This window comes from Capricornis sumatraensis, chromosome 10 (assembly GCF_032405125.1).
Source record: "Capricornis sumatraensis isolate serow.1 chromosome 10, serow.2, whole genome shotgun sequence".
Lineage (NCBI taxonomy): Eukaryota > Metazoa > Chordata > Mammalia > Artiodactyla > Bovidae > Capricornis > Capricornis sumatraensis.
The window spans coordinates 93,386,052-93,446,999 of record NC_091078.1 but is presented as its reverse complement, the minus strand read 5'-3'; the positions used below and the strand labels follow the sequence as shown (position 1 = coordinate 93,446,999).

Below are 60,948 nucleotides of genomic sequence, written 5' to 3'. Positions count from 1 at the left end.
TGAGGCCCACACTTTGAGTCTGGGGTTAAGTAGGATAGGGTTGAGTGACAGGGTCCTAGCAGAGAGAGGGGTGGTCAACCGGAAATTGCGAGGGCTGGAGGCTCATGTCTGTGTGTTCAAGAGAGCAAAAAAGTACTTGAGAGGGAGGGCTGCCTTCTCTATGTGCCCTACCCCATGGAGCAATCAGTTCTTCTGAGCTGGGCTGACCCTGCCTGACAACACAGGACCAGGCCCATGCTTCTGGAGGGCCTCTAGCTGCTCAGTGACACCTTGCATTTACCTACTGTCCCTGCAATTAATACAAAGCACTCTCTCTTTGACTAGATACACAGGTGTCCAAGTAACTGGGTCCTAGTCTCAGGGGGTCTTTATCCTTGGCCTCTTGGCACTGGCTTTGGACCAGTGGATTTATTTTTACTTAATTAAAACAATTTTTTTAAATAAGCGGTTTATTTTGTATTGAAGTATAGCCAATTAACAATGCTGTGATAGTTTCAGGTGGAGAGTGAAGAGACTCAGCCATGCCTATACATGTGTCCATTCTCCCTGGGTCACTGGATTTCAATTTGTGCACTTCAGGTAAACCACCATCTGACAGCAGTTGCCCTGTTCTCTGGGTGTAAACACAAAGGGTTTGGGGACATCAGGGCTAGGTGATTATTAACTATCATCACCCAAGAGATAGTTTGCACATGGAGCTCCAAAGGCCAATTATATCTAATTAATACATTAATGACATCAATTAATATATTAACAAGAGAAGAAAAATGCCTTGCTGCCTGATAACAACACCTGGTGACCTCACCTGCTGGGTGCAGGGCACAGAGGCAAGCCTTCACCTGGGCTCACTGTGGCCTGGAGGACCAGACCTGCAGGCCTGCCAGCCTTGTCCTGGAATTCAGGTGCACTGACCAGGGCCGGAAGTAAGGGGTCAGTGGGAAAGGGGCGTGATTCAGTGATACCTGCCATATAGAATTTACCTTATTTTATTCTAATGGAAAAAAGACACCTCTACTCAACTCTAGTTGTCATCTATACAACCTCCTCATGAGAACTTACAGCCAACTGCAAAGGGGGCTTCCCTTCTGGGGACAAGATAGCTCACAAAGGATCACAGTGTCCTTTCTCCAGTGGCCAAGCCAGAGATGAGCCGGCTTGCCCCTGCTGTGGGAAGGCACGTGGTAGCCTTTGTAGGGATAGCCGTGAAGGGGACAGATGCTGACTCTGCCTGGCTAACTGCGGGAAATGTGATCTGAAAGCCTCTGTGTCTTCATTTCTTGGATTTCTCATTAACATTTCTCCTTCTCTAAAAATCCAGGTCACAGTGGAGAAAGCCACAACTCTGGGGCCAACTTTGTTGTACAACATCACAAAACACCAAGTCTCCTTCGTGCTTTTATAGAACATGGTAAATACTCCTGTGGAGGGTAAAGTGGCTATATCTGTCCTTCTGAGCTAGATGATTATTAACGATTGACATCCAAGATAGAATATGTGGGACACATGGTTCCTAAGGTCAATCACACCCAAGAGGAATTAATACATTACTCAAAAAGAAAAATGCCAATTACAACAAAATGGTGAAAAAAATAATTGTGTCTATTTTAAAAGAACTTTTTGGTCTTCCCTTAAAAATGGAACCCCTGCTATCTGAAACCTCAAATGGACGGTAAGTGTTTGGTCCGGTGTTTCGCTCCAATGACTCACCTGCCTGGGTTGGTCTCACTGCACTGCAGACCCCTGGCCTGGCTCTCCTCCACAGAACGCGTGTTCCACCCACAGGACCGCCCCACAGCTGGTCCAGGTGCCACACGGCTTCCACAAGGTCATGTCGTTTTGTCAGCGAGTCTGGGCACGCCTAACTGAGTCCTAAGAAAGTGAATCAGCTTGGTTTCTGTGAGGAATGCTGTCCCGAGGGTCACTCCCAGACAGAGGGCCCCCACAGCGATGTGTGCCAGCCGGGCTAGCCAGCCCCATTCACAGCAGAGGAACACCTGTGGAGAGACACCACCATCACTCCCTGGCCCCCCAGCCATATCGCCTTCCTCTGGGACAAGCCAGGGAGAGGGGGCTCTACTGCTCCAGCTTCTAATCAGGAAAAGCTGTGACAGCCATGGGCTAGGGTCTGCTCTGTTCCCACAGGCACCGCCGCCCAGTCATTTCTATCACAAGATGCTGGCCTGAAGCTTAGGGGAAGGGGCCCGAGGAAGCAAGTACTTGTCCAGCTGGTTCAGGCAGAACAGGAAGGGGATGTCTGGAACAAGGGAGAGTGGACAGACTGCAAAAGCATGTGGTGTGAAGACCATGGGGAGTCTCACCTCTGAAGCAGCAGTGATGCCACCACTGATGGCAAACGTCCCGAGGAGGACTGGTGGCAGGGACAGGCCAGCCAGGGGCCTGTGGGGGCTCTTCCGGTAGTAGCGGTAGATGAAGCGAAGGCTCTGCGTGATCCGAATGCCCATGTTGAAGCAGTTGGCCAAGATGAAGCCCACACTGCCACACCAACGGGTCAGGACATAGGATAACATCAGGAAGGAAGATGACAGGGCCAGCATTGTAAAATTGTACCTGGGGAGAGGGAGGCGGGCAACTCAGGGCAGTGGGTACCTCGTCCCAAGGCAAGGCTGCTGCAAAGAAAGCGCTGTGAACACGAACTCAGCTCTGAGATCCCATGATCCAGTTGATTTTCACATCAAATGCTAAGTGGATAACATGGAAACGTCACTGTCCCCCTCAGCCCTGAACAGAAGAGTAAAAAAATGAACAATTCAACATATTTATGGTGTTTAAGGATAACAACTGGCTAAGTGACACTTTGTAATCAAAACGCATAAAAATCCTGTTCGGCCTGCTTACTGTGAGGCACGAGAATATGACACGGGTTCACGGTTTCGTGTGGACAGGCACTGTGACAGGTGCTGTGAGGGCTGCTGGGAATGCGCCGGTGGACAAACACAGGCCCCTTTCCCTGTGGAGCTGGATCCATTTTACAGACAAGGAAACCAGGCCCAGAGAGGCTGAGGAATCTGCCTAAGGAGTGAGCCAACAGCCCAACCTGACCCCTGGCCCCTAAACGTTAGCACTGCTTCCTTTGGGAAAGGCAGAAGCCCCGTAACCTTGGCAAGCAGATCTCACTCAAAGCAAGTGACCAGCTTCCATAACAGAATGGGAAGAGGGAGCAAGGCCTGGCCCACGGTCAGGGTTTCCCAGACTCTCACACATCCCTCCTTGGCTCTCCATCCACCTTTCTAGAGCTCTGTGGGTTCTGTGACTGGAGGGCTTATACTGTTCCTTTCCCTTCTCTGATTCCAGGGTAGTACATCACTTAGTTATCTTCAGTTTTCAGCTCTCGACTGAGTCTCAGAAAAGATAAAAAACCATGAACCAAATTCTCCAGCATCTGGTTTCTGCTGAGCACACAGCAGGCAATCTAAGTGTATAGTTGTTGAAGAAACCAAACCCCTTAGATCCCCAAACTGTGTCAACTGGGTTAGGAAACCTCAGAGACCACCACTCAGCTTCTGCACAGGAAGGAGGGGTGGTGAGAATGCCACTGGGTCCCCCAAATGCCTGGGTTCTTGTCCTTTGGCTGACCAAGCCCAAGGTACCATGGGAGACCTAATTATCAGAGAGTGTGGCATCAGGAACAAACACACACACACACACACACACCTATACTCTAACAGGGGACAGTGCTTTCATCTAGAATTCCAGAGAAGTAATTCATTTGCTTCTCAGTCGACACAGTTTCTTTTTAATGAGTAATGGAAGTACAAGAGCCCACATCTTCACAGAGGAAGCTTCTTCACTAATGCTAATCAATAATCAGAATGGCCAGCTTTGTAACAAGCCACGGAGGGTAGGCCAGTACTCTGACCAATTTTCCAAAAAGAAGATGCTGTGTAATGTTTGGTTCTTCTTTAGACCACAGGTTCATAAACTTTCAAAGTCATGTTCACCCAACTCCAAGCAGCAGGGAAACAATGAATGAAACTGGTAGCTAATTCATGTTAACTCTAGCAGGGACAAGTTACAGTGTGGCTTCTTCGGTGTAGCTACTTGGGAGGCGCTAAAAATGAGGACGTCTACTGTTTCTCATTAGAAGAGGGCTCTGCAACTGTTGAACATTCCGACACAAATCTATAGCCTTAAAGGCATTATCCACTTCAGGATAAAATAAGAATTTTAAAGATAAAATTAAAATGCCACTTTGTAAATCAATGGGAAATTAGTCAGCGACAATGACTATTTTCTAAGGTTTGGTTCACATAAACAGGAAGTTATTTTTAATCAGGTTTATCAAAAGGTAAGCAACTGAAGTGTCCCCAGTGGGTGCTGGCTGAAAACATCAGGGTACGGCCATAACAATGTAGCCTAAGTAACTATGTAGAGGATGGCACGGGTCTCATGTGCCTAGGTGAGAAGATGGCACTTGTCCTTCATTCAGTCAACAGTTATGGAGTCCAACTCCACGCGGGGCACTCAAGGGCCAACAAGTCAGACAGAGGAGCTCTCAATCCTCGGCCTCTGCATCACTGTCCCCTCTGCCTGGAAGGTTCTAGCCCATCTATACATAGCAGACTCTTCCTGGTCATCGAGGCCTCAGCCTAATGCAACCTTCTCAGAAAGACCTCCCGATCTAAAAGGGCTCCCACTCTCACCACATAACCCTGCTTTACTTCTCCACAGAGCACAATTTTCTTATCTATTTACTTGTTTGCTGTCTCCTTCCCTTACTGTCAGCTACAGGAGAGCAGGGATCACGTCTGTTTTGTTCATGGCTGTGCTCCTGGAGCTTAAAGCAATGCCTCTTAGAGAACAGATGCTCAAAAAAATTTGTCAAATAAACAAAAGAAAATGAGACAGCCTTAACAAAACACAACCAAGATTCTTCAGTGGGGCATAATGTGAAGCCACCAATCTTCCATATAGATTATGAGGTTATTAACAAAAAAGGAACTCGCAGCTCAAAGGACATTCTAATATTTCACATCCAACCAAATGCCTTAGTTTTATTAAAAAACAAGCACTGATTAACCTGTAGTTCAATAAGTAAAATAGGTGAAAGCTACTCAATTATACTACAAAAAAGTCTTACTACTGTTTTATGTCTGGCTAAATTCATAGAAAGGAAAAAAAGGCTGGGGTCAGTGATGAGCCCAGGTGCTCCATGTGTTCAGAACAAGACTGGGAGTTGGGGCCAGGGGCCCAGACGAAAAGGGGGCTACTACAGTGAATACAAACTTGGAGACCATGCTTAAAACCACATTTTACTCTTAGGGGAAGTGAGTTACTTCAGATGAGAATATGGCTCTGTCTTTTCTCTATGTTGACGACTAATACCATGAAAATCATTTTCCAGATTTTAATATGCTGTCCAGGTCCCATTACAACTAACTTAAAAAGCTACTTCCTCTGGCTCAATGCAATATAAGAGAAACCAAAGCAATCAGTCACTGTCTGTACTCCCTCACGATTTGTTGGAAGATAATATATTTTTAATGTTTTAAGCAGGCTTAGTCTTGTTTCTCCCTTTCAACATTAATGCTGCAATTACTGTAACAAAATTCCCTTCAAAGAGATAGATTCCTAGCCCAGAGTTCTTTCCAACACACTTCAGTACCTTATTTAGTATGTTTTAAATTATATTTTTAAATTATTTCATGTTAGAAGCACCTTTCAAGTAAAAACATAGTATTTTCAAAATTAAACTTAGAGATCTTTTTATCCACTTAAAAAAAAAAAAAAAGGACAGATTCAAAGCAGTGTATAGCTATACATTTAACTGTCTGAAGTAAAAACCATGTCCAGACCACATTTGGAAACTATGGGTTGTGACCTAAAAGTGGGCTGGGAAATCAATTTAGCGTGTCATGACATGGCAGTTTAAAAAACTGAAACAGAATTAAAAGCCGTCATCAGTGTGCTCTGCGTGTGCCTGGGGTACTGGGTGCTGTGGAAGCTTCATTTCAGTCACACCTAAATACGCACTGGGTCACAGTGTTGAGCGCAGTTTTTACTCTGAAAGCTGGTCTGGGCCAGCAGTTCCTCAAGCCCGAGCTATCATCAGCGATCTCCTGGAGCTGACTCCTTGGCCCAACTCCCAAAATTTCAGTTCAGCTGGTATGAGAGAGGGCCAGAACTTCTGAGGGGAGTCTGAGCAGTCTGGACTGGGACCGCTGCTCTACACTCCAGCTCTCAACTATGGTGTGGCCCACAAGTCACCAAACCTGAGACAGGCCACAGTGCGAAGCAGACAAAGGGTGCTGTGAATGAGAGGAAGGGCTCCCCCCGTCTCTGAGGTATCCTTGCCCACCTCCCCATACCCCACAAGGCCTCTGGGGGTTTCAACAGCACTCAAGGAACTACAGAGGGACCCAGACCTCAAGGGGCAAAGGGGTCACGAGGGCCGCTGGCCCCATTTCCTACTCCCACGCCTTCTCCCCTCTTCCTCCTCTCTCTCCTTTGCTGCTAACAGGATTATCCTTCTTCTCAACTACATGCTGCAGTGATGTCTTCAGATACTACCTTTCTACTTTTGGCGTCTGCGACATAAGAGATGAATGATCCTGGGTGTGGATCAGAGGCTCATACCAGAAGCTGACATCAGAATCGTTAAGGAGCTTTAAAGAAAACATTTACATGCTCAGGGGCTACTGATTCTGTAGGTATGGTAGGAGAGAGAGTGGTGGGAGTAGAGTGGACAGGAATCTACATTTCTAACAAGCTCCATCAGGCACTGACTCATAACCAGTATTTAGAGGTACTGCTTGAAGTTCAGGGCAGAGGTCCCAACCTCAGGGTCAACGGACGGGAGGAAATGTGGCAAATTTTCTATGTGCACTTGAATCTTTCTCTGAGGAGACATGTCACAGAGCCCTGAGATTGTCCATAAATCTGCTTTTTTAAAAAATATTTTATTTCTTTATTGTTGGCTGTGTTGGGTCTTTGTTGCTGTGCACATGCTAGTCTCTGGTTGCGGTGCTAAAGCTTCTCGTTGTGGTGGCTTCTCTTGCTGTGGAGTATGGGCTCTAGGAGGCTCAGGCTCAGTACTTGTGGCTCACGGGCTTAGTTACTCCAAGGCATGGGGAATCTTCCCAGACCAGGGATCAAACCTGTGCCCCCTGCACTGGTAGGTGGATTCTTAACCACTGGACCATCAGGGAAATACCTGTAGACCTGCCTCTTGAGGAAGCTCCTGAGTAACCCTCTGGAGCACTGGGCAAGGAGGTAGTGGAGGAGGGGGTCTTGTCTGGTGGGCCTCTGCCAACCAGGACTAACACAGCCCTTCAGGCCCTAGATTTTTCCCTTGACAAAGGGAGGCGAGGAACAGTGGCTGCTCCCCAGCCCTAGTGTGGAGAAGACTCACTGAATGGTGCCTGAGGAAAGCACCATACTCCAGGCTCTAAAAGAGTCTTCTATAAATACATGTTCAGAATGAAAAGAAAGAAGCTACTTCATTTTGGTGGAAGGCCATGATTACAGGTGTGTCTTGAAGGTTACCTACCTGTCTACCTCCTCTTTGCTCATGGCAGCAAATGTGAAACACTCAGTCACTCCATTGATGGCAAGTAGGAGGACGTAAAGACAGTAGGCTCGCAGGAGGACAGGACCTGTAGGGAAACAACCCGCTGAGATTCCAGAGCCCAAGTGGGAGGCCCCCGTGCATCCTCACATTGGCTGGATGGACAGAGAACACCAGAGGGGTCATGAGCCCAGCTGGTGTGGTCACTGGGCAGATGTGTGGTCCTAACTATCTGGAAGGACTCTGAGCATTCCAGGGCACTGACCAAAATAAACAGCCAAAAACAAATGGACAGTTAGGAAGAGATATACAGATCTCTTGCTTAGCAACTAAAAGCTAATCTGGCCAGCAAACAAATTTCACTTTTTGAAACAGCATGAAGAAGCCTGCTAGTCTGAGCACTCAGGGACACTAGTGGCCCTGCAGGTGAAGACGAACGCAGCTGAAGAAGCCCTGCAGAAGCCCAGGACTCAGGAGCGGCAGCACACTATGGAAACGGAACACCCACAACTCTGCAGGGAGAACCAGGGTTCGTAAGGTTATTTTCTTCAAACAAAGTGATTAGGTTCTATAGCTAACTAACAAGCTTTGGGAAAATCTGCTAACAGAAGATCAGGAGCCTTAAAATAGAGTTGATCCCCTCTTTTTTTTTTTTTTCCTGCCGTGCTATGTGGCTTCTGGGATCTTAGTTCCCTGACCAGGGACTGAACTCAGGCTGTCAGCAGTGAAAGTGTGGAGTTCTAACCTACAGGATGGGAATTCCCTGAGCCCCTCTTTTAAAAGGGCCATTACCGAGAGGCAGTCAAGCAGTTTCTAATAAAATAAACATGTACACAACCTACAATCCAAAAATTCTACTCGTATACAACCAGTGGAAATAAATGCACACGTTCACAAAAACACGTGTACAAAAACATCTGCAGCAACTTTATTCCTAACAGTCCAAAATGACCATGGACAGGAGAAAGGATAAACAACATATGGGCCATCCATACAAAGAAATACTTCTCAGCAATCGAGAAAAAAAAACTATTGATCCATGTGAAAACATGCATGAATCTCAAAAACTTCATACTGTGGGAAAGAAGTCAAACGTGAAAGTGCTTACACTATATAATTTCATTTATACGAAATTCTTCTTAAAAGTAATACTAACCTATGGTGATAAGAAATCAAAGCAGTTCTTGCCTCTGAGGTATGGTGGGGCAACTGGGTGGAAAGGGCCCTATGAGAACTTTCTGGGGTAGCGGAAATGTTCTGTACCTTAATCTGGATATTGGTTACAAGGGTGTAGACATTTGTCGAAACTCTTAAGAGTACAGTATTTTACTTTATGTAAATTAGACCTCAATAAAGAAAAAAAAGAAACCACTAAAAGAAAAGGGCAGGCCAAGGGGAGTTCCAGAGTCTCAGAATCTGAAACTTATTCATGGTTATGAAAGCTGCTTAATATGAAAGGCCCCCGTGGCACGGGGACACTAAATAGTTTCATGGCCATCAAAAATAACAAAAAGAAGTGATATGGTGGTGAGCTGTTGAGGAGGCGAGGCATTCTGTGGTCCTATGATTAGGTCTCAGTCTTCAGTGAGCTTTTGCCTCTGGACTGTGAACTTCACAAATATTTCCAAGTTTTTTTCTCCCCCCTCAGATGAGATAGGATTGCTAGATTAGACTGGAGTTGGGAATCAGCACACCTTACAGACACTGCATGCTTGGTTCCAGACCACTGCAATAGAGCAAATATTTTAATAAAGGGTCCCATGAATTTTTTTGGCTTCTCAGTGCATATAAAAGTTATGACAACATATTGTATTGTATTAGTTGTACAACAGCATTATGTCTTAAAAAAAATGTAGTTACCTTAATTTAAAATAATTTATTGCTAAAAAATGCTACCCATTATCTGAGCCTTCAGCAAGCTGTAATCTTTTTTTTTTTTTTTTTTTTTTTAAGCAAGCTGTAATCTTACGGGTGGAGGGGCTTGCCTGATGTTGGTGGTCTAATGGAGTTGATTTCATGGGACTGATTGGATTCATTTGATTTGATTTGGTTTGGTTTGACCTGACTGGATAAAAAGAACTGCTGTAGTAATAAGAGAATAGACTCTTGTATGATTTCAATACCTTTATACTCTGAAAATTTTGCACTATGTTTTGTCCCTGGATGTTTCAGGGTCTCCCAGTTTATAGTCTATGGGAACTTGAATAAAATGTGCATCCTACAATTGCGTAAAAAAGATAAAATGTTAAAAAAAAACAAAAAGAAGAACTGTTTTAAATCGGCCTAGGAATGGGATAGTGAGCTATGGGTGAGGAGAAGCATTCTATGGTCCTATGATTAGGTCTCAATCTTTAGTGAGCACGCCTCTGGATTGTGAACTTCCCAAGTATTTCTGAGTTTTTGCCTCTCCATTCAGGTCAGGATGGCTAGATTAGACTGGCGTTGGGAACCAGCATACCTCAGCGATACTGTGGGTCAAACAACCCAAAAACAAAACAAAGACAAAAGGAGTCCTAACAGAGTAGTGCTGATGGCCCTCTCTTGGGTTCCACATTTTCATCATGTCAGGCTGCATTTCATTCCCCCAAATTGCTGCAGAAGTGGCTTGGCCCCGACCACAGACGTGGGACAACTCCAGCAGGGGAGACAGGGACCAGGGTCCGCCCTGCGGTGGCTCGATGCTATGCTCAGTGTGCTTCCTGCTTCTCTCCGTCCTTCTCTCTCTGGCAAAGAGGGGCGGGGCTCCTCTCACAACCTGCACCTCTCACTTGGTAACTGAAAGTTGACGCCATGTGGACAGCGCATGGCTTTGTAAGGTGGAGAACACAAACGCCGGCATGAAACGGTGATTAGAATAGAAGGGTTTTGAGTCAACTTTAGGGAAAGAGATTGGAATTGGGGAACTTGCAGATGGAACCTTAAACTCTGGGTTGAGCTGAGTGGTAGTATGGGTTGAATTGTATTGCCCCCAAAAGTAATGTGATGGGAAAGAATCTGCCTGCAATGCAGGAGACCTGGATTCAATCCCTGGGTTGGGAAGATTCCCCCCTGGAGAAAGGCATGGCAACCCACTTCAGCATACTTGCCTGGAGAATCCCCATGGACAGAGGGGTTGGTGGCCTACAGTCCATGGAGTCGCAAAGAGTCAGATGCAACTGAGTGATTAACACTTTCAAAAAAGTAATGTGAAGTCCTAATCACCAGTAATTTAAGAGTATGGTCTATTTGGAAAGAGCATCTTTATAATAAGTTAAAATGAGGTCATCAGAGTGGGCCCTAATCCATTATGACTGGTGTCCTTATGAGAAGCAGAAGTTTGGGCACAGAGATAGTCACAGAGGGAAGATGATGTGAAGACACACAGGGAGAAGACAGCCATGTGATGGGGGTAATGTATTTCCTAGCCAAAGACTGCCAGCCAACACCAGCAGCTGGGAGAGGTGAGGAAGGAGGCCTCCTCTAGAGCTGCCACAGCGAGCAGAGCTCTGCTGGCTCCCGGATGTCAGACTTCTGCAGAACAGTGAGACAATCAATTTCTGTTCTTACAAGCCACTTAGTTCATGACACACTGTGATCCCAGCCCTAGGAAACTAATATTAGGGGCCTGAGAAGAAAAAAAAGATTTTTAAAAAGTGAAAGAGGGGACACTGCTTTGGGAAAGCAAGTGTTCTCCTTACTGGCTGCAAATAATAAGCTCTTCTTTCTCCAAAAAAAAAAAAAAAGTAAAAGAAAGGGCAAGAAAGAAGCACCTAAGAGATGAATGTGAGAAGTCTCAGGGAAGTTCATTGAATGTTTGTATTTTCCTTTAGGATGGAAAAGCCAGATATGAGGAAAACGTCTGATCAAAGTCTCAGACCACTTCCACAGCCCCTAATTACACACAGGGCTGAGCCCAAGTACTGCAAAGCAAACCCTCAGTGCGCCACTACAGTCTGCCTGTGCTGCGGCCAAGTCCCACTGTAGGAAAGCAGCATGGAGGTCTCTAAGGGAGCCGCTGCAGGTCTGGTCACAGGGGAGCCCACTTCACGGGCAGGGACAAAAGCAACATGCAACTGGGGCAACTGAGGATAGCAGCGTTGCAAGTTCCACTTTCAAAACTCAGTGGCTGGGCTGAGCCATGGAAAGTTCCTCATTCTTTTCTGATTCAGTAAGACTTTCTGGAGAAAGGCAATGTTTTGTGAATATTTAAGGGAACAAAAAAAAGGCTGTGGCGAGGAGTATCGGGGCGGAGAGCAGCAGTGTTAATAACTTTGGCACAGGAAAGGCATTTGAATTTGTAGCACTAGTCCGGAAAGTCGAGAAGAGGGCAAGGAGAAGAGGGGTGGTGTGGAGACAGGGAAGGAAAGCCAGCAGGCACCCTGGGGAGACACACTCACCCTCCCAGAAGGCACACACAGCTGGAAATTTGGTCAAAATGAGAGGGAGCGGTGATGAGGAGACAGATGCTGGAAGACCTTGCTGGGGCAGGGATGCTGATGGAGGCCTGGGCCAGGCACGAGACAAGGGTCCGAAAGATGCTGCAGTGACTACAGCAAACCATACATCCTTTCCAGAGACTAAGGAACCAGACCATTCTCAAGATGCTTCTCTCTCTCTGAAGATGAGATCAAGAGAATATCTTATTGAGTCTAAAATGATTAATGACTTTGACATAAAACATCAGAGACATAATTCATTACCTTCATTTATCAAGTAACAATGACCCTTTTAGCTGACAAATCTATCATCAGTGCTCAAGACTGGCACCAGCATCTCACTTGAGTAAAAGGACCACACAATGACAATGGTTTGTTGATGTATCTTCAATGATTAATGAGTTAGGCAAGTGAATACTACGTAGATGGGACAGCCCTTTCCTTGTGGCACTGTCCTGTGGCTGCATTACAAAGGCTGCTCCTTGGTGATTACCTTTCCAGAGGGGCAGAGCTGCTGTGAAATAGCCTGTCCTGCTCTCTGTGCACTGACTTGCTAATGGCTTCCTATAGCTGCCTGACCCAGGGCACTACAAACTACATCACTGGTTTCACAGCAGCTGTTTGTCCAAACCTAATGACCTTTGTTCTTGGGTAGAAACTCGGCCCTTCTTCTCCTAATACTAAATGTTTGGGGCCATTATAGTGGAGACAAAAGCATGCCAGTGATCTTGCAGAATGGCATCTGAAAGGGCCCTATCCATTCGAGACAGGGCATTAGAAAAAAGTCTTCAAGGATCTTGTCTAGTGATGTGAGGAATTAAAAACATCTTTGCTCAACCCAAGAGGAAACACTGTAAGTGGATTGCTAGTCCGTGACCCAGTGCATCTCGAAACTGGTAAAGTCCCCAGGGCCCAGCGATGCTGTGAGACACTCAGTGGCCTGGGCACCAGGTGTTTCCAAGTTAGACACACTCGATACTTTTCTGTTTCAAAACCCAAGAGTCACTGGATTAAATATACCATTTTATTTGCTGAGATCAATTTCATTCTCTACAAATGGCTCTGGGTTATCCTTCAGAGGCTTTTATGCATCAGGCCGTGAGATTTATGTGGCACTTACTGTCTTCAGATGTGTTTAGTACCAAGCAGAGACTCATTAGAGCCTGCTCTCTGCCTTCCTCACTTACCCTACAGGGAGCACAGGGAAGCACTTGGCAAAACACATTTGAGGCCTGAAAGGAAAGCTAAGGATTCCTAACAACTTCTCCAAGTGAGGTTGTGGGGACTGATCAACCTGATGCCAGAGCCCCAACTGCACCCTAAGCTGGTGTGACCTCAGGTGCCCCAGCCTCTGGCAATCTTCCCTATACAGACACACATGTCAACCGTATCTGACTTTCATAAGACTCCTCTCCTTCAGTTGGGAAATTAGAACAGATCTGGAAAAAAACTGTGCATACCTGATCCTGAGCTAAGCATGACCCCTCCATAGATGTCCAAAACCAGCTGAGAAAAGGCAAAGCCGAAAACAGTGATGGTCAGGCCGGTCAGCAGGGCCAGCTTTAGCAGGGACTCCAAAACCGCGGCGGCCACAGCAACATCCTCCTGGGGCCGGGGGAGAAGGAAGGAAGTGGGATGAATCATGAGCTGGAGAGAAACCTCCCATGTGGCTTTCTCCCTTCCCTGTTTCATGGATCACTCTTTCAACTGCTGAGAACCATAGCTGCTTTTCTACAGCCTGGGTTTGTTTCTACTCAATTAACAAATGGAGGAAAAAAGACAAAGTGTGCCTCCTTAAGAAAGCAGGGGAGGGTTAGTTTTTAACTTGTTTAGGATAAATTGTCTCAAATGTTGCCTAGGAAACACCTTCCCCTCTGACATTTATTCTTCAAGTGACGAGTTTTTACAGCACTAGCTAGCTTTGTCCGTGTGCTTCTCCTGACAAACAAGTCCAAATTCTGATGTTTCTGTAATCGACACTGAGAAAACATTCCTAAATCAGACTAAGAACCAGATTGGTTCATTTTGAAAAGATATTATGCATGAACTGTCATCTGCAAAATATATTCTAAGACACATAAGAGGCTAACTAGTTTGCTTTTAATTCTAAGTCAGACATTTTCAATGATTCTAGGAAAAGGGAAGTTTCTACACACAAATACTCCTGGATTAAAATCTCGTCTTTTTTTACTGGCTAGACTATGTAGCTTCTCAGGGTCAGAATGGAACTCTGGGCACATCACAGTCCTTAAGAAGCTAAACAACTGGTGTGGTGAGCGAGACCAGATGGCCCATGTCTTCCTCTCCATGCCCTCAGTTAGCCTTGCCCTGTCTCTGCATCCTTCAGCTCAGCTTTGGTTCTTGAGAATCTGAGGAGGGGGGAGGCAGCCTCATTCTTAAACCTTAGACCATAGGAAGGGGTCTGTGCTGCACTGGGGACAGCTATAGAGTTCTGAGAGGACTGGGACAAAGAAAAGGTCACAGAGGACAAACGGTGAAAAGAAAGGGCTGGTCAGGAGGAAAAGGAGAAGCTGGAAAGAAGTGAGCTCAGGATCTTGCCATCATTCAGAATGTGAGAGGAGAATGAAAACTAGAAGAAAATTTCAGATCAAACAGAGGGAAACAGACAGCTCCTCATTTCTGTCTTGTTGATCCTGTACACACACAGAGAATTCACTTGGAAGATGGGGACATGAAAACCAAGACTACCTGCTTCTGAAGTGTGGCGTCCTTTTCTCTCTCTAGCACCTTAGCAAAGAATATATAAAAACTCTCCTCTATTGGCTGGAAAATTAATCTGGCCACAAGGGAGCCAAGATTATTCACTATATCATACACACCTACAAAACAAAAGAAAAAAAAAGAAATAACAGTCTTATTGGTATTTCTACTTGAATTTTTACAGCACTATTAACATTTTTTTCTAATATAATTTTTTAGATTAAACTTTTTGAGATAATTATAGATCCACATGGAGTTGTAAGAAATAAAAGGGAGAACCATGTACCCTTTACCCAGTTCCCCCCAAATAGTAAAGTCTTGAAAAGCTACAGCAAAAGATCACTGCATAAATTCAGTCAGGATACAGAATATTTGCATCACTAGTACTTTTTTATAAAAGTCATACTGCCAAGTTGATTTTTTTCTATTTTTATTTCCACTACTTAGGGACAGTATTCAAAAATAAATGTGAAAAAATATTAAGACCTATTTAGCCACACACATGGGCCAAATCTTCATGACTATGATGACCTCCCTGTTACTCTGGCACCCTCTGACCCCCAAAATGAGCCCCAGAGCTCTGCAGAAAGCTGGGTAAGGGCAGGGAATCCCAACAGAGAACTTGCTGCCCAAGACACACAGGAGGGAATAGTCAGATATACATTTATAAAGACCTATAATTTTCAATCTTCAGGATTCATTTTTATAATCTTCAGATTTGTTTTTTCATTAAATGTATCAAACTACAGGGGCTTCCCTGGTGGTCCAGTGGTTAAGAATCTGCCTTGTAATGCAAGAGCCTGCGCTCCGCAACAAGAGAAGCCACCCAACTGAGAAGCCTGCACACCACAACCAGGAATAGGCCCCTGCACGCAGCAACAGATCCAGTGCAGCCAAAAATAAATAAATAGATAGATATTTTCAAAAGAATCAAACTACAGAGGCAAATATTAGAAAGTGTTGTGAAGATAGCTCATCTTTAATTAAAACACTACAGAATTTCATCTTACCCTGATCCCCAAAATTTAACACGTTCAAAAATGTCATCACATATCGCTCGCCTGTAAATGGAAAAGCAAAATAATTAGCATTTCAAATACACAGTATTTTCTTGCTTCCTTTTCTCTTGTTGTGTATTGTCTCTTCCAGTTGGTAAATACTGTCAAAGCAGAAAAATTAGACACTTGGTTAATGACATGGTCCTTGTCCTAATGTTGATTTAAAATAATCTCAAAATAATAACAATTTGGAAAGTGCTGGTGGCTTTATTGATTTAAGCAATTAAAAACAACAAAAATCAATAAAACCAGCTTGATACATTTTCTTAAAAGTGTGAAGAGTTATAGGAATGTTAATAATAAAAATGATAATCTCAGGTTTTCAGGGAGGTCAGATAATCTGAGTGTAAATTCTGTGAAATGAAAAGTCCATGATAAACTGCACAGACTCATCAGAAGTTTCCTCTCTGAGTAGAGAAAACTCTGTGGAGGCCAGCAATTCTCAGCAGTCCTAGTTCATGGTTCAAATCTAAGACAGTCTAATGCCTTCAAGGTGAAGACATTAGCCCTGAGCCCTATTCCCCACTTCCATGAATACTCTTATTATCCCTGAATGGGAAACACTGACCGCTATGGAGGAGGAGCACTGAGGAGACCACAGCCCTGAAGGGCCAACTCTCACCTCCTAACCACTTTCTCAAAGAAGAAAGCAGCATTAAGAGACGAGAATGTGATAGTCTCTCAAGTCCCTCTCCCGAGCCTTTCCTCCCTACAATGTCCCATTTTAGGGAGGGTGGTGGCAGGGACCTCTATAGATCCTTCCAAGCATGGACCCCCCAGTATCTCTGCTCTTCTCTAATCCATCCTCATCGCTAACAGTTCCAGCTTTTGCAAATACAGACAGATCTTAAGTCATCTCTTCTTTCACTCCTTTAAATGGTTCCACTGTATTTGCAAAAAGTCCAAGTGCCCTGGTTTTGCATTTGGGACCTTTTATAGACTGACCTTTGCCAACAAAGGTCCGTCTAGTCAAGGCTATGGTTTTTCCAGTGGTCATGTATGGATGTGAGAGTTGGACTGTGAAGAAAGCTGAGCGCCAAAGAATTGATGCTTTTGAACTGTGGTGCTAGAGAAGACTCTTGAGAGTCCCTTGGACTGCAAGGAGATCCAACCAGTCCATTCTAAAGGAAATCAGTCCTGGGTGTTCTTTGGAAGGACTGATGCTAAAGCTGAAACTTCAATTCTTTGGCCACCTCATGCGAAGAGTTGACTCATTGGAAAGACTCTGATGCTGGGAGGGATTGGGGGCAGGAGGAGAAGGGTATGACAGAGGATGAGATGGCTGGATGGCATCACCGACTCAATGGAAATGAGTTTGAGTGAACTCTGGGTGATGGTGATCGACAGGGAGGCCTGGCGTGCTGTGATTCATGGGGTCGCAAAGAGTCAGACACAACTGAGCGACTGAACTGAACTGAACTGAACTGAACTGAAAGCTGTCTTTTCAGCCTCTCTTCACCAGCCTCAGCCCCACCTCCCACCATCACACCATCATCCTCTGCTGCACCCTACATGGAGGTTTTCACTCCTCCAGCTCTTCTGAGTCAGGCTGGGCTGGTGCTCCCAGGCTCAGCTGTTGGTATCCTCACCACCTGCAATGGCTTTTCTGCAGGGATCTCCCTGGGTTCTGGCACAAAAGGCGTCTCCCTCCCACATTCTGTCAGCTCCCTGAGGAACCATGTCTTGGTCATCTCCATGCCCCTGGTTGCCTAGCAGAGGTCCTGGAAATGAGAGCACTCAAGAGATGTCTGGAGAATGAGCTGACATTTTCAAGTACACCCCTGTATCAGAGTTAACCACACAAATGCTTTAGTCTCTGCAGAGGGAATGAGCTCCTTGAAGCCACGTCCTGTTCCTCAGTCATCTGTGTATTCTCAGCACATGACACACAGTGTTCAGGAAATGCGGGGGTAGAAGGTAACAGCATATATATGTGTGCGAGTGTGTATATATACATGGGTATACACACACATACATTTTTGCTACAACAATAAATGATTTAAATTTTTTAGAGCTGTAGCTTTCAGAGAAAAAGAATCTAGGTGTCCTTGTCAGGCCCCTTCCTTATTTCACAGCCATGGAGAGGGAGGCTGTAGGAAGTTCCTAAGGGCCCTTTGCCAGCCAGGCCAGGATGGATCGAACATGAAGCAGGCCCACCTCAGGAGGCTCGAACATGTGGCTGACAACCTGACACTGTACACATGACTAGCCACAGCAGTACAGATAACCAAGTTAGGGCCATTCCTAAATTCATTCAAACTGCCCTTTAAACTTTTGAAAGAAAAAAAAAAGTGCCTTTAAGTAGCTACCCGTCCTCACACTCCCTCCATTGTTTTGCCTGTTCTAACAATAATGTGAACTATCACAATATACAACTTCACTATAGCTACCTTTCTTTACCAAAAAATAATTGCTGTGGACTTCCCTGGTGGTCCAGTGGCTAAGGCTCTGTCCTCCCAAGGCAGGTAGTCTGTGTTTGATCCTTGGTCAGGGAACTAGATCCTACAAGCCACAGCTAAGACCCAGCGCAGACAAATAAATAAATATTTATAAAAACCCAAACCTTGCTGAATACGTATCAACGTTCCAGCCTAGCAGGGTGTCAGGGAGACAGTGGTGAACAGCATGCTCCCTTGCTCTCAAGAGTTTAAGGCATCTTCACTCAGCTCTCTGAAGGTTTCTGACCTTTACTTCCTCTAGAATTCCTGTGAACAGTTTTACTTTTGTGATGGAAATGTTATGGACTCAGGCTAGAAACGGGTGTTCTCAAAGCTGGGGAGCCCTCAGGTACCTCCTGGTTCTATCTTTTAAACCACAAATGAGGGAAGTGAGGCTTAGGGCTTCCCTTTGGAAGTATAATGAAGAAAAGTAACAATGGTGGACAAAAAAAAACAAGATAGTAACAGTGATGTTTGTATTAGAACGCTAGAGTTTTAGGAAATTTTTTCCTATTTTCCAAAATTCTTGTAATGCGATTATATTATTTTTAATAGTTTCTGAAGACATTTGAAAACATGTTCAGTAATAGATACATACACGTACAGACACATGAAATTTATACAGAAAAACTACTACCTTCAGCAGCTTATAGCTGCCTCCAATCTCATTCTTTGAAATAAAGCTGGGTATAAATACATATATATATATATATATATATATAATAAGATGTACTTTCAGCTCCTGGTTTGTCCTCTGCATTAGAGTTCTGTCACTGTTAAACTGGGAAGTCCTTAGAAGTTGGAAGGTTGACCAAACTATTCCACTAGTGAATCTTATTGTTAAAGAAAATATATTTGATTTAACCCCAAATATTATCATGGCAACATGAAAAGAAATACTAGAAGCATTTCATGTTATTTTTTAATACTAATTCTTTGAAATCCAATATGTATTGAGTGCACTTACAGCTCAACTCAATTCCAAATGAGAAAAACTGGGTTCTTAAAAAGGTCACAAGGGGCTTTCCTGGTGGCTCAATGATAAAGAATCTGTCCGCCAACGTGAGAGACACGGGTTCAATGCCTGATCCATGAAGATCCCACATGCTGTGGGGCAACTAAGTCCATGTGCCACAACTACCGAGCCTGTGCTCTAGAGCCTGTGATCCGCAACAAGAGAAGCCACCACAAGAAGTCCATGCGCTGCAACTAGAGAAAAGCCTGAGCAGCAGCGAAGACCCAGGACGGCCAAAAGTAATTAATTTTAAAAGCTATTTTTTTAAAAAAGCTCAGAAAAAGTATATAAAATGTTCAGAAAATAAGATTATAGATAGAAGTGAAGTTGCTCAGTCACGTCCGCCTCTTTGGGACCCCATGGACTGTACCCCACCAGGCTCCTCCATCCATGGAATTTTCCAGGCAAGAGAGACTATAGATAGCTTTCTGTATTTTCTAAACTTTCTGTAATTGATAGAATATTTCTATAACACATTTATTATTACATATAATATATGTAATAATATTACATTATTATTAAGTGGGATTCTGGAATGAGACTCAGATTCAAAGTAAGTTGCCCCTAATTCTTGTAGGACCCTGCAGAAGTAATGTAACTTCACTGATGCTCAGTTTCCTCATCCATAATAAAAAGAACAATATCTTTTTTACAAGGCTGTGGGGAGATTTAAATTAGACAACTGAAGCATCACACTTAATAAATGCTAGTTTTCCTCTCCTTATTTAAAACCCTCCCAGTTCTGAGGGTCCTCTGACCCAGGGGCTCTAGGAAGCAGGTGGTCTGCATCTAGGCAACCAGCATTTCTGTAGAATCCCCTCGCTGATACTTTGTGTGCTTTTGGTTTGGGTTTTGTGTGTTTTTGTTTTTTGGCCATGCCACAAGGCATGTGGGATCTTAGTTTCCTGACCAGGGATCAAACACATGCTCCCTGCATGGAAGCTTGAAGTCTTAACCACTGGACAGCCAGGAAGCTCCCCATCACTGATACTTCAGTTTCCTAACTGCTCAGAGCAACCTTTTACTTACCTTCTGTCAAAATCTGTTTCAGGAAAGACTGTTTGAAAAAACTCCAAGTCAAGTTAGCCTCTTCCCAATTTACAAAAGCCTAGAAAAAACAAAAAAAAATTCTAGGTATTGCAAGTCTAAGAATACAATAAATGTTACACGGGAGGCAAACTCAGTTTGGTCTCTAAATCTCAACTTGGATAGTCCCCACTAATTTTCATTTACTGCTGCTGCTGCTGCTAAGTTGCTTCAGTCGTGTCCGACTCTGTGCGACCCCATAGACAGCAGCTCACCAGGCTCCCCCATTTCCTGGGATTCTCCAGGCAAGAACACTGGAGTGGGTTGCCATTTCCTTCTCCAATGCATGAAAGTGAAAAGTGAAAGTGAAGTCGCTCAGTCGTGTCTGACTTTTAGCGACCCCATGGACTGTAGCCCTCCAGGCTTCTCCATCCATGGGATTTTCCAGGCAAGAGTACTGGAGTGGGGTGCCATTGCCTTCTCCATCACTTACTGCTAAGCACATAGAAAACATCCAACAAATACTGACAAAGAATTTATATTTCTGAATGTGAAGACAAAGGCTCTAGGTGGAAAAGCCTACCTATGGGGCCTGCCCAAGATTCATTCACTGAGACCCCTAAAGAACTGTGATGTCCCCTTGCTGCTGCCCTGGGAGTAAGCTGACCAATGGAACAGACACAGTCACAGTCAACTCTTCCCTTAAAAGATGTCTGAAGCATGCTGAGCTGCAAGACAAACTCTGCTCAATGTACTCCACATCTTAGTGCTCTACTTAGCCAACTTAGCCATTCAGGGTCCTTTCACACAAAGCATACGAATTTGGCTCATATATTTCAAAAGAAAGTAAGGCCTTCCAGATCAGTAAAGCCACAAAGAATTGGTATGACAGAGAAAACAAAACTTCTGATATGCCTCTTCTAAAACTCTCAGGGGAAGCACCCAAACAGCCCATTTCCTAAGGACAAGGAGGATAAGAAAGCAAATGCTTAGGAAGGGCAGAGGTCAACCTGTAAGAGACAGACAGGCAGCCTCGAAGTCAGAGAGCTGATTGGAAAATCTGAAGAAGGGCAGCTAGCTGGACAGGACTTCTTTGTTTCTACTCCCTCCCAATTCCTTCTGGGGCCCCTCGATCATGAAGGCATCCAAGGATTCCAGAATACTCGGTTTAGGTGTTAGGTTCTTAATCTCAAGGTACCTGCATTTTGAAAAGTTCTCATTAACTTAAACTGATGACTTTTCAAAGGAGGGATTTCAGGGGGCTCTTCAGGAGGAAACGGGTGATTCATAAGGGCAAGCCCACTGCATCTCTCCAAATGTCGACTTTAGCTATGGAACCTGTCCCAGTCACATGGGCCCCTGATCTTGGCCCAAAGTCCATCTGTGTAGCAGACATTGTATTTCTGTAGAAATATAATATGTGCCACAATGTAATTTTAAGTTTTCTAGCATCCTACTGTGATGAGTAAAGAAACTGTTAAAATTCACTTTACAATCGTTGATTAAACCCTAAATATTATCATGGCAACATGAAAAGAAATACTAGAAGCATTTCATACTATTTTTTATATTAGTTCTCTGACATCCAGTGCGCATTGAGGGCACTGACAGCTCATCTCAATTCCAAATGTTCTGCAGCCACATGTGGCTGTTGCTTACCATTTACAACAGAGCAAGTTTAGAGCACCCTTTGAAACAAGGGTCATTTCCAGTCCTCAAATCTTCTCACCCCTTGGTTTCAGAACCTTTCTTTCCTATTTGGAAGGTAGTTTTGAATCCTTCCAAACCACACTGACTTCAGTGCATCACTGGACCGGGAGCCAATGCCAGGGTAGCTATAGTCCAGGGGTAAATTTTCCTCATGAGAAGGAAATCAGTCCTGAATATTCATTGGAAGGACTGATGCTAAAGCTGAAACTCCAATACTCTGGCCACCTGATGCGAAGAACTGACTCACTGGAAAAGACCCTGATGCTAGGAAAGATTAAAGGCAAGAGAAGGGGATGAGAGAGGATGAGATGGATGGATGGCATCACCGACTCGATGGGCATAAGTTTAAGCAAGCTCCCAGAGCTGGTGATGGACACGGAAACCTGGTGTGCTGCAGGCCATGGGGTCACAAAGAGTTGGACATGACTAAGCAACTGAACAACTGAACTGAATTAACTGAGAAGGAAATTCCACATTTACTTTTCCCAGAACAGAGTGCCAGACCTCCCTACACCACTAGGGGGCACTGGGGACCACATCATCCTCTGATGACTACACTGATCTTGCCCATAGCTGGCTTCCTGGGAGCCAGGGCACAGCACCTTCTCTCTTTCACACTCTGCCCTCTCCATGCCAGGTGGCCCTCTGGAGGAGTGAGGTGTGTGGACTACAAAGTAGTAACTGTGCTCTTTTCAAAGGAAATGAACAGTTACAGTGTGTCCACAAGGCTTCTGCGAAGCCTACTTGGTTTGGGAGGGTGGCTGAGCCCTTAAAAAAAAAAGTTCTTTAGGAGAGTGCTATCATGACAGTGTATCTGATCTGCAAGCTCATACTTGAGCATTCCTTCCTCCTAATGCCTTCAGCTTAAATGGACCCATGGTTTAGAAGGAATGGCCACACTGCTTACTAACTGCAAAATGCTCATTAATGATAGAGAGGCAGGAAGTTTGAGCAGAGTTTAGGTTTCTACTCAGAGGCATCTGCTAAGTGGTAGAAAAAGAAGTACATTCTTCGGGATTTTACTGTTCTGAATGGATTTGTCACTTGGAAAGGTCAAAAAAGGCCCCTTCCACAAAATCTAGCTGAGCCGGTCTATCCGGCTGTGAATTTCTCTAGAATCCCCTGACCAACAAACCATTTCACTGCCTCCCTGTACTGATGGAGAAACTGAGGTACAGATGGTGAAAGGTGACGGGCAGTACCTCTGGAGAAGGTCTGGAATCACAACTCAGGGCTCACTGTATTTTACTCTAACTCACTCTTCCACTTCCCAAACCCCTTTGACTTACAATGGTCCAACCAGCTGCATCTTTACCACACTGTCAAGAGTCACAGGGGCCACGGTCCTGTCCCCTGCCCTCCATCACCTCCACACCCTACACGGCACTCCTCTCTCTCCGTCTTGCTGCAGGGCTGTTGACTGCCCTGGCTTTGTCCACACTCCCATTTCCACCCACCCTCCACTGTCCTCATCACTTGAAAAGTGACAGATGATTGCCACTGCCTTCTCTTGATCTTAAACCTTTTCTCTCCTCATGGCAGGGTTCAGGTTTTGGAGTTGAGCTCACAGACTAGAACTCAAATAAATTACAGCTCCTGACACTTTTTTTTTTTACTTCACCAAGTGGCTTGCAGGACCTTAGTTCCCCAACCAGGGATCGAACCCATGCCCCCTGCAGTGGAAGCTGAGTCCTACCTACCAGACTGCCAGGGAATTCCCTACAGCTTCTGACTTATGGAGTATGAAGGAAATGGGCAAGATATTTAACTTTGCTAAGCCTCAGCTTTCTCACCTACAACATGGGATAGGAAGTCCTATCTTAGGACTTCAGTGCAAATTCTGTGTGCAGGGACCCCACCTAGGGCACCTGGTACAGTGCTTAACACAGATATCGCTCATGCTAGCTGTGTTAAATTCCTCAGCTTTACCTGAATGCTAGCTGATCTTGCATATTAAATCACTCAGAAGTGTCAAAGAGTACAAAAGATGTAAATGGCAGCCATTATTTGAGGTGTCATTATTTTAAGGCTAAATAAGTATCTTTAAAGAAGATGGAATTCTATAAGAGGAGAAAAGAAATCTCCTAATTTGGTCAAGTTGACAGTAAATGTAATTTGTTTGACCAGTTTTGTACAAAGGAGCCCCCAGGACAGAAGCTGCTCCAGTGAGTCAAGTTAGGCTGGTGTAGGCACCCACTGCATTCAGATTCAGCTCACTTCTTTTCTTTAAAAAAAAAAACAAAACAAAACTTAAATAATGAATTGCTCTACCTGGAGCCTCCCAATCTTGAAGTAAAACAAATAATTACTTTGGGCAATAAGCTAATTCCATTTGGATGAATTCAGAGCATAAAGATTAAACACAGAGACTAAGGTTTTTTCACAGACAGAAGTTAGAAAGAAGTGGGCCCAAAGCCAGCTGTGTGCTTTGGGGTGGATCACCTAACTCCTCTGAATGGGAGACAACAGTATTTACCTCATAGGGTTACTATGAGGTTTAAGGACAGAAGTCCGAGTGCTTAGCCTAGGGCCAGGCACAGAATAAGTATGCTGTTAATGGCAGTTATTACAAATAATTCTTTGACAAAGCTCAAATACTTCCACAGAACTCTTTAAGTCTTTAACAGGGGCCTCAGGGGTCGTGTAGACCAATAATCTCACCTTAAAAGTGAGGACCCTTGGGACTTTCCTGGAGGTCCAGTGGCTAAGACATCATGCTCCCAATGCAGGGGCCCCGGGTTCCACCTCTGGTCAGGGAACTAATTTGCATGCTGTAACTAAGACCTGACACAGTCAAGTAAATACTTCTTTTTTTTAAGTGAGAACTCAGAGATCTGGAGAGAGTCCTGCAGGCTTCAGATGTGTACCTACTGCCTCCCAAATGCACAGGAAGCTCCCTAAGGCTAAGCAGTCGCCTTCCTACGTGTTTGTATCCCAGAGAGCACCCAAGCAGGGGCTGGGCTCTGTCAGGAGGAGTGCTGCCACAGATTGAAGGTACACTCAACGTTCTCATGCTCAGGCCTCTAACAATGTGAGCACAGGTACTTTCGTGACAGGTGGACAGATGAAGCCACTGAACTCTCAGCAGTCAACAGTGTCTGCCTGGCTAGGATGCTCCAGCAGAGCTACTCCAGCTCTGAGCGCAGCAGTGAGGTGCTGGTGACGGTGTGGGCTGTCATTTATGGATGAGCACTCATGCCAGGCCACAGCATTAAGCACCTTACGTGCCCCATCTCATGTGGCTCTCACAACCACCTTAGGAGGGAGGTATTCTTACTTAGTGAAGGACAGGGGAGCCTAGTGTGCTGCAGTCCGTTGGGTCGCTGAGTTGGACACACCTTAGCAACTAAACAACTCATTATGCCCATTTGATATATAAGGAAACTGAAGGTCAGAGTTCTGAGCCCATTACAGGGTTAAGTACACACTTGTCTGACTCTTCCTCTTTTCTCTTTGCCTGTATTAACAGTCCAAAAGCTGCACTTGAAAATACTGCTGGGAACAGGCACTGGCCCAATACGACAAGCTGGCCAGGCTTGGTGTAGGTGGGCCCTAGGGAATACTCGAGGAGAGGAACTTTTCTGTACTCTCAGATGCGCTCTGTGGGCAGGGAGCTCCAGGTAAGAGAAGCGATCTGGAGTCTTGATCCACTAAGCCTACAGATAAGGCACCATGGCATCCAAAAACTGTGATGCTGATTTAGGTGAAAGGTAAGATCAGAATGGAGCGCTCTCTTCTAACAAGAACATACATGGCTTTGTTACATCGTATCTGGTTTTTCTTGAAAAGTTGTACAACAAGATTCCTAACATTCTGAGACTTGAATTCCAAATACTTTATTACATTTTTCAAGTAATCATGGAAGAGCTTTACGGACAAGCCCAGCTGAAGCCTTACCTCAACTCAGTGAACCACCTCCAGCGAATGAACAAGTACGAGAAAAAGGGAAAGTGGATCAGCCCAGACGGAGCAGGTTACAGGGCCACCGCACAGATGCAGTGTGGGAAAACACCGCAGGCGTGACTCCTGGGCTGGAGACTCTGGCTCTGACCCCACAAGAGTCGGGAGATAAAGTCAAATGGACTGAGAGTTGAAGTGTTGAGTAGAAAAAGATTATGCCTCCCTCCCACCCATCAGCCTCTGGAAGCCTCAACTGTCTACCTGGGGAAGCGGATCGCCTGAGAGAGTGGCCTGACACTAGACAAAGGAACCCTGCAGGGGCCTTCGGCTACGTCAGCACCTCCAGACTGCCCGTGCTGGAGGTCAGGCCCCGGGAAAAACCAAGAGACGGCAGCAGAACAGAGAGAGCAGGCATGGAGGGAGAGCCTGTGCTCTGCTGTGAGTCACGCCTATCCGGCTCCGGGCCTCCCTCTGACCCCCACCCCAGGCAAGTATTTAGCTGCTAAGCCTCAGCTCTTCCTCCCTAAAAGAGAGATAACAATGTCAGCCCCAAAGAGTTGCTGTAACCATTAAATACGGTATGTAAATCATCTGGCACAGAGAGTGGCAGAGGGTTTCTCATCTGGAGGCAGTTTTGCACCCCAGGGGAGCATCTGGAGATATTTTCGGTTGTTACAACTGAGGGGTGGTAGTTACTGGTATCTAGTGGGTAAAGATTAAGAACGCCGCTATACATCCTACAATGCAAAGGACAGCCCACACAACAAAAATTATGTGGCCCACCCTGGAGAATGAAATGGCAACCCACTCCAAATCCCAGGGACAGAGGGGCCTGGCGGGCTACAGTCCATGGGGCCACAAGAGTTGGACACGACTTAGCAACTAAACAACAAATATATATATGTGCATATATACATTATGTATCTATAACTGAATCACTGTACCGTACACCTGAAACTAACACATTATAAATTATCTACATTTCAATAAAAGCTTTTTTTAATTAAAAAAAAATCATGCAACACAAATTGTCATTAGTACCAAGATTTAGAAACCTTGGCTGAGCACATAACAGGCACTTCATAAACGTGAGTTATCAAATTATATTTGTTATTGTAACTATAAACAATAAATTGTCATTTCTTTCCCTCAAGGATAACCAGCATCTGTGATTAAAATGATAAGAGACAAAATACATTACTTACTCTACTTTTTGTCATACTGGGTAACAGATCTGTCATGCTGGAGACAGGAAGAGCTTGTTGCTTGGCTGATTCTGGGGAGCCCAATACCTTTGCAAAGTAAATAACATAGCAGAGCACCAGAACTGTAGTATAGAAAAGCTGAAAAAAAGAAAACAGTGGGTTTTAATTATACTGTTTTAATGTCAGCATAATTAAGAAGGGGTTTTCCGGGTGGCTCACTGGTAAAGAATCCACCTGCCAATGCAGGAGATGAGGGTTTAATCCCTGGGTCCTGAAAATCTCCTGGAGAAGGAAATGGCAACCTACTCCAGGATTCTTGCTTGGGAAAGGGAAATCCCATGGACAGAGGAATCTGGTGGGCTACAAACCCAGCAACTAAACCACCACCACGATCACCATAACTAAGATGTGCCTATAGATTTGACCTTAAAGGCCAGTCAAGAAATAGAACTGTCTTAATTAACTGTACTTTCTACTGAGCAATGACTCACCTTCTGGAAAACAGTACTAGTCACTAACACTCAGCTCCACTGCAGCATCTCTGGGAAAGGCATCACAACACTCCACCTGACTGGGAGCATAGTTCTTCCAGGCAGGCAGAACATAACTTCCATGACAGACAGCCACTAGAGCAACCACACAGCAATGTCAGATATGTTCTGAGAAGATTTGTATCTGGCCAAAGGGACGGCTTTCCCACCTAGACAGCACACTGTGAGGATCCATGTGTCCTGGCTGTGCTAATATCCAGGGATGTGCCATCATCCAGGGCTGGGGATTTTCCATGAACCCTGGAAACCTGTGACATTATGATTAAAAAGCAAAATTGAGCTGCTGGCTCTCCTCTCTGCCCAGCGCATGGGCAAGGCAAGAGCTACCACAGGACTGGGAGGGAAGAGGTGATAAAAGGCCCCACAACCCCTCTCTCTTCCCATCTGAGACAGAAAGTGGCTTCTGGTGAGGAACAGCAGCCTGGGGTTTTGTCTGCAGGTTGGGGAGGAGTATCCCAAGAGCCCCTTTTTACAAGTTCCCTTCTCCACTCTCAGCCTGAGAACAGCACTGCACAAGCTCAAGAAGGACTGGGATCTCCAGGCACCACTTTCAATCTGGAAATACCAAGGCTTAACGTGTAAAAAAGGCACACATCAAGGACTAAGAGGAGTCTGGATTTAGCAGGTGTAGGCCCTCTGCTTTCCAAACCCATCCACGCCTGAGGACAGACCTGCCACCCACCCTCCTTCTTTCATGCCTCAAACCCTTTAAGACACAAGGAGTGCTGTGGGAGCCACACCATCTAATGCCTACGTCCTCTGTAACAAGCACCTTTTCCAGCCCCCTTTCCTGCCTCTGTCACCATCCCGCTGACCAGAGCCTGGGGAAGAGCAACAATCTCTTCACAGAATATCCTAACTACAGGATCCCTGCCCCTCCTTTTAATTGAGGAAAATTTCACATAACATTGACCATTTAAATCATTTTACAGCATAAAATGCAGTGGTTTTTAGTACATTCACAATGTTGTATAACCACCACCACTATCTAATTCCAGAACATTTTTCATCTCTAAAAGGAAATTCTTGGCCCATTAAGCAGTCACTCTCCATTCCTCTATCCCCTGATAACCACTAATCTGCTTTCCATCTCTATAGACTCACTTACTCTGGACATTATATATTAATGGAATCATATAACGGGTGGCCTTTACTGCCTGGTTTCTTTCACTTAGCACAATGCTTTCGAGGTTCATTTATATCATAGCACATATCAGTATTTCATTTTAACGGCTGAATAATACTCTATTATAAAGATATACCATATTTTGTTTATCCATTCATCAGCTGATGAACATTTGGTTGCTTCCACCTTTTGACTATTGTAAATAGTATTATACAAACATCAGTATACAAATTTTTGTTTGATCACCTGTCTTCAATTCTTTTGGGTTAGATATCTAGGAGTAGAATTGCCGGATTATGTGGCAGTTCTATATTTAACATTTTGGGGAACTGCTAAATTGTTTTCTAAAGCAGCTGCACCATATTACATTTCTACCAGCAATGTATGAGTATTCCAATTTCTCCATATTTTCAACAACACTTGCTATTTCCTATCTTTTTGATAACTGCCATCCTAGTGGGTGCAAAACAGTATCTCATCGTGGTTTTGATTTACATCTGCCTAATGACTAATGATGCTGAGCATCTTTTCATGCACTTATTTATATATCTTCTTTGGAGAAATACCTATTCAAGTCCTTGACCCACTTCTGGGGTGGTCTGTTTTCTGTTATTGAATTGTGAGAGTTCTTTATCATTCTAGACTGACTCTTTTTATTTGAGTCATGATGCCAAGGGTTGAGGGACCTGCTTCAGGAGGAACCGGGAGGCAAGCTGGAGAAAGGGGAATCCCAGCGCCATAGGTGGGGCTCCCCTGCTGATATGAGATGCTGTTAACTCTTCAACCTCTCCCACAGAGACTGACAATGTCCCAGAGAAGAACTTCCACAAGTCTTATGATAAGGACGCCAATAAAACTCAAACTCAGAACTGGCCTAGCTGACCTATGATCCATGATGTATCCTGGGTGGGAGCTACAACAATCAGAAAATCATAATGCAAGTACCTTTCCCAAGAAGAATCAACCAATAACTGGGCATCTCTATGACCCTCCAATCCTATTAGGGAGAGTACAGCACAAACAATGATGAACATTGAGAACGGCAGTTCTAGATCTAATAAACGGTGGCAAAAATAATCAGAAGTAACATTTCTAAAACATGCAATTGTTGCAAGCTGCTCTTAGGAAGCAATTCTCATTCTTAATCTACAATTTTAAATCTAGCTCTTCTATGTTTCACAAAAATATCTGCAGTTTTTGCCTAGGACACAGGAAAACATTTTCACAGGAAAACATTTTCACATAAATCATTACTAAGAATTTTAATTTGCTTTCCAATATATTAAGAAAAATTACAAATTAGTTTCAACTATGAGATGGTCTGATAACTATTTGATCTTAGGTTTCATTTTTTAAATTAGCACCTATAGTCTAGCTATAGGGGGCTTCCCAGGTGTCTCAGTGGTAAAGAATCCACCTGCCAAGCAGGAGATACGGGTTCGATCTCTGGGTCCTGAAGATCCCCTGGAGAAGGAAATAACAACCTGCTCCAGTATTCTTGACTGGAAAATTCCATGGACAGAAGAGCCTGGCAGGCTACAGTCCATGGGGTCACAAAGAGTCAGGGATATGACTTAGTGACTAAACAGCAAAAACAACAACAACAACAAAAATAAGTTATATATTTAATAGAACTAGAAAGATGACTTAGAACTAGAGAATGGGATAGAACTGAAGCCAAAACTGCTAAAACTGAAAACATACCTCCTATGACTTGATTCACGCCCTCTGAATTAGGAGAGATTTCAATCTAAGTTTAAAAGAGGCTTGGCAGAGATTCCTGATATTCTGAAAACGGTTGATTGAAATTCAGGGAAAATAACAGGCAATTTGATTCCTACCCTACCCCCTTGCTGCTTTTTTTTCTCCTCCAGAAGACTGTCAGACAATCAAAGATCAGTTTGATACAGGCTTGCACAGAATATCTAAAGAAGCTTTCATGTATGAGAACAAGGTTTCATGTCCCCCTCACAGTGGGCAGACGTGGCAGCCAGAGGAGAAGCAGTGCCAAGACCATCTTTCTAGAACTTACAGCCTTCTCCACATGCATGAATACTGCAAAGGTAAACCACGCAGTAACAGGAACAAGAAGTAGAAAACAGATGGAGAAACAGATTATACAAAAGTTAAAAGTCATAACTCTTACCTGGGCCAAAGAGAAAATGTACAGCCCCCAGTGAGGCAACCACAGCACAAGAAGGGCTGTCAGGACGCTCTTGAGGATTACTGACAGGCTCTCAGCAATCACCTGCAAACCCATAGTAAAGGGTACACTTTAGAGACATTATTAAAACTGAAGAGGCAAAAAAAAAAAAAAAAAAACTGAAGAGGCAAAGGAATCCCAGACAATCTGGGATAATGGCTACCCTGGTGGTAGGGGTGGGTGGGTAATATGGTTGGACACAGTATTTATAATGTTCTACTTTGAGACTTCCCTGGAGGTTCAGTAAGTAAGACTTCACCTTCCAATGCAGTGGGGTTTGATCCCTAGTAGGGGAGCTAAGATCCCACATGCCTTTTGGCCAAAAAACCACACATAAAACAGAAGCAAAACTTTAACAAATTCAATAAAGACTTTAAAAATGGTCCACATTAAAAATTTTTGTTGTTTAAAAAAAATACTGCTCTCTTTCTTGGGTTGGGTAGTAGATTCGTGGATCTTTAAGATTTATATATATGCTATATACTGTATTGTTTTGTATGTACCGCTTCCCTGGTGGTAGTTCAGACAGTAAAGAATCTGCCTGCAGTGCAGGAGACCTGTGTTCGATCAGCGGCTTGGAAAGACATCGTATAGAAGGGAATGGCTACCCAAAACTAAAAATGGTCCACGTTAAAAATTTTTTTAATTAAAAAAAAAAATACTGCTCAATTTCTTGGGTTGGGTAGTAGGTTCAAGGATCTTTAAGATTTATAGACTATATACTAAATTGTTTTGTATGTATCAAATAATACACTTTAAAAGATGAAAAGTTAATATTATTATACAATTAAATAGAATCACTAGGAAAACCTGAAAAACCTCTCTGGTCCTCTTAAATTCTTATTTAAACTAGTAACTTCTCTATTAGCAAACCTGTTCTTCATTAATAGTGCAGCAGAGGTAAATTTCAACCAAGCCCATCTGACAAATCTCAAGTGAATGAACTAAACTGATTGCGTTACCTTTTCTCAAATACATTTTACATGCAAATTTGAAGAGCATTCTCTCTTATAAAAGCATTTTTTAAAAACCACTCTTTCATTTATTCTTCTCATTTCTCATTCACAGCAGAAAGCACACTGACCTTGAGCTTGACAAACAAATGTGCTTGTGCCAAGACCCAGAAGGGCTCTCCCAGAAGTTCCACCACTGCTGAGAAGCCAAACACCACCACTCCAGTTCCATAGTGGGGGACGACGTGAGGATCAGGCACTGCGAGCAACTGTAGCCAGACCCAGCCCAGGAACAAGGACCAAAACACACCCAAAGGGACTCTAGAAAAGGGAAGAAAATGTCTTTTAATATGCTAAATATAACAATAAAAATAAATATATATTAAAATAGTAACACTGAACAGAAAAGAAATATAGTCATGATAAAAACAGCTACCACTTATTCAGGCACTTACTACATGCCAGGCACTATGATTCACCCCGTTTATCTCACTGAGTCCTCACCATAATACTCTGTCATTACCCCCACTTACAAGATGAAGAAACTAAGACTGACAGGCATTGGGTAATTTGGCCAAGGTCTTAAACAGCTAGTCAAGGGCAGAAGCAGGACTCAATCCTGATCTGACTCCAAAGCCTGCTCCTATCCACTGTGTTACACTGACTTATAACTCCCAGAAGTGTCAGCTGTTTTCACTTAGAATGACTAAAGGATGGCATACAGCTGGCCTTATACTCCAAATAACTGGTAGTCCAGTGCACAGTATCCCTTCAGGTGTGACCAGAAGGCTCTTCAGCATGACTGGGTGGCTAACAGTCATTCTCTAATAAAATAAACACCTACCAGCCCTTACAACAGTCACCTCCATGAGGTAATAAAGAGTTATGCAAGGGAAGGACTGGGAAACCACTGGAACCACCAGCCCTCTCGGCAGGATCTAAACTGCAGAAGAGCCATTACAATTTTTAGCTGATATACTTGGTCCTCAAGAATAATCTAAAAGGCTCAAAAGTGAAATCGACAAAACAAAATGGAGGAAAGATACAAAGAAACACTTCAAAGGCTTTCAAAAAATAATAAGTGGCTGTTAAAAGATCAGAACACACTGTAAAGAGAAATGGTTACGAATAAAAAAGATGGCACAGGCTCAGTGGGAATCAAAACAGCAGAAATAGCCTCTGTTGCTTCTGAGGCTGAAGGGGGTAGAAATGGGGCTAGAAACGTAGCATAGAAACCCTCACCCAAAGCCGCCTCCTGGCTCCTGGCTGTCCTGAGAGAAAACAGCCAGGGAAGCTCCTTCACACAGACGTCCTCCCCTTCCTGCCCCATGCCAATGGCCCAGAAGTCCACTGCAAAACCCAAGCTGGAGACTATTCAGCTTTAGGCAAGAAATGCTGTTTAACTTCTCACACTTACTACACTTGCCTCCGTGAAACTGTCTGCGGCCAAAGCACAACTCACGTGAGCCATAGGAGGTTGAGAGTCTGGCTCCAGTCTCGCTGGGCAGCCCCACTCAGACATGCTCTACGGAAGGCCTCTCTGGCCAGGAAGAGGGTGGTCGAGTAAAGAAGTGTTAGCCTATAAAGGAAAAGCAGAAATCAATATGATGTGTAGTTTTTTCATAGACAACTTTGGGGATTTTCCAGCAACCGGGAGGAGGAAAAGTCTCAGTTATCTTGGTGGTGATGTGGAGGAGCAATGGCTTCTTACAGAAGCCCCTTCCCCAACTAATTGGACCCACACAGTAACAGAGTTAGGAACCCAGTAAGGGACATATGAGTGTGTGCCCACAGAGAGTTACACCTAGGAGAGAAACTGCCACAGCGGCCCCACAGGCTGCAGCCTTTGTGCCTATGCAGAGGTGTGGCTCTGACCATAAGGAGGAAAAAAGGACAAGATGTGACCCCACACAGAGGGCCTCCTGGCCACCATGACACTGGTGACCTAATGGCCCCTGTGAAAGAAGTTGAGGCCCTCCTGGGTGGAAAATCTCAATACAGGCAATGAGGCTGGCAGCCATGACTGGGGTTGCTGTAACCCAGATGAGCTGGGCCTGTCTGCATCCTTCCTGGAGGGCAGCACCTAGGTGGATTCTCCTGCACCTTAGCAAAGAGTAGCTATGGTTCCCTTTCCTCAGCAGGCAGTGACCTGGGTGAAGCCAGAGTGGGGACGGTGCAGCGCAAAGGTACCTCAGGTTGCCCAAGGACCATCCTGAAACTCAGTGCATCAGCCCAGATGAGAGTGAACCATACCTTAAGCAGGTGGACAGGCCAGACAAAGGCTGTCAGTACAGGCATCTGGCAATCTGGGGAAGGCCAGCTGGGCAGAGGCCCAAACTGCTTTAAAGTCTGAGAACCTAAGAGACCTTGGCCCTCTTCCTTCCTGTTTCTACAACAGCATTTCTCAAAGTATGGCCCCTACTTCAAAATCACCTGAAAAAACTATCAACGTGCAGTTCCTGGGCACCTCCTCAGCCCCACCTAGTACAGAGCTCACCAGATGATTCCTCTGCCCACCAAAGTTTGAGAGCTTCATTAAAGCTCCGTGAACAGCACCAAGAGCATATGTTCAGTAAGTATCATTATAGATGCAAAACGCTGTCTGGAACATACTGTCTTGTTTACCAGAATGTGAAGACACACCTGTGAACCTGAGCTATACTGAGCACGCTCATCGCTTCATATACTTTTGTGTCATTTGTGAAGACAGAATATGTGTGGGTGTCCATGAACAGACAGGAGGAGAGTAGAGGAAACAGAGTCTAAAAGACAAAGCAAGCTGGCTTTCTAAGAGCCTCCAAGGATCTGATGACAAGGACTCAGTTCTCATCCCACTGCCACTTTCCAATTATAAAATTCACTAAGGAGAGAGGGAAGGTGGCTGCTCTGGCTCTGCAATTACAAAGCACATCTTCACGATCTGCAGAACTCCTGCTTCCTTTGCTGTCAGCAGGACAAGAACACAGGATTATACCTGAGCTGGAGTTCACAGTGAATTACTCCCACTCCTCTCCTGGGTTCTAAGAGCAGGCACAGTGGAAGAGCTGGCAGAGAAATATGCATTTGGAGGCAGCTAATGGAAAACACACCACGGGTCCATTAAAAGCAACATCGCCCGCTCATCCCCCAAACCCAGCACGCTCCTCTTCTGCCCACTGCTGAAACACTCTGCTTCCGGTAAAGGTCCAAGATTCTAGAATCTGAGGGTGACACACAGGTACAAAGTTTGAAGAAAACCCAACTAGGGATGCGAGCTGTGGACAATGTCAGGGTACACTCCTTCTTACCTGACATTCACTATGCCAACGATTTCCTTCGATAGGAAGCGAAGAATAAACGCATTCAAGACAAAGGTGATTAATCGAAACAACACCTACCAAAAAAAGAAGACAAATATGTAAGAATAAACTATATTGGGAAGGTTCACTTTGCTGAAATGAACACAAGATGGCTGCTCTTCTTAATGTAATGACATACAGAAGCTTTGTCGGAGAGATTCTTTCTAAAATGTTCAAGCTGTCTGTACTGCTTTTGAAATCTTTCCTTGGGGTCTCTTGGCACTCGTGCACAATGGTCAAAGAACCCAAGGTGCTTGGAAGTCTCTCTAGTTTACTGATAAGAAGAGGGAAGCTGTGACAGATTCACTGAATTTCGTCAGGTTCAAAGTCAGGCGCTCCAGTGGGCAAAAAGGGAATTCTAGTTAGTGCTTCACAATGGCCCTCACTCCAACCTATCTAGAAAGAGCATGCACTTAGCAAGTGGAAGCCTGCATGATACAGCAGACTTAGCAGGAATCATGGAGTCTAATGTCTCCTTCTTTTGTGCTTAGTAATACCTAAGGATCTGATACTGACGTTGAATCTCTTTGAACTTTAGTTTTGTCAGTTAGGAACCAGAAAAGGCTATATGCATTTACTGAATATTTGCCGCTTTCCAGAGAGGAGATGAAATATCTTTTAAACAACTGCAATAATATAAAACAGAGGGAAAAGGAAAACAGTCTAGCTAATGCCATTGGAAAAGGAAATGCCCCAAGATTTTCAAGCCTGTCAATTCAAAAAAACCACCTGAACAAAGAATTCTTCCCATGAGACAGAAAAAAACAGGTTGTGATTAAATGAGGTTGCCAAATGAGGATAATGGCTGGGGTGCAAGCCTCACTAAATGACACCCCTTTGCAACCTCACAGCACCACAGGTGTAACTCAAGGGCACTCCAGAGCAAATGATGCAAATGACAGATCATTTCTGTGTCAAGCACTCTGAGTTACACGTGAACAGTTATTATCTGGAAGTTTCAACTGAAGTACGCCAATGGACCACAGTGATATTTCACACAGTATATCTCTGGGAAAAGGTATGACCAAAAGGTAGACTGCAGTCTAACATGGTCCCCGAAGTGTCACAAAGTAGCAAGGTCTCCAAAGCCAAGACATCACAATGCTAATCTTTATGGAGTCCAAGATGACCTTTTGAAAATCTCAGGAAAGCTCGGTAGCCTCTCTGAGAAACATGCTGGTACATACATAAAACACCAAATTCTGTATTCAGTTTCAGAGATCTGAAACGAATTCATGCAGCTCTTAACAGAAAAAATTTTCTCAGCTCAGCATCTCAACTCACCATTTAGCTAAATTTGTCTTCGAATTTTTGTAAGCCCCAATTTTCACCCCCGTCAAATGAGGCTACCTGTCTCACAGAGTTGATAACAAGGACCAAGCAACACTATAGAAGTGAAAGCATTTTTGAAAAATGCATACAATAAACGGAATTAATAATTTCACTATGGCTGGCTCAGACTGAAGACAGGCAATAAACTCTCAAATTCTTGCAGAACAGAGTGTAATTGCAAAACTACTGTACCTCAAGTGCCTGCATTGTAATTTGAGAAAGCACACAAGATTGAATTAAAACACTCCAAGAAACCTAAATATTATGGCTATTAAACACACACACACACACACACACACAAACACACACACACACAGACTTCCTTGGTGGTCCAGTGATTAAGACTCAACACTACCAGTGCAAGGGATGTGGGTTCCATCCTTGGTTGGAGAACTAAGATCCCACATGCTGTGATCAAAATAAATAAATAAACACATAAACACATTTATGTTAACTTCAAAGTTATTGTTGGTAATAAACTTAATGTCTCAGGCCATATCCATACCTAATTGGCTTAAGGTTTGAGCTACTGAAGCTATGAGGTTGTTCACATTCCCCATTATTTGCTCCATATTGTGGCCCTTATTAGCAACAAAGTCTTCATTTAACTTTGTAAAGGACTTCATAGTTTTTTTCTGAAAAGCCCTTTCACACCTGTTAATTAGCTGATCCCTAAAAGCAACCAGGTAAATGCACAGGAAGCAAGTAAGTCTCAGAGCAAAGGGATCTGCCACACGGAAAGCAAATGACCCAGCTTGACCTTATGGCTAAGGCCATCAGACACCTAGGCTAGTGGCTTTTCTGCTATGACTTGTTTTCTTTTTATGAAGCCAACCTCAGTAGTAAGATATCGTCAAAGGTTGAAGAATCAACATTGTGGATAAAGTACTGAATTCAAACAGCTATCAATGTGGTGAAATAGAAAAGAAATACAACCAAGTAACTCGAGATTCACCTAATTTAGGGTTACATGAATAGCTAACTAAGTGCATATTTGTGCAAGGAATTCTACGTGCCTTACGTAGCTCATCCTATTTCATTCCTGCCATGACGATTTTAAAAGTTTGTATTAGGTGGCTCAGAGGTTAAAGCATCTGCCCACAGTGTGGAAGACCTGGGTTCAATCCCTGGGTCGCGAAGATCCCCTGGAGAAGGAAATGGCAACCCACTCCAGTATTCTTGCCTGGAGAATCCCATGGACTGAGGAGCCTGGTGGACTATAGTCCACAGGGGCGCAAAGAGTCGGACACCACTGAGCGACTTCACTTTCACTTTCACCATAATAAAAACAGCTAACATTTAGTAAGTATTTACAGTATGCCTAATGATATTATGAGGTTGCATTATCATTCTCATTTAAGATGACTGTAGAAGTCAAGAGATTTTCACCAAAGGCGGGCACTTGGCAAGTGACAAGGCCCTAACGTGGTCTGCCTGATTCTTTCTCTCAATCTCCACGAGAAAAGCTGCCTCTCTAAAATAAAGCGGAGAATAGACTCAGGGATTTTGTGAGTAAGGGTTGAAAGGCTCAAGAGCAAGACAGAGAAAAAATGAAATACATGAATAACCTGACTTTATGGCTAAATGACTTAGAATGACCTGGTTCTAGGGTTAAAAGAATCTTTACGATAAGATTCGGATCAACTGGCATCCACCACATCTGACAGATGATAAAGATGCCAAGAAGAGTAAGTGATTTGTCCACGTCACGCTGCCGGAAGGAAGATGTAGTCAACATACTACTGTGTTAAGTAACAATTATCCATATAAACCGAACCCAGCCTCACAGCAGCTTTACGACCTAGGTACTGTTATTACTCCCATTTTATGAGGAGTTTTCGGTCATGCAGCAAGCACATGATAGAACCAAGATTCCAAAGCAGGCCTGTCTGAACCCAGGTCCCTGTTCTTAGCTATGCCATAACGTCTCTCTGAACTCAGTGGTGGTCAAAGTTTGAAAAAAAAGTGTTTGAGATAAGGAGTGGGACATGGATTTAAAAATTAAACACAAAAAACTGCCTTAAAAAAAAGAAATTCTAGAGCACCCGAGGCATCCCTCCCCTACTGCCATATGGGAAATAGAATGCTCAAAAGGGAAGTGATTTGTCTGCAGTCTCCCAGCTCTGAGCCCAGGTGTCCCCTCTCAGGCGCCTCCGCCTCTCGCCAAACCCCTCCGTATTAGCCGTGTCCACGCCCGAATGGGCTCTCAAGGGCCCGAGGGCCTCCCCGTGAATCCCGGCTGCAAGACGGGCTGGGTCCGGTTCCCCAGAGTACCTGAAGGAGCAGACCTGAGGAGGCCAACCGAGCCGCCTGGCCCAGCACCTCCCGGCTGCCCATAGCCTCGGCGCACGGGCTCTGTCATCAGGAAACTCCGCCGACAAGCGACTTTGTCGCGAGAAGATGGCATCACCGAGTGACTCACTCGCTGATTGGCAGTTTTCGTACGGCGGAGGCGGGGCACTGGAAGATCTGGCCCTTTAAGGGGGCGGGAGTTGGCCTGCATCAGTGTAGTTGCGCCGCCTCACCGCTCAGGTTTGTGCTAATCGGTGTTTTGTGTGTCTATCCCTCAGTTCAGTTCAGTTCAGTCGCTCAGTCGTGTCCGACTCTTTGCGACCCCATGAATCGCAGCACGCCAGGCCTCCCTGTCCATCACCAACTCCCGGAGTTCACTCAAACTCAGGTCCATCGAGTCGGTGATGCCATCCAGCCATTTCATCCTCTGTCGTCCCCTTCTCCTCCTGTCTCCAATCACTCCCAGCATCAGAGTCTTTTCCAATGAGTCAACTCTTCGCATGAGGTGGCCAAAGTATTGGAGTTTCAGCTTTAGCATCATTCCTTCCAAAGAACACCTAGGACTGATCTCCTTTAGAATGGACTGGTTGGATCTCCTTGCGGTCCAAGGGACTCTCAAGAGTCTTCTCCAACACCACAGTTCAAAAGCATGAATTCTTTGGCGCTCAGCTTTCTTCACAGTCCAACTCTCACATCCGTACATGACCACTGGAAAAACCATAGCCTTGACTAGACGGACCTTTGTTGGCAAAGTAACGTCTCTGCTTTTGAATATGCTGTCTAGGTTGGTCATAACTTTCCTTCCAAGGAGTAAGCGTCTTTCAATTTCATGGCTGCAGTCACCATCTGCAGTGATTTTGGAGCCCCAAAAAATAAAGTCTGACACTGTTTCCACTGTTTCCCCATCTATTTCCCATGAAGTGATGGGACCAGATGGCCATGATCTTCATTTTCTGAATGTTGAGCTTTAAGCCAACTTTTTCAGTCTCCTCTTTCACTTTCATCAACAGGCTTTTTAGTTCCTCTTCACTTTCTGCCATAAGGGTGGTGTCATCTGCATATCTGAGGTTATTGATATTTCTCCCGGCAATCTTGATTCCAGCTTGTGCTTCTTCCAGTCCAGCGTTTCTCATGATGTACTCTGCATAGAAGTTAAATAAGCAGGGTGACAATATACAGCCTTGACGTACTCCTTTTCCGATTTGAAACCAGTCTGTTGTTCCATGTCCAGTTCTAGCTTTTGCTTCCTGACCTGCATACAGATTTCTCAAGAGGCAGGTCAGGTGGTCTGGTATTCCCATCTCTTTCAGAATTTTCCACAGTTTATTGTGATCCACACAGTTAAAGGCTTTGGCATAGTCAATAAAGCAGAAATAGATGTTTTTCTGGAACTCTCTTGCTTTTTCCATGATCCAGCGATTTGATCATGATCCGGCAATTTGATATCTGGTTCCTCTGCCTTTTCTAAAACCAGCTTGAACATCTGGAAGCTCACAGTTCACATATTGCTGAAGCCTGGCTTGGAGAATATGGGGCATTACTTTACTAGCGTGTGAGATGAGTGCAATTGTGCGGTAGTTTGAGCATTCTTTGGCATTGCCTTTCTTTGGGATTGGAATGAAAACTGACCTTTTCCAGTCCTGTGGCCACTGCTGCGTTTTCCAAATTTGCTGGCATATTGAGTGCAGCACTTTCACAGCATCATCTTTCAGGATTTCAAATAGCTCAACTGGAATTCCATCACCTCCACTAGCTTTGTTCATAGTGATGCTTTCTAAGGCCCACTTGACTTCACATTCCAGGATGTCTGGCTCTAGACAACAACATTCTGTTGTTTTCCTCTATTTCTTTGTATTGATTGCTAAGGAAGGCTTTCTTATCTCTTCTTGCTATTCTTTGGAACTCTGCATTCAGATGCTTATATCTTTCCTTTTCTCCTTTCGTTTTCGCTTCTCTTCTTTTCACAGCTATTTGTAAGGCCTCCCCAGACAGCCATTTTGCTTTTTTGCATTTCTTTTCCATGGGAATGGTCTTGATCCCTGTCTCCTGTACAATGTCACGAACCTCCATCCATAGTTCATCAGGCACTCTATCAGATCTAGTCCCTTAAATCTATTTCTCACTTCCACTGTATAATCATAAGGGATTTGATTTAGGTCATACCTGAATGGTCTAGTGGTTTTCCCTACTTTCTCCAAGTCTGAATTTGGCCATAAGGAGTTCATGATCTGAGCCACAGTCAGCTCCCGGTCTTGTTTTTGCTGACTGTGTAGAGCTTTTCCATCTTTGGCTGCAAAGAATATAATCAGTCTGATTTCAATGTTGACCATCTGGTGATGTCCATGTGTAGAGTCTTCTCTTGTGTTGTTGGAAGAGGGTGTTTGCTATCCCTACATGTCTGAAATAAATTAAATATTCTGAGCATACTAAGAGATGCTGTTAAAGTAGCCAAAGCCCCTTCTCTAAATCTCCCAGCCCATCAACCAAGAAACCCTACCTTCCCTGGCTTCATGTGCCGAAAGGAACAAACTATTGAAGGACCTGCGTAAAAAGAGTCTTGATAATTTGGCCTTCGCTTACAACATCACGGCCATGGTCCCCTAAATCAGACTGGACAAGACTGTCCCAGTTTTACAGTGAAAACACTGAGGACCAGAAGTTAAATTCAACATCTTCACGTGTGTGATTTTGTGTAATGCTTTCTCAAGTGCTGAAAATTGGACCCTGTCGTCAGAGAGGAATAAGGTGAGACCTGGAGATGTGAAGTGACTTGTTCATGTATATGCAATTTCTACCTGGGTGGAGCAGACCCCAGACTCCAGATCCTAAACGTGCCTCTCTTATCTACATACTACCAGTTGTGAGAACAGAGAAGAAGTGCTTCAGAAAATGTAAAGTGCCTAACACAGTCATTAGTTGTTCTGTCCATGCTATCATCTGCTATGCAGGCCCTAGAAAGTCCTATCTATCTCTTTTAGGCCCTAGATGATTTGACCCCAACTTACCTTTCAACCACCTTTCACACTATCACTGCCCTTTCCCTGAAACTTTCTAGACTCTATCCTTTCAGATCCCTTACAGACCCTAACTGGCCTTTGCTCTGCTGCTATCTCTGCCCAAATTGTCCTCTTTGAGGCACCACCTACCCTCCCAGACTCCACTATTTGTAAGTACAACAGCACCTTCTGTGGATTGAATGTGTTGTTCCCAAATTCATATGTTGAAGCCCTAATTTCCAATGTGGTTGTGGAAGTGTGGCCTTTGATAAGCAATTATGTCATGAGAGTGGAGCCCTCATGAATGGGGTTTGTGACCTTCCAAGAAGAGAAGAGAGAGGAACTCTCTCCCTGCCCTGTGAGGATACAGCAGGAAGGTGGCTGGCTACAAAGCAGGAAGAGGGCTCTCACCAAGAACTGAACCAGCCAGCACTTTATCTTAGACTTCCCAGCCTTCAGAACTGCAAGAAATAAATTCCTATTGTTTAAACCACCCAGTCTCTGTTATTCTATTACAGAAGCCTAAGCAGATTAAGATAGCACCTGTAAAACACTTTGTAACCTAGGCCTTGACCTAGGCTGCCTGCCCACCCCCTCACACCTTAGGCTGGCAGGTGAGGTAGACCCTGGCTCCCTTAATCTCCAGCAGAGCAGCTGCCTTAGCACAGTCTGGTTTGCAGTGAAGAGACTAGACTATGTCTAGACATCCCATGGGCTCCGAGAAGGCAGCAATGAAGGCCACTTGACTTTGCCTCCTGAAGCAGTGGCAGAGAAAGTTCCTAGTACACCCACAAATGCTTCCTGACCTATTACCGCTGCTGGAAACAGACTATGGAGCTCAAGGACTATGCACTCCCCCCACTCCCATCTTGCCAGGTTAATCAAGCTCTGTCTTATGGCAGAGACTCTGAATGTAAGCTTTTGACTATTAGACAGAGCTGGCCCTGAATCCTCATTCTGCCACTCATGAACCAGATAACCTCAATATGCTCAGCTATTAAATAGGGGATATTATCTGTCTTGTGATGGCAATTGTAAGGATTAAAGTAGACAAAAGTCTGACCCTTCAGCAGCTTAAATTCTAGTGGAAGGAAGACTGGGTGGGGTGGCGGGGGGGAACCTTAGTAAACAAATAATACAATTTCACAAAGGCATAAGTGCTATGAAAAAATGAAATAAGGTAATAGAGGCTCTTAGAAGGGAAGGGAGGAGTGCAGTTCTAGAAGGCAGAGCAAATTAGACATCCACTGGGAAAGGAGAGCAAAATGCTGAAGGGTTGAGCTATTCGGCCTGTGGACTGAGATGTCCAAGGCCTTGACCTAGGCTGCCTGCCCACCCCCTCAGACCTTAGGCTGGCAGGTGAGGTAGGCCCTGGCTCCCTTCATACCCAGCGAAGCAGCTGCCTCCTCCACACCTCCTCCTTGGAGCACAACCAGCCAAGAGCTCTTCATGTCAACGTACTCTAACCCTAGTCATTTGGGTGGGCTGAGTGACTAGGGAATCGTTTCACTGGGGGCAAAGAAGCCAAGGAGGAAATTCTCCAAGGTAATTCCAAAGTGCAAAGTCTCCCAGGAGTCCAAGGTACAGACTCCAGAGGACTTCTTTTCTCTCATTCCAGAGGATAGGATTTAGCAAGGAGGCACTGAGCAGATGCTCTGTGCCCAGAGTCATGTTTGGTACAAGGGTGTGTGGGAGAGAAAGAACTGTGATGAGAGTCAGTGAGCGCTGAGCACTAACTCCATGTTAGGTGCTCGTGGGAGCACTGTACATGCATGCACTAACCCCTTCATCCTCTCAACAACTCATTGGGTAGGTGTTCCAGATTAGGACTTTGGGAGAGCTGCGGAGGCTGAGATGCAGTGGCCTTGAAGTTCTCCCCCGCCTCAGCACTGAGCTGCTCCAAAGACCTCCCCTCTTGTTAAAGGTATTGGCACCAACGGGGCCTGGCACACTCTATAGTTCTTGTGCAGAGGGCTAAGCTCAGGGCTGGTGAGCTGAGACCTGTTGGCTATTGCCTATTTTATACCACCTGCAAGCTAAGAATAATTTTTAGAATTGTAAATGGTTAGGAAAAATCAAAAGAAGACAATTTCATGACACATGAAAATTTCATGAAATTCAGATTCTAGTGTCCACATATAAAGGTTCTTTTTTAATTAGAAGATTGGTATCATGTTGTACATTTCCACAGTGTTTTCAAATTATTATTTTTTTAATTGAAGTATAGTTGACATACAATATTATATGTTTCAGGTGAACAATATAGTGATTCACATTTTTAAAGGTTATATTTCACTTATAATTATAAAATGTTGTCTATATTCCCTGTTCTCTCTATATCCTTATAACTCATTAATTTTTATAATATTTATTTATTTATTTGGCTGTTTCACGTCTTAGTTGTAGCATGAAGGGCCCTCATTGCATCATGTGGCACATGGGCTCCAGAGCCTATAGGCTTAGTTGCTCCAAAGGATGTGGGACCTCAGTTCCCCAACAAAGAATCGAACACATGTCCCCTACATTGCAAGGCAGATTCTTACCCACTGGATCACCAGTGAAGTCCTAGCTCATTTATTTTATACATAGTAGTTTGTACCTCTTAATCTCCACCCCTATCTTGCCCCTCCCCACAAATAAAGTTTTATAGAAACACAACCACATCCACCCATTTGTTTACTTGTTGTCTATAGTTACTGTCCTACTATAGTAGCAGAGTAGTTTGGCCTGAAAAACTGAAGATATTTACTATATGACCTTTTAAAGAAAAAGTTTGCAACTCTTGGTGATCAGCATTGAGCTCTGGTGCCCAACGTGCAGTGGACATTTCAATACCGATTGAATGAATGCATACATAAAATAATTTTTTAATTCAGTTAAAAAAATGTTTAAGGGTAGATGAGATTTATTAGCTCATGGCAAGGCCCAAAATGATTAATGATAATGGTGATAAGAAGAGTCCTTTCCTGGGGGGGGTCCCTTGGTTTGGGGGACAACTGACCCCTGGAAGAACACTAGCCTATAATTAGTTGTCATTGAAGGAACTTTCCCCAGGCTTCCCCCCTCCTTTTTGCTCTTTGTGCCAGGTAGCCTCCCTGCCAGGGAAAGTTGACCTGAGCTGGCTATTTTATTACAAGGCTGGAGGGCGTGCCAGGGCTGTTGCCAAGCCAGTTAGACTCCTGGGGCCTCAGGACAGAGAGGGAGGTGGCCGGTGGGTGGGGAACCAGAACAGAAGATACAGCAAGTGGAGCCCTGGACCTCAGCTGGGTGAAGGCTGGACATCAGGGCATGGTCCCATATACCAGCCACCAGCCTTGCCCTGCCAAGGCTTCCTGCTGCCCAGAGGATCTCCACCAGGGCCCTCGCTGCAAGAGAAACTCAAGAATCAGTCCCTCACTCAGAAGTCCCTGGGCGTGAGGATTCAGCTGTATTACTAATAATCCATGTTTGTTGAGCCCAGGTAGGCACTGTGCTGCACAGTTCTCTTTCATGATCTCATTTTACTCCCACAGCAGCCCCACAAGGTACACACTGTTATTATCCCCGTTTTACAGACCAGAAGACTAAGGCTCAGTAGGGTTAAGGACCTGCCTAAGGGCTAGTAAATGGCGGTGCCAGAATTTGCACTGGGATGTGTGACTCTCCGACTTAACCAGGACTGAACCAGAGTGTTTATTGTTAGTGCTGAGTTTTGGGGCTTCACTTCAGCAGTTCTGAGTCAAAAAGACTAGGGTGGGCCTAGAAATATGCATTAATCTGGGTGGTTCTGATACAGTGGACCAAGCTCTGGGAAGCACAGCTTGAGGACAGATCTCCAGGCACCTTGGAAAATCTACCTCCTTTGGTGGGCTGGAAAATTCTGTCCGCTGAAAGCAAGCAAATTGAGTCCTGAGATCTGCTCCCAGGCCTGTCCAGCCCACAAGGAGTCTTGCTCTCAGGACTGGGGTACAGTTCAGTGGTCAAGGCAGCAGGGACCGGAGGTAGTGCCTGCGTGAGGGCCTTGGGGAAATATTCTTTTGCCTTTTATTTATTTATTTAAATTTAAAAATCTTTTGACCACATTGCATGTCCGCGAGATCTTTTTATTTCCCTGACCGGGGATTGAACCTGCACCCCCCACATTGGCAGCACGGAGTCCTAACAACTGGACCACTGGGGACATCCCCACTTGGGAAAGATTTGTACCAGGAAGGGTGCACAGTGCACCCCCTGGTCCCCAGGTCTGCCCAGGGCCTGGGGGTGAGCAGCCACAGGACCCTGGCTTTGTTGGCTCCTGTGGGCTTTGATTTGTGCAGAGATAAGAGAATAAATTGCAATGTCTGCTCATCAGCCTGCTTCATTTCGGTGTCTATTCCAGTGCCACCACTCTATGCCAAGGTATAAGGTATAAGGGAAGGATTCCTGCAGGAGCCTGTTTTGAGCTGCACCTTAAAGGGCAAGAAGGCATGGTCAGACAGAGGGACAAGCAGGCAGAGAATGCAGAGGAGGAGATTGCCAAGCCCACTGGGGAACCCAATGAGGTCATTCCTCACTGGTCTGTGACCAGTGCACAATTGGTGGCACTGAGAATAGCAAGTTTGTGGGTGTGAACATGCATTTGTGAATGAAACAAATTCAGGCACATGCGTTCACATGCATGACAGGAGGTGAGTATGCATCTGTACATGTGTGCAGATGTATTTGCCAGGATCTGCCCTCAGACAGACAAAGTCTGTGCGCACACACATGCATACACATGTGCTTGTGGGTTAATGTGTGAGCACAAATATGAAAGCTTGAGTGTTAGATCACATGTATTGTAGGCAACCAGTGAACATATGGGAAACAAAGGTGTGCGTGCATGCAGGTATACACGTACACGTGCCACCTCAGGGAGTCAGCCTTTGGACTTTCTGATTCTGGGTCTATGGTCCCCATAAGTGTATTAATGGTTGATATTGTTTAGTTAGGCCTCCACTTTTTGTGCATCACCTCAATTAATTTTCCCAACAGTCTTACATGGTGGGCTTACAACAGTTATTTAGTAATCTTCTGAGTTAGTACCCCATTTTACAGATGAAGAAACTGAGGCTTAGAAAAGTAAAGTGACTTGCTCTGGTGGCTCAGAGAGTAAGGAATCTGCCTGCAACGCAGGAGATGTGGGTTCTTTCCTTGATTGGGAAGATCCCCTGGAGAAGTAAATGGCAACCAAATCCAGTATTTCTGCCTGGAGAATCCCGTGGACAAAGGAGCCTAGGGGACTACAGTTCTTGGAGTCACAAAAAAGCCAGATAAGACAGCAACAAACAACACACAGATGAAGAAACTGAGGCTTACAAAAGTAAAGTGATTTGCTCAGAGCTACCCAGCCAAAAGGCAGGAGAGCTGCGATTGAGCTCAGACTATCAGACCTCAAAGGCCCCCGCTTTATCATTTTCTGCAAGCTGCTTCTTAGCGATTCACAAAGCTCCAGGGTAGAAATGCCTCGGGCACCCTCCTGCCCCTGGCCTGGACCCAGCGCAGACACTCAGGGCTTCTCACATGCTAGGTAGGAAGGGGCTATTCCTGGGACCTGGGTCTTGCGACCCAGGGCTACACATGTAGAAAGGTCACACAGAGGTGAAATGGGGCAGTCTTTGTTTATTCAAAACCCCAAAGAATTTGGGCCAGAGCCAGTGGAGGCCCCTAGCCTGAGCACATGGTGTGTTTCCTGCCCTCTGGAACAACAGCCCAGCATGGAGAGTTACCCTCAGGCTTTTCCAGCCCGGTTTCTTGAAGGCTGCTTGTCAGCACCTGTCCCTGAAAAAGGCAAGGATTGAGCCTGGGGACCAGAAGGGACTTGGAAGCCAGGGCAGGCTCTTCTTGGCCCTGACAGCCTGTTGGTGGCAGTAGCACCAACTTGCATTCTTGTCTTTTTTCCTTGCATTGAGGGTGCAAGTGCCATGTAAAAACCAAAACGGACAATAATAATGTTTTAAAAAATAAGTCACATAGAGTCATTTTTCTCAACCATTTGGAGATGACTGATCTAAACTCATATGTCTTTTAGGCAAGACAGTTCATTTCTCTGAGCCTCTGTTTTCCCATCTGTAAAATGGAGATGATAATAATACTTCCACATGCATTATGATGAGAATTACATGAGATAGTGAATAGCCTGAGAATGCTCAACAAATAGCTAGGAGTGTCATTTTCATTGCATTTGCATTGACAGTACTGACATCATTCCTCCCCGTGACCTTGGAAAAGCATTTGGACCTCCATCCTCCCCACCATAGAGATTATCTTGAGTTCTTTTTGGTTATGTTCATTTGAGTATTTTAAAATATAACTTATTTTCATAATTCTATCACATAAAATCCACCCCTTTTAAAGTGTACAATTTAATTATAAATGAACTATATTTCAATAAAAATTAAGAAAATAATGAAATAAAGTAAAACATCATAATATTAAAAAATAAAAAATAAGGTTTACAATTCAGTGGGTGTTAGCATTTTCATGGTTGGATGGCATTGTCCAACCTTCACCACTATCTCATTCCAGAACATTCTCATCACTCCCAAAAGAAACCCCAAAACCCTCTATTCATTAGCAGACACTCCTCTTTACCTCTTCTCAGCTCCTGGCAACCACCAATCTACTTTGTGTCTCCTTGGATTTGCCTGTTCTGGACATTTCCTATAAGTGGAATCATATAGAATGAGGTATTTTGCACCTGGAATCTTTCACTTAGCAATAATGTTTTGTAGAGTCGTCCATGCTGTGGCAGGTATCATTTTTCATTCCTTTTTATGGTTGAATAATATTCCCTTTTACGGGTATGCTATATTTTGTTTATTCATTAGTTGATGGACATTTGAGTTGTTTCCACATTTTGGTTATTATGAGTAATGCTGCTATAAACATTGGTATACAGACAGTTGTGTGGACGTATGCTTTCAGTTCTATTGGTTATGTACCTAGGAACAGAATTGCTGTGGTCTTGTGGTGACCACGTGTTACCTGAGGTCTTGTGGTGAACCTGTTTCTCACGGTGGCTGTAGCATTTTACATTTCCAATGGTGGTGTATGAGGGTTCTAATTTCTCCACATCCTCACTGATACATTTGATTGTCCATGTTTTTGATCATAGCCATCCTCTTGGGTTGTAAAGTGATACATCATTGTGGTTTTGATTTGCATTTCCCTAATGACTTATGATGTTGAGCAACTTTTCATGTGCTTGTTGACCATCTGTATATATTTTTTAGAGGCATGTCTCTTGAAATCTTTTGCCATTTAAAAATTCTTTTTATTTTAGCTAACATTTACTGAGCACCTACTGTGCACTGCCTTACTGGGATGGGCAGGGGCACCCAGAGTCATGGACTCTGCTTGGGGCATGAAGGCTTACCCTGTTCCCCTCCCAGGACTATCACACTGGAGCATGTGTGTGACAGAAGGGACTCTGATCCAGAAGGGAAGGAAGCACAAGCTGGAGAAGGGCCTTGGGTTTCAGAGGCTCTATATGTGCCATGCACCCTTCCGGGGCCTGCCTTGCCCATTGACTGCCCTGCCACACTCAACACCAGTGTGATTGATAGCTGGCAGTCAGAAGCTGACTGGGCATGGCAGCCACCCAGGTCACCAACAAAGGAGGCACCCTCTGGGTAAGCACTCACAGGGAGTCCCAATTTAAACCCATGACCACCCAGCCAGAGCTCCCACACAGTCCCTGGTCATCTCCAAGCAGCTCTGCAGGGAGAGTGCTGGGGACAGCGAGGCTTCTGGAGCCTAAACAATAGGAAGATAAATGGACCCTGCTCTGGCCCAGACTGCTGTGTGCTTTAGGCATGTCTCTTGACAAGCCTAAAGCACATGACAGAAAACTGAGCCTCAGTTTTTTCATCTGTGAAATGGGAGACTAACAGCACAGCCTCTTGAGTCCCTTATGAAGCTGAAATGAAATGAGGTATGCAAAGGGGTTTACACAGGTTGGGAAAGAGGAAATGTTCACTAGATATAACTCATGTCATCTGAAAACTGAGAGGGACAAGATGATCTACAAATGCTTGATTCCTTCCTAGAAAAGAGAGGTCATAAGGAGTGAGGGGCACCCTCATGTCATATGAAAGGAGCAAAGAGGTGGGCCAGACTCCCAGCCACAGCTGCCGCTATGGGGAGCAGCCACCCTTAGCTCAGGGTTATGCAAAAAGAATTTCAGAGGCAGTGGCCTCAGCCGCAGGGAAAGCCAGACTATCCTAGGAAGCTGTCTGGCCTCTGGGGCTCTTGGTCTCCATCCCGGTTTCTCCTCAGCCTGTGCCATCGCGGCCAGGCGCCTTCTCACTGACCTGACAAGCTCACGGCCGAGGGGAATTATGTTTCCAGATACGGTGAAAATAGATCCTTCTCCAAATATGCTCATTGTGGCTAAGAAAAATAAATAGAACCAAGAAGAAAAAGAGAGAGCAGCTAGCAGCCATCAGATGGGGCCAGGCCTGGGCGGGTCTGGAGAGGCAAGCTGCAGATGGGTGGAGGTTGGGCTTGTGCAACCAAATGGTGAAGGCAATGACAACCCACTCCAGTACTCTTGCCTGGAAAATCCCACTGATGGAGGTGTCTGGTAGGCTTCAGTCCATGGGGTCGCACAGAGTCGGACACAACTGAAGTGCCTTAGCAGTAGCTTAGCAGCATGTGTATTAGTGTGGGCATGTGTGTATGACTGAGCATGTGTGATAGTAATTGTGAGTATGTGTGAGTATGAGAGTGGATATGCGTGAATGTGTGTGAGTGTATGTGTGAGTATATGCAGGTTGAGTCTGTGAGTTCTTTTGTATACAAGGTGAAGTCTGAGCACATGCAAGCATGTGACTGAATACATAAGCATTGTGAGTTTATGTGTGAGTATGAGTGCATGTGAGAGTGTGCAAATGAGTGTGAGCATGTAGGAGTGTGAAAGTGTGTGACTGCGTGCGTGTGTTTATGCCAGTACCTGTGTGCATGTGTGAGTAAGCATCTGTGTGCATGTGTGTGTCTGAGTGAGAATGTGTGTATGAGTATGTGTGTGTATTCACTTGTGTCGTATGGTGTGCACACATGAGCAAGTGTATGTGTGTGTGTACAAGCAGGTTTGATAGTGAGTGCATGTGTGCATGTGCCTATGGGGGAGGTGCTCCGAGTCACTCACTAATGGTGGTGGCCCTGAGGGAAGGGAGAATTCTCTGTGCTTAGTCACTCAAAGCCCAGACACAATCAAATCAACAATGTATTTCAAAATACACCAGCTGCATTTATCATGGAGATGCCGTGCTTTTCAGAGGGCCCATGAGGCTTCCTAGAGTTGCTGCTTCTGGGACCTCATGGAAGCACAGGAAGTTGGAAACTGAAGGGACTTGTAGCTCCTCCCCACAAAGACTTCCTGGTCCATATGGGGAGACTGAGGCCCAGGGTCACACAGCTGGTTGGGGCAGAGCTGGGCTTATGGACTCGGCCTTCACCCCTCTGTCCGTTGGTCTTGTTGTACTTCCCACCAAGACATGCCTTCCATCTCCTGAGCCATCATCCATTCATTCATCCAGCAAATGTTTACTGAGGACGTGTTGAGAGCTACACACCAAACTGGGCTCTAAGATACAGACCAGGACTCTGCCTCAAGAAGCTTTCCTCCTAGTGTGGAAATGTAGACTGTAAACCCATAGCCCAGCTGATAAGATAATTCCAGATTCTGATCAGAGCCTTGAAGTCAGGAAGGCAGGGTGATGCGATCCTGAGGCCTCCTTCAACAGAGTGACAGGAAGGGGCTCTCCAGAGTGACATTCGAGCTGACACCAGGGTACGGGAGCCAGTTCCTCATAGCTGGGTCTCCAGACTCATTTTCTTTAGTTTTAAAAATATATATATATATAAAATGTATTTGCCTGTCCCGGGTCTTAATTGCACCATGTGGTATCTAGTTCCCTGACCAGGGATCAAACCTGGGCCCCCTGCATGGGGAATGTGGCGTCTTAGCCCCTGGACCGCCAGAGAAGTCCCCGCAGACCTCTTTTCTTGGTGACCTTCTAGGGACAGGTGGAGCTGTCACAAGTACCACAGGCCAGAAGGCTTCCACCACTCCCCTAGTCCAATTCTGATGAGAAGTAATGGAGAAAAACCTCCTCCCCATGGGGACTAGAGAAATCTCTCTCAGAGAAGACCAGAGCTGGTAAGCAAGTGGGCCCAAGGCAGCTGGGACCCAGGAATCACTGCTGGGGCTGTGAAGGAACCTCCACTCATGCCCTGAAATGCTGTTCCAACCTTCATGAAAGTCATAGTAACCCGTGATGTTAAGTAATATTAACTTCTGATGATTGCTAAGCACTTCGCCCATGCCAGGCACATACCAGGTGTGTTACTGCAGTTAACCTCTTCAACACACCTTAGGAAATGGGCATTAATGTCTCATTTAGTTTATAGACAAGGAAAGTGAGGCCCTGTTGAAGTAACATTTACAAGGAAGAGGCAGAGCTGCCATTTGCATCCAGGCCTCTGTGACCCCAAAGACTAGAAGCTCTGAGCACGCAACCCAGTGCCTCCTGTCTGCCTCCCCTAAGAATCTCACCTTCGTGGACCTTTCTGAACATCCTTCCTCCCAGGATCACACTGCCTGCCCTTGGAGCTCCTACTAATTTGGACCTCACAACTTACCACAGAACCCTGAATTATGCTGCTGCTGCTGCTAAGTTGCTTCAGTCGTGTCCGATTCTGTGCAGCCCCATAGACGGCAGCCCACCAGGCTCCCCTGTCCCTGGGATTCTCCAGACGAGAACACTGGAGTGGGTTCTGAATTATGCTACCATTTGCAAAAGCCAGGATAGCCTCACTGTCCTAAGAGCCCCTACTAGGCACCAGAGCACTGGGACTTTTACATACGTGATCGTAATCTTCAGAAGAACCCTTGTAGGTCAGGATTATGTATCTCCTCTTATAGCTGACGTGGTAAAGGAACTGGCTGATGGTCAGGCAACTGTGGAGTGGGCTGGGTAACGTGACTCCAGAGCCTAATAGCCCCTCATGCTTTCACACAGGGTGCTGGTGAAATGCTTAGCCTGCTTCAAAGTCAGTAACTCCCTCCCATCCCCAGCCTTACCTATGCAGGGTTCAAATTCATGCCTCAACAATGCTACAGAAAATCCCCAACTTTTGGGGTCACTCTCAAGCACTTGAAGCCATCATGTTGAAATGATGAAAGCCAAGGGTCCTCCACATCTATCCCTCAAGGCTCTGAGGGAAGAGATATAAAATAATACAGCCCTATCTTAGTGTAGGGAGCCTGGGCAAGTGACTTAGCCCTTTAGAATCTTGATTTCCCCATCTGCAAAATGGGATTATGAGATAACACCCACCTCACAGGTTTGGAGTCAGGTAAAACCAAGGTGACTTAATGGTACCTGGCACTCAGGAGGTGCTCAGTAAAGATCTGTGGGCAACTTGGTTGGCACTGGCTTTGAGACCCTGAGGGAGTGGTACTGTTTGGAGTTAAGAAGTTAGGGCAGAAATTTCAGCTTCCTCGGTTTCTGGGGCCTTGCTCAGAGGGGCTCAGTCCTCAGCTCTCTCTGCCCTAGTCCCTGGTTTGGACAGCAGCCCCTGACTCTCTCTCTGGGAACTCTGGGGCAATGCACAGGCCTAGCCTCTCGGATTCACAGACCAGCTGGGTAAAGGAAACTGCAGGTTTTTCCAGACAGCTGTGCCCCAGAGCTGCAGCCAAAGGACAGAAGTATGTGCTTAGTGGGGAAGTTGCTGCTGCAACCACCGAGTTGAGAAACAAGGTGGGGAAAATCCACCAGGCTGCTGGCTCTGGGAGGTGGGGGATTTCCGGGGGTGGCATGTGCACACCACTCGATCCTCCTTTGTCCCTCTAGCCTGGAAGCATGGTGGCTTCCTGCTGGTGTTACTCTCTGGGCTGCCATTCTTTTCCCTGATAGCTCCTCCACTTTTTTATCACCTGTGTAATGGATTCCCTACATTCAACTCCCTCTATTTGAAATACCTAAAGTAGCTTCTCTTTTCCTATTGGACCCTGAAGTCCAGAGAGGTAAGGCCACTTGTCTGGGATCAGAGGGCTTGCCTGGGGCACCCATCCTGAGCTTCCTCAGTGCCCTCTCCCATGGGGGAATCTACTTTCCTCACCCTCACTCTGTGCCAGCCTCTCCCTGCTTTGTGAAGGACTATCTGGGAATGCAGTGAACTTAAGGAATTTCATCAGCTGATTCTCACTAAAGTGTGACTGACTGATACTTGGGTATCCAGAAGAAGCTAGAATCACATAGAGCCTGTCCAGAGGGATCAGAGGTCACAGAGGAGAGGCTGCCACTGCTGGAAACATTGCCTAAGGCATTTCTCTTCCTTTCTCCCTCCACCTTTCTCCCTGTGCCCTCCATGAGTAAACTAAGCCACGGAAGTTTGAGGAGTACAGCCTCAAGAGGTTGACCCCTTTGCCATAGACAAGCATCAGAGCAGGGTAAGGGTGAGGAATGATCTGAGGTTAAGTAGGTTTGGGATGGACTTCCCAGGTGGCGCTAGTGGTAAAGAACCCGCCTCCCAATGCAGGATATGTAGGAGACGCGGGTTTGCTCCCTGGATGGGGAAGATCCCCTGGAGGAAGACATGAAAACCCACTCCAGTGTTCTTGCCTGGAGAACCCCATGGACAGAAGAGCCTGGTGGGCTACAGTCCATGGGGTCGCACAGAGTTGGACACAACTGAAGCGACTTAGCATGCACGCAGGCTCAGGATGGACACATTCTGCTGTCTACTGCAGCAAGGGGTCAGATTTGACGGTTCCTGAGGACACTTGCTCTCTGAAAGTCCACGGATCTGTGACTCTTAGAGCAAGGGCATGGATTCCCCCGGGTTCTGCTCCCATTCTGATCCTGCATGGCCTGCTGATCCCTACTCTCTCTGGCCTTAGTTTGGCATCTGCTCAATGGTGAGGTTGGTCAAGTTGGTCCAGGCAGGCCCTGGAAGAAGACCCTGCGTGTGTGGGCTGATTTCTCATCCGCATCCACATCACAGTTCTCCAGAAGCTGCTTTCAGGAATCTGCTGACCTCACTGTACCTACCCATCTGATGTCTTGTCCGTCCTGTTGTCTCAGGTTGGAGGCACCCAGCCCAGTGCCCTCTTCTCCTTGTGGTCCAATCTTCATGAGCCTGCCAGCCCATCAGCTATGGGGCCAGACCTCCCACCCCAGCTTCACCTTCGGTGGCTGAGGGCTGTTCCCTCTCAGAGCAGGAGGAGGCACCACCCAGCCTGGCCCAGGTTCCCCTCGAGGCTTCCGCCCCACCTCCCTCCCTCTATCTGGGGCTTCTCCTTTTTTTCCTTTCCAGAAATGGACAGGAAAGTGGGCCAGTTCGAGAGATATGATAAGATTTTTAGAAGGATTCTGAGATAGGTGCTGAGCCGAGAGGACAGCAAGTCGCCTTCCGTTGGAGGCTGAGGTCAGGCCCGTCTAAGGTTTCCGCAGGCTCTTGGCTCTCAACCCCAACAAGTTAAAAGGCGCCTGCTTCCCACATAAAACACGTGTGAATCACTTTATAAGAGCTGTGCTCTTCTCTTACGTGTGCTCCAGGTGACAGGTTGTCCTAATATTACACTTCGCAGACATTTAAAGAAACATGTAAGAGTTGCAAGCTTCCTGTCCCTGAGCTACTACCTTGTGCTATGTGACCTCAATCTACTCCTCCAAACATGGTACCACCATGAACCCCCTCTTACAGGGGAGAAGACAAGTCGAAAGTGGTCTGGCACATAGCCAGGGAGCTCTGGGCCACCATCTGTCTGGGTCTGCCCCTCCCCACAGCACAGACCTTTGCTACCCTGGATTCCTGGCTCTGCTGCGGGGATTCTGGGGCATGGACTTGAGGCCTGTGGGGTTCACATCTCATCAGAAGAGCTTGGAGCTGCTGAATGGCCTGGCCTGCTGGACAGAGCCCTCCTCCCGACCCAGTTAGATGCTTGATGCAGGTGCCCTGGGACTCCTCCCAACGGTGAGCTGCAGGGCACGTGGTTTACCTGCCAGGAGCCCAGAGGCAGGAAAACAAACACCATAAATCATCAGGAAGCCCGTGTAAATATTTTATAGATGGGATGGTAAATAATGCAGCTCCCTGGATGCACCCGACCTAGTTCATCTGCCCCATATCCAACACCCAGGTCAGTCTGTCTGGGCCCCCTCTCCTGCCTTGCACTTTTTAAACAAATGCTGAGGCCCAGTGCTGAGCCCTTGCATATGCACCATCTTCACTGCTAAACTTTTGCTTAGGCTGCTCCCTTTGCCTGGAACACCTTTCTCCTTAAGTCTGACTAATTCATCCTCCTGCTTCAAGAGTCACCTCCTCCAGGAAGCCTTCTTTGATTTCCCAGGTGGAGTCAGGCATTCTCCTGGCTCTCATAGTACCTAAGCTTCCCCCATGTGAGCTCTGCTTCCTGGAGGTGGTCATTTCCTAGTAACTTGCCTGCTTTCCTTCTGATTCTCAGCTCCAAGAAAGCAATCGTTTCCCTGGAGCTACAGGCAAAGCTTGGCATATAGTAGGTGCTCAACAAACAGTGTTGAAAAATAGCATAAATTATCTTGTTTAATCTTTAAATAAGTCTGTGAAGTCTTATTGGAGTTATTGAGTTTCTTATTACAATCATCCTTATTTTACACGGAAGAAAACCGAGGCCCAGTGGCAGTGCTGGGATTGACTTCCCACCTGTTTGGCCCTGAGGCTAAGGCTTTCTCAATTATCTACCTAGGAACACATCTTTTTCTTGTGCAGACCTCAAGCTCTTTGAATCAGGGACATATTTCTACTGGGAGGGCCCTGACCCCTGCCATAGGCTCTGGCATCCAGTAAATGTTAATCCATGTGTGTGAACGGCTACAAAAGGCAAGGCAGCAGTCATGATCTTTCCGTCAAGCTGGGAAGGAATGCACAATGAGCACCTCGGGAGCAGGAGACCAGGCCAGGGGACTCTCTGGACTCCAGAGCATCTCTGAAAAGATGTATTTCTAGGGAAGGTCTTGGGCCCCTGATGGAGGTGGCTTTGGAAGGTACTTACACTTAGTGGCCCACATGCCTTCCGTCCAAAGCAACTGTACCACTCTGGGGCCAAGTCCCTAACCAGGCCATCACAGCCTCAGAGGAAGCTGAGATGCAAAGACAGATGATCCTGTCTGCTCTCTCCCCAGCCTGTGTCAGGTGCTGAGAACGAGGACAAGGAAATCAGGGCACAGACTGTGAGAGGTGGGACAGGACAAGGGCAGCTTTGCACAAGAAGCCCTGGCCTGACCCTGGCTTCAATCCTTGGCAAGAGCTGGGTTGCAGAAAGGAAGGAGGGTAAGTGGGTTTCAACTAATGTGTCGATTCCAGCCGGTTGCCAAGGGCTCCCTACAGCTGTGTTGAGGATTCTGAGCTATATCCCTCCAGGCTCAGAAATGCTGTGATCAGTTAGTAATATCGGCCACCAGTACAGAGGGGCACACAGTAGCCCATGTCACAATTTGTCAGCCCCTCCTTTCGCCTCTTCTCAACTCTCAGCACAGAGTAGGAACCCAATAAAGTTCTGAAGTTTCATTGTTTTTTTTAAGACTATTTTTTAATGTGGACCATTTTTAAAGCCTTTGTTATTTTGATTTTTTTTTTTTTTTTGGCCCCAAGGCAGTGGAATCTTAGGTCTCTGACCAGGGATCAAACCCACACCCCCTGCATTGAAAAGCAAAGTCTTAACCACTGGATCACCAGGGAAGTCCTGTGGTTCACTGTTGACTACTAAGGTCAGGACAGAAGTCATTTCTGCTTTAGTTATTTGTGGAGATGGAGATATGAACCCAGGGACTCTTTACTACTGCATTTGCAAGAACCAGAAAGGGAACAAGGAGAGAATAGAAAAGAATGACAGACAGTAAGTGAGAAGTTAGATGTGCAGGAGAACTTCTGGGCAATATGAACCCAGGCACAGCTCTGCCCTCACCAGTCAGCAAGAACCAAGAGTTTTCAGAGGCAAATTCCTGAGATAAATCTTGGCAAGGACCCAGGGGGTGGCTCTTTGTGCTGCAGGAGGTGGGGCCCAAGCCTTCTGTGAAGTTCGGTAGACTCAGGCATCCCCATTGGGCCTGGGGCAATGCAAGGGGCAGAGAAGGGTACCAGACGCAACTCCTGCATGAGCCCCTCCCTCACATAGCTTCCCAGATTGTGGGGAAAGAATGTTGGTGGAGCCAGAGCAGGTGGGGCCAGGCAGGATGCTCCCTTTGGGATGGGAGAACCTGGGCAGGTTTCTGGGGAAGGGACAAGGCCCAGAGAGCCGATGGTGGGGCAGCCTGTGTGTGCCTACCCTGGTTCCCTCAGCCTCTCATTACCCCTTGGACATCCACCCTGTGAGGCCACACAGAAAGGTCTGCACAAGCCTTCACTGCTGGGAAACAAGCCTCCAGAAAGGGTGTTGTGTCCTTGCCCTGTTGGCAGCCAACACCTCCACACCCATTACTCATCTGACTTTACCCAGACCAGTTACCAACTGCTCCCCGGGCCCAACTGCTCCTGTGAATTTAGGGGTAGCCTGGCCTAGTGACTATGAGCTCTGGCCTGGAATTCAGAGTAGTCTGGGATGTGAGGCTCAGTCTGGCCGCATCCTAGCTGTGTGAGAATCGGCATGTCATTTTGCCTCTGTGGGCCTCAGTTTCCCCTCCTGTAAAATGGGGCTAACGATGGTCTCCATGTCGTAAAGGCTTTGTGGAAAGATTGTGAGTTAATAAACATCAAGGGTTAGTTCAGGGCCTGGTAGGTAGTGAAAACTTGTTATGTGAGGGTTGGAGCTATTGTTCCTGTTATGATTCTAAGTGGAGACCAAGTTCACGTTTACCGTATCCTCTGCAGAGTCCTGATTCCACCTGAACTCCTGGGGGAACTCTTCTAAGATTGGTAGGCATCAACGCTGGTGGAGGGCTGGGATGCCCTGAACCTGAAGGCCTGGGGCAGAGTCCAATGAGCCAGGCAGACGTTCTGTGTAGCCCCAAGGCCTCTGGGTCCGCTGAGCTCTGGGCTGTGGGCAGCGTCAGCCATCCCAGGCTATAATCCCATCTATAATTACCTTCCAGCAGAGCTCTGTGGCACTGGGCGGGGGAAACCATTGTCAAGTTTTGTGTTGCTGCCCATTCAGTGACCTTGGGCAGCCCCACACCTGCTGGCCACTATTAGACACAGATGAAGATTGAGTTCTTCAGGGAGGAGACCCTTCCAAGGAGGCTGACCTCTGAGTGCAGGCTCCAAGAGTTCAGGATCCCCACAGTCTCCAGAGATCCACCTCTGCCCAGGCCCAGGGGCAAAGACTACTCTGGGGAGCCAGGAGAATTGATGGGGAGCTCTCCAGGGCCTCCTGGACACAGTGTGAAGCCAGAATGTGAAGGATGCTGAGGACCCAAAGTACATTCTCCATCCTTGTCCTCCTAGCCACTATCCCCTTTCCCTCCTCCCCTCAGACACCCAGGCCTTGGTTTTACGAGGACAGTTGCTGGCCATTGCGGCAGTGGCTGGGAATGATGTTGCCTCAAGGGCAAATCTGGAGCCTGAGCCTGAGCCGTCTCTGGAGGTCGCGCACCCTTGCTTGGCTGGAGTCTGACCTTCCACTCACCGCCGTGTGCACTTGCACCCTCTGGCTCTCCCACGCTCCAGGCCTCTCACACGTCCTTGTCCAATCAACCATGTCAGCAATTGCAGGGTGATGAGGGAGGAAGTAATGGTGACTTCCCACCCCAAACTTCCTCATCTTACAGAAGCAAGAGGTGGAGACTCTAGGAGTCAGGCTTGGGTTGCAGAGAGGATCCTGCATCTGAACACTACGGGCACTCTCGGGCATCAGCAGAGGTGGGTCTACCCTGAGCTGCTTCATCATGTGTTGCTGCTCCTGATTCTTCTGGGCACATCCCCACTTAGAGTATCTTTCTCCCCAGGACAGAGCTGGGGTGTCCCTGGATCCACAGAGGGGCTTCCAAGGCTGGGGTACAGGACAGGGAGCCCCAGAGGCTCAGGCCAACCCCAGCCACCCTGACTTCCTTGGGGAACGGGCTCCCACCCCGGACCCACTGCCCTGTGGAGACCCAGAGGAAGCCAACAGATGCGGTGAACAGACGCTATTGAGCACTGTGTGGGCTTGGGGTGCCACCCTGGGAAAGCCAGTCTTCATTAAGCACCTACAGTGTGCCTGACCTTCATGGGGTGGCAGTCGTGTGTGGAGGCATGAGGAGGGGTCAGGAGGAGAGGACATGGGCTCAAGGGGATGTGGCCCTACAGCTAGGGAAAGAACAAAGACATACAAGCCCAACCCTACAGGCACCAAGAAGGTCACATGCCAGAACCATGACACCAAGGATCCCAGAGACCCATAGGCAAAGGTTCCAAAACAAATAGTGAAAGAAAGGAAGGGTGTTTGAGGTGGTGCAGGAACTCCATACACACACTCACACTCTCACCCCGAGTCTGTTGCTCAGAGTCCCAGAAACTCATCACTCAGGGCTGTACCTCCAAGCTCACAGAGCAAAGATCAGAAGGGCAAAGATCAGAGAAGTCTCCCTGGACCCACTCCTGTGTGCCCTTTCATGTGGGCAAACCTTGTGCTCAGGGAGTAGGCTGTCATCAGCCTGGCAGCAGTGGGGGTGAGGCGTGTGGGGTGGGTGGACGGCTCTGCATCAGCTTTGTGCCTCCAACCCTGCCCTACAGGTGCCATCAGCAAGACGGGGCAGGGTACTCTGATCCTCACCGTTTTGGACCCACAGGGCAGCATGAGTGATAAAGGCCATGCTGCACCTATCCACTCATTTAAAGGTGCTTACTGCAGCCGGGCCTGCCTCCAGATCCCTGCCCTTTTCTCTACCTAGAATGCCAGTCTTCCCAATCTTCTTATCTCCAGTTTCTGTCCGGAAAGTGCCTTTCCCAAATCTTCATTTCCCATCATCTTCAGCACAGGGCCCAAATGCAGGTCCAGCCCTTGCATGGCATCCAAGACCCCTGAGAATGTGAATCCCCCACTGACCCCTAGGGTCCCCTGTGCATCCCATGTTCCAGCCATTCAGGCTCACCTCAATGTTCCTAGGATTGGTCTTGGACATTGTCTTTGCTCCAGTTGTGAGTGCCTCTTCTGCCTCCTCACCACTGTCTGAGAAGGAATTCC

General features: G+C 45.9%; 1 protein-coding gene across 2 annotated transcripts; it reads right to left on the bottom strand.

Annotated features, from left to right (window-relative positions):
* Positions 1-514: 514 nt before the first annotated feature.
* RFT1 (RFT1 homolog) lies at positions 515-38,858 on the bottom strand. Of its 2 annotated transcripts, XM_068982415.1 has the most exons (13): positions 38,791-38,858; positions 35,134-35,219; positions 33,309-33,425; positions 31,978-32,167; positions 30,837-30,938; positions 27,014-27,151; positions 20,202-20,280; positions 15,672-15,722; positions 14,650-14,780; positions 13,401-13,545; positions 7,508-7,613; positions 2,319-2,568; positions 515-1,994 (listed from the first exon to the last, which is right to left on the bottom strand). In XM_068982415.1, exons 1-13 carry the CDS (start codon positions 38,851-38,853, stop codon positions 1,827-1,829), a joined length of 1,626 nt encoding a protein of 541 aa, XP_068838516.1. In that variant the 5' UTR covers positions 38,854-38,858; the 3' UTR covers positions 515-1,826. The 2 variants fall into 2 exon arrangements, with proteins under 2 accessions (XP_068838516.1, XP_068838517.1); XM_068982416.1 differs by lacking the exon at positions 15,672-15,722.
* Positions 38,859-60,948: the final 22,090 nt, after the last annotated feature.

Excerpts from the sequence above, each read along its gene's own strand:
- RFT1 (XM_068982415.1), bottom strand. The coding sequence starts at position 38,853 with ATGGGCAGCCGGGAGGTGCTGGGCCAGGCGGCTCGGTTGGCCTCCTCA. Across the intron at positions 33,426-35,133 it reads GTTGGCATAGTGAATGTCAG|GCTAACACTTCTTTACTCGA; the intron begins GTAAGAAGGAGT and ends TTTCCTTTATAG. Across the intron at positions 1,995-2,318 it reads GCATCACTGCTGCTTCAGAG|GTGTTCCTCTGCTGTGAATG; the intron begins GTGAGACTCCCC and ends GTCTCTCCACAG.